The sequence below is a fragment of the Vicia villosa genome, linkage group LG3 (genome assembly GCF_029867415.1).
Source record: "Vicia villosa cultivar HV-30 ecotype Madison, WI linkage group LG3, Vvil1.0, whole genome shotgun sequence".
Taxonomy (NCBI): Eukaryota; Viridiplantae; Streptophyta; class Magnoliopsida; order Fabales; family Fabaceae; genus Vicia; species Vicia villosa.
The window spans coordinates 56,982,669-57,054,757 of NC_081182.1; the positions used below are offsets into that span (position 1 = coordinate 56,982,669).

General features: G+C 33.1%; 6 protein-coding genes and 1 long non-coding RNA gene across 12 annotated transcripts; 3 read left to right on the forward strand and 4 right to left on the reverse strand.

The window, feature by feature from the left end:
* Window positions 1–4,698: 4,698 nt before the first annotated feature.
* Window positions 4,699–9,652, forward strand: LOC131661537 (ranBP2-type zinc finger protein At1g67325). 4 transcript variants are annotated; one of them, XM_058931111.1, is made up of 10 exons: window positions 4,699–4,819; window positions 5,151–5,196; window positions 5,452–5,567; window positions 5,685–5,961; window positions 6,214–6,284; window positions 6,760–6,806; window positions 6,908–7,019; window positions 7,128–7,152; window positions 7,255–7,406; window positions 9,294–9,652. In XM_058931111.1, exons 1-10 carry the CDS (start codon window positions 4,811–4,813, stop codon window positions 9,510–9,512), a joined length of 1,074 nt encoding a protein of 357 aa, XP_058787094.1. In that variant the 5' UTR covers window positions 4,699–4,810; the 3' UTR covers window positions 9,513–9,652. The 4 variants fall into 4 exon arrangements, with proteins under 4 accessions (XP_058787094.1, XP_058787093.1, XP_058787095.1 ...); XM_058931110.1 differs by having other exon boundaries at window positions 4,700–4,819; window positions 6,760–6,811; window positions 6,910–7,019; XM_058931112.1 differs by lacking the exon at window positions 9,294–9,652 and adding an exon at window positions 9,001–9,287 and having other exon boundaries at window positions 4,702–4,819; window positions 6,760–6,811; window positions 6,910–7,019.
* A 7,087-nt stretch (window positions 9,653–16,739) lies between these two features.
* Window positions 16,740–20,431, reverse strand: LOC131661538 (squamosa promoter-binding-like protein 12). 2 transcript variants are annotated; one of them, XM_058931115.1, is made up of 5 exons: window positions 20,250–20,431; window positions 17,807–18,485; window positions 17,577–17,713; window positions 17,309–17,497; window positions 16,740–17,216 (listed from the first exon to the last, which is right to left on the reverse strand). In XM_058931115.1, exons 2-5 carry the CDS (start codon window positions 18,442–18,444, stop codon window positions 16,879–16,881), a joined length of 1,302 nt encoding a protein of 433 aa, XP_058787098.1. In that variant the 5' UTR covers window positions 18,445–18,485; window positions 20,250–20,431; the 3' UTR covers window positions 16,740–16,878. The 2 variants fall into 2 exon arrangements, with proteins under 2 accessions (XP_058787098.1, XP_058787097.1); XM_058931114.1 differs by lacking the exon at window positions 20,250–20,431 and adding an exon at window positions 20,096–20,243.
* A 6,609-nt stretch (window positions 20,432–27,040) lies between these two features.
* On the reverse strand, window positions 27,041–28,105 carry LOC131658115 (uncharacterized). Its single transcript, XM_058927449.1, has one exon. It carries the CDS (start codon window positions 28,103–28,105, stop codon window positions 27,041–27,043), a length of 1,065 nt encoding a protein of 354 aa, XP_058783432.1.
* A 13,946-nt stretch (window positions 28,106–42,051) lies between these two features.
* LOC131655824 (uncharacterized) lies at window positions 42,052–44,286 on the reverse strand. Its single transcript, XR_009299889.1, has 3 exons — window positions 43,856–44,286; window positions 43,211–43,290; window positions 42,052–42,742 (listed from the first exon to the last, which is right to left on the reverse strand). It is a non-coding gene; the product is annotated as an uncharacterized LOC131655824 (long non-coding RNA).
* A 1,819-nt stretch (window positions 44,287–46,105) lies between these two features.
* LOC131658117 (secreted RxLR effector protein 161-like) lies at window positions 46,106–47,123 on the forward strand. The gene is made up of 2 exons (XM_058927450.1): window positions 46,106–46,622; window positions 47,098–47,123. Exons 1-2 carry the CDS (start codon window positions 46,106–46,108, stop codon window positions 47,121–47,123), a joined length of 543 nt encoding a protein of 180 aa, XP_058783433.1.
* Window positions 47,124–50,221: 3,098 nt separating this feature from the next.
* Window positions 50,222–50,638, reverse strand: LOC131658118 (uncharacterized). Its single transcript, XM_058927451.1, has one exon. It carries the CDS (start codon window positions 50,636–50,638, stop codon window positions 50,222–50,224), a length of 417 nt encoding a protein of 138 aa, XP_058783434.1.
* Window positions 50,639–66,350: 15,712 nt separating this feature from the next.
* Window positions 66,351–71,414, forward strand: LOC131661539 (F-box only protein 6). Of its 2 annotated transcripts, none has more exons than XM_058931116.1 (2): window positions 66,351–66,692; window positions 69,816–71,414. In XM_058931116.1, exons 1-2 carry the CDS (start codon window positions 66,544–66,546, stop codon window positions 71,059–71,061), a joined length of 1,395 nt encoding a protein of 464 aa, XP_058787099.1. In that variant the 5' UTR covers window positions 66,351–66,543; the 3' UTR covers window positions 71,062–71,414. The 2 variants fall into 2 exon arrangements, with proteins under 2 accessions (XP_058787099.1, XP_058787100.1); XM_058931117.1 differs by lacking the exon at window positions 66,351–66,692 and adding an exon at window positions 66,753–67,008.
* Window positions 71,415–72,089: the final 675 nt, after the last annotated feature.

Consider the following 72,089-nt stretch of genomic DNA (forward strand, 5'->3'; position numbering starts at 1 on the left):
CATCCTTTTTATATTAGAGTTTCTTTCTTGTAAGAACCCACCACACCAGGTGCTTAATAATTTGTTTGCAAGAATTTAATATGTTCCATAAGTCCAAGCACCTACATACTAGGCGGTCTTTGAACCTTCAACTGCTCTTGCAAACTCATTTCCTTATCTTTTGCTATTCTCATAGAAATTATTCGATCAATCTCAAATTGAACGTGTCTCTATATCTTTATTTTGAAAAAAAAGCACGGAGGAAAAAGAGGAAAACAATAACAACACAAGAGATAAACATGAAAACTTTAAAACCAGATAAAAAACCACCACTGTCTTCAAATGACAACTAGACAATAACACTATATGAAAATTGTTACAACACATAGACTACCCTCAACCACCCCTAGGCCCCCAATACACCCTCATTCTCCAAAGCAAATATTTAACTACCCCTCACAACACTCTAAAACAAGAGTATAAGAGAAGACATAAAAAGTCAAATACAAGCTAAAAGTGTTTTTGACTTGTATGTCTTGTAATAAAGAACTTGAATCCTATATACAGCCTTGAACTCCCTCGTCCTTCATAAAACTAAGCAACGTGGTACTTGTTCAACATGTATATTATTAACTAACCCTAACAATATCCACTTTGATTGAAAATAATACATTAACTTTCATTGTCTTCACCGAAAATCATATTCCACCATAAAAAGTATAGTCACTAAAGCTACACCACTACAAGAATTTTCACATTGTCTTCACCGACAATTGTAGTTTTAAAACTATCATACTCCACATAAATAAGAGAATACTTTATTTGAAGCTAAACCACTTCAAGAATTTACACTTGTCAAAAACCAGGTTGAAACTTTTTAGTGCAACTTCCATGTTAGTAGGAAGCTCTTCAACCATCAACATAATCTCAGAATACACTTTACATCAGTGCCCATGTGTTAATCCACTAGCAATAACTTGTCATTTTCCACGAGGACATACTTCATAATTTTCAAAGAAGATCATCCTCTCTCTCATAGCTAACGAGACATTGCTAGCATTTGAGTTAGTGCCTTTCTCTGACGGTGCTCCATCGAGACATTTATACTTTATAAGTCTAATTTTCCACATTTCTAGAATCTCACACCTATTTCATTATTTTTCTTCACATATGACCTTCCTCTAGCAACCAACGTTGAGTTTGATGAAGTATTATCCCCACTCTTCAATCTTCTTTCTTCAGAAATAAACTAGCAGCTATTTCAAAACTCAAAATTTCTTTTTCACATATTAAAACGTGTTTAATATGCTCATAGGCAGATGGAAGAGACCATGTGAGTCTCAAATATTTATCTTCATAATCAATCTTGACTCCAATAGTTTCTAATTCAGAAACAATACCATTTAGAACACCTAAATGATCAGATACTTTCGTATGTTCATCCATATGCAAGTTATGAAACTGCTCATTCAACAATAAATGAACGATTTGATATGCCCTTTCCTTATTATAGCTCTTCGAGTTTCTCCCAAAGCTCTTTGGCTAGTGACGTACCAAGAACATTCGCAAGAATATTATTAGCCAAAGACATCCGGGTTGTACTCGAAGCTCTAAAATCTAGTTTCTCTCGCTTCTCGTTGTCCATGTTGAAAATGTTTCATTCCAGTGCCTTGTGTAATCCTATTTGTATCAAAACATATTTGACTTAAAATTTCCACAAGCCAAATTGATTATTCCATCAAATTTCTCTAAGTCAATCCTCATTGCACTTGAAAAACTTGACATTGCAGCCAAAACCTTTCCTGCAACAAAACAAAGTTTTTCCAAACAACACAAGGTATAAAATTTATTTTCTGATGTGGAAGATCAGACAAAACTCCAACCATAAAGCATACTAAAAAATATATACACCACCAAACCAAGGCTTTTGATACCACATGTTGGGAAGCATAGAGAAAAAAAGAGGAACACAATAACAACAGAGGAGATTAACATGAAAACTCGAAAATTGGAGGAAAAGACCACGACTGTCGTCAAATAACAACTAGACAATAACACTATATAATTTTTTTTTTACAACACATAGACTACCTTTAACCACCCCAAGGTCCCTAATACACCCACACTCTCCAAAACAAATATTTAACTACCCCTCACAATACTCTAAAACAAAAATATATCAGAAAATATAAAAAGTTAACTACAATCTTAAAGTGTTTTTGACTGATACGTCTTGTAATGAATAATCTGAATCATATATATAGCCTTGGACTCTCTCTTCCTTTACAAAACTAAGCGATGTGAGACTTCTTCAACATGTATACTTTCAACCAACCCTGACAATCTTGTCAACTCCTTCTTTAATATCTTCATCTCACCCTTTTATTAGAAATTAAAAGCCAAAAATCGAATCTCAAACACAAAAGGAATATAATGCACTCAATAGATAACATTCCACAAAAGAGAAACAAATATATTATCATGAAGAAGGGAAAATATGAAGAATAAAGTTTAATGTCTTATTCAATTTGGTTGAAGAATAAAACCCAAAAGAATGGATAAACATACCTATTAATTATATTTCATGTTACTAGTATTTTTTAGAAGGTCTTGTTAGTCTTTTTCATGCAAATGTCAGCGACAACGTCAGTATTTGCTGATGTGGAAAATGATGGGTAAGATTCTGTTGAGAAACAAGTGTGAGTTGTGTGGAGAAACAAACGTGAGTTCTAAGTCCCGCATTGCTTAGAAAAGTAAAGGTTGAACACTTTATAAATGAGATGACACATATATCTATCTCCTTATGTTTTTGGTGAATATGCGGTGTCTCTCTCACTTGTTTAGGTGAGTATTTGATCTTTAAGTGAGTGTTTAACCCAGTGTGAATGCCCCCCTTATGATTATCCATTAATGGTATCAAAACCAGGTTTGAGTAAGAGACCGACTCCCTGTGTCGAAAGTCTTCTTAACATGGTGGTCAGACGGTGTGTCACTTAGCTTCTGCTCGAGGGGGGACATAGTGAATTGACTCACACTTGAGAGGGGAGATTGCTGAGAAACAATTGTGAGTTTTATGGAGAAACAAGTGTGAATTCTAAGTCCCATATTGTTTAAAAAAGTTGAGGTTAAACACTTTATAAGTGAGATGAACCATACATCTATCACCTTAAGGTTTTAGGTGATTGTATAATGTCTCTATCTCATTTGTTTGGGTGAGATTTTTACCTTTATGTGTGTTTGGTCCGATGAGAATGATTTTCCCTCATGACGACCCAACAAATTCAACTTTAATAACCGATTTAGAGACAAGAAATCTTTCACTAAATTTTTTTTCGAGTTTTGAATATTCTTCATCTTCTTTATAAAACTTGAGACCATATAAATCCTAAAACACCAAAACCCCTATGTGAAATCCACAACATCATCTAAAGACCATAAAAGATCTTATTTCTAAACTTGATTGCACTTTTGTCAAATTCATATTGATTTCCTCGTGGAACCACAAATAACCAAATCACTAAAGATATGTTTGGATTGATGGTATGGAATAAAATGAAATGGAATGGTAGGTAATTAATGAGATTCATTTGTTTGGATTTACAAATATTGGATGGAATGAAATGGGATATGATGAAATCTGATCGTATGTGATCAGAATGGATTGTCAATGACCTGCAACTTGTTGGACTTCTGAGAATTGCGGGGGGTACCTGCAAGGTACTCCAATGCCAAAGTAAGAGTAATTTCACATTCCAATTTCTCATTTTTTGTTCCATCCAATTTGAGGTGTATGTGATGCAATGAGACACTTTAAATAAAATAACTAAACAATGGAGTGAGATCTATGTTCCGTTCCGCTCCACTTCATTTCGTTCGTTTTGTTCCATTCCGCTCTGTTATGAGTCATCAATTCAAACATAGCCTAAGAGTGTGTTTGGATGGAGCATTTTAATGAGGGAAAGTAATGTTTTGAGGGAATTTAAAATGATTTGACCAAAATCCATTGTTTGGATACAAAAATGAAGAATTGTTAAAATGATGGAAATTTATGGAGTATTTCATCTAAGTTAAATTTAATCATTTTGAAATGACACCAAAAACCAAAGAATTTGAAATTCCTCTCATGTTCCATAAAATGTATTTGTTATTATTATTTCTTCAAATTTTACAAATTGGTCCTCATATTTTCCAAAATTATAAAATTGACCCCAAAATTTTTTAAAAAATTGCAAATTGGTCCTTAATAATTTTTAAAATTTACAATTTGGTCATTCAAATTTTTAAAAATTGCAATTTGGTCCCTACTTTTCAATTTTTTAATTTGGTCCAAAAAATTTATATTTTATAAAAAAATACCCAAAAAATCTAACAATGAATTACCTTAATACTTCATCCAAACAAAATAATTTAAAATGAATGGATTTCAATTGAATCATTTGAATTGCTTTGAATTTTAAATTCCCTTAAAATTTCTAATTACCTCATCCAAACACACTCTAAGTGCTGAACAATGAAAAGAAAAATAAATTTTATAACTGCAAATAATACTTCTTCCAACATTCAACATCTATAATTAATCGACTTATGATTAATCCACTGTCTAAAATCTTTTTATGCTGTGACTACAATACAATTCAATTAAATTAAAAAAAAATTAAATCTAAAAATAATCAGTTTTTATTTTTTATTTTTTATTTTAATTTATATTTATATTTTTGCTAGACAGTTTGGGTATCGCGTTTGTGCATTCTGTTTACCGTCCCGTTCGACAAGTAGAAGAAGAATCTCTCTATCTCTTTCCTTTTCCCCTCGCAGCAGTCACTCATCGGCCATGTCTCAGGTAAATGCTCTCTCTTTCCTTCTCATCTGACCTAATTCCTTCAATTCATCATCTTTTTCAATTGCAATTCGAACCCTAACACAACCAATCTCGCTTTTCCCTCGTCAATTAGGGTTTTGTCAATTATGTTCGTAATTTGATAAAAACTCTCCTGTTCTAATGAATTAGGCATTGTCCGAATGTTTATTCATTCTTGATAAGCAAATCAGTTTAATTTATGTCGAATTTTGCATTTTTCCTTTTCTTGTAGTTGTTCGTATATAGATTCCTTTATGCTTTATTAACCGCTCGATGAAATTTAGGAATCTTATCATTTTGCATGGTTTTGCAGGTTGATAACAGAAATTCCTCAGCTGCAAAGCGTGCCAGGACTGATGGTGAGTCACGATTTGATTGTTTAAGTTAGTATATCCAATTGTTAAATGGATTAGATGTGTACTAGTACATTTGTGTAATTTATTTATTGTAATCAAGTTATTGCTTATTTTTGCACTCGCCATGATGCTACTTTCCGTGATGCAAACTTGCTATGTAGTATTGTGCTACATTTTAATGATGCTCGATCCACTTTCCTATTGCATGGCGATCTGATATGGTTATCCGCTGCATTTTCATGGGTTTTTTGTTTGTAGGTAGCCGTAGGGAAGATGACTGGACATGTCCCAGCTGTGGCAATGTCAATTTCTCTTTCAGGACAACCTGCAATATGCGTAACTGCACCCAACCAAGGCCTGCCGATCATAATTTGGTAAGTTGTTTTTCTAAGATATTATATTCAATATCGTAGTTTTTACTTTTAAATCGTGTTTTATTTGATAGAGTTGTGATCTTGTTCAAATCTGACCATGTATTATTCTCTTTCCAGAAATCTGCTGTGAAGCCTCTTCAAGCTCCACCGGCCTATTCAGCTGCACCTCCTTATATAGGCTCCAATGCCCCCCCTTCAATATATCTTGGGGTCCCACCATACGGGTCTTCTTTATTCAATGGATCACCAGTTCCTCCCTACGAGGTTCCATTTTCTGGAGGATCAGCGGCCTATCACTACAATTATGGAGGCCGCCTTTCTGCTGGCAGTCCGTATAGACCACTGCATCTAGCAGGACCACCACCATACGCAAGTGGATCCATGGTGGGAAACGGTATGTTCTGTTTTCCTTTTTCCTGTCATTCGAATAGCTAAATTTCCAAAAAAAATGATGTTTGATATATTAGACATAAGTCAGTTTTTAATTAATGAATCAAAAGATTAAACAAGAAACAATGAAGAAGCTATTGGAATTGTATTGATTGTTGTTGATTTCTCGTTATACCCCTCTTGCTTCTGTAGTGTTATCCTTTGTAGTTGTGCTCCTATTACAGTTATGTTACATTTTTTGTTGGCTCTTTGGCAGGTGGGATCTATGCCATGCCTCAGTTATTGGATCGCTATGGCCTTGGTGTCCCTATTGGACCTGGAGCAATGGTATGCGCTAAATAATAAAGCTAAATTATTTAAAACTATTGTTAAGAAGATAAGTTTATGTCCCGGCTGTTAGTTTTTTTTTATATTAACTGCAAGTATCTTAAATGTAGATATTTTTTCTCTTGCTTTGTTGGTCTGCTCTGAGTATCAGTGTGTTATAATAAACTTTTTTAAAAATATTTTTTATTCACGTATTCATACAGTAGTTTTTCATATTTATTTTAAATCTTGTATTCTGTACTCTTACTCCCCACACTTATGCATCCTTGTCAGTCACAATGGTCTTATCAAGCTATATTTGATTTTTGCACCATAACATGCATAAATTTTGTGTGCATAATAAGTCTTGCTTTCATAATTTCATATATGGGTTTTCATTTTTGATCCTTAGTAATCTGAAAAGAATATAATTCGTTTTATTGTGCAATTTGATGTTTTTGTTGTAAAGTGGCATTTATAATCCTTTTCTGAGCAGGGCACTAGGCCAGGATTTTTTCGCGATGACAAGTCTCAGAAAAAAGGAGGAGGTTTGCTATATTTAGTTTGTGTCATTCTTTTTGTTCCCATAGAAATAGAAGTTTATTTGAAGATAGATTTTTTTCTCACCCCACCCACTTGTGTATAGATGCTACTCGTGACAATGATTGGGCATGTCCAAAATGTGGCAATGTCAATTTCTCATTTAGAACTGTCTGCAACATGAGAAAGTGCAACACTCCCAAGCCTGGATCCCAGGTATGCTACCTTCATATCTATTATGCAGATTGATTATCACTTTTTTTAGTAGTAGAAAAATGTCATGCTAATGTTAAAACATTATTTGATGCGATTATTCTGCTGCAGGCCTCAAAGCCTGACAAGAACTCTAGTAAGTTAATTTCCATGTTTATCTATATTTTAATGATGCTCTTGTCTGATAGAAATGCAACAGTTGGTAACTCTGTTACTTTATTTTGTACTTGCTAATCAGAGCAAAAGATGCCCGAGGGAAGCTGGAAGTGTGAAAAATGTAATAACATAAATTACCCATTCCGAACCAAGTGCAACAGACAGAATTGTGGTGCTGACAAGCCAGCTGAGTCGGATAAATCTCCCTCATCATCTCCAGAACAAAATGACCAGGTTTGTTAATTAGAGCCTTTTCAATTTGCTTGCCTTTACTCATTGTTGCAACAGAGATTGAATTTTCATGAGCAGCTTTGTGACGTAATGAATATTTTCAAATTGAAAGCTGTTGTGAAGTTGTTTAAATCATTTTTTTGGAAAAACTTCTCTTATGCTTCCTGTCATTTGGATTCTTTTGTTGCAACTTATATATGCATATATACCTAGTTGATTTCCTTTGTATCTATCCATTGCTATATTTAATTCGCAATTATTTACTGTTCCAGTGAGTACTAGGACATGTTTGAGGTTTGAGAAGGTCCAGAGTTGTCATCCAGCATTGCTCAATTTGGGTGTCTGACAGTCAGTCTTGTCGTCCTCTATGTTGCAGAAGTTGTCAAGTCACTCACCTTCTCATTATCTGTGTCAATTTGTTGTATTAACTGAGATAGTATTTTGGTCTTTGTGGATTATTAAGATGCACATGTCAGCCAGCTTTCCTGGCAGAAAGGTTGTTGCGCAAGTTCCAGTTTTAAGTTTTCTTTTGGTTCTGAACTGTCTGCATTTTAAGTATAACTTCTGATGAATAGATACAATCAGCATTTTTGAAGATTCCAAGTATTTTTAGATTATTCGGGGCCACATTTCATTTTTAGCTACTTGGAAGTGTCTGTCTGTCATCCTACCACATTTAGGATGTATGCGTCAGCACTGCCGAAACCATTTTCGTTTGTGTCATTGCTTGTAGTTAGTTGTGTGGATGATACGTATTGTGTCATTTAATTGATGTTGATAGTTAATTGTTTCTGTTACGTATTCCACATGATATGAGATATGACCTCTCGAAGTTTATATGTAGGAACAAGTTTCATTTTACAAGCCGATTTTGTAAGGGTTGAATTAAGTCTAACCCATATTTTAATATGGTATCAATGCTGGGTTAAGGTTTGTGGGTTCTTGGTTGTATATCTGGTTGGGCACTCTCATCTTATTAGGTAGCTTTGGAGATGAGATCCATGCCCAATTAAGATGTGCGGTTGGATACCCTCATCTTATGCGGTAGCTTTGGAGATGAGATCCAAACCCAATTAACATGGTATTAAAGGCTATCCAATCTTCATTATTTGGTCACACTCTAGATGTCTAGTTCCGAGCGTGACAGAGGTATGTGGTGTCCCACATTGGATGAGATATGGTCCTGTTTATAAGTGGGGATAATCCTCTCATCTTATCACAAAACTTTGGTAAAAAATCGGTCAATCTCAATAATTAATGGTAAGTAGGCTAACCGAGTCAAATCAATATGCAGCCTACTCCTAGGAGTTACTTTCTACTTGCATTTTACCTGTATTATATTCAAATATGCATAAAATTGGTGAATTTATTTATAAGTGTGCTTTCTTGGCTCAAAACTGGGAGTGCTACTTATTTTTGTTCCCTACTTGTGTGGCATTGCCATTAACTATCAAGAACGTTTAGTGAACAGTTTTGAAGTTTGGTTAGTTTGAATAATTAATGATGTCAAGTAGGCTGTATGCCGTGTCAATTACATCGAGTCAACATACAACTTATTCGTAGGAATCATTTCTACATGGATTTTACTTACCTGCATAGTCTCCAAATATGCATACAACTATAATCCCTGAACTTAGTTGAGTTCAATGTTGGGTCAATAATGGGAGTGCTAATCTAAGAAGTTTCTACTATTTTGTTTTCTTATTAATATTTTGTTTCCCTCCCTATCTGCCTGACCTATCAAGAAATCAAGAAAGTTTAGTAAAAAGATTGGCCCTATTCTATCTTAGGACTAACTTGAAGAAATAAATCAATGGGCTTAGTTGTATTCTCTTTATTCATGATGTGTTCACCATAGTACTGTTCTATACTATTTTGGACCAAGTATAGGCAGAGAACCATTGCGAAGAAATGAAGAACTCAGAAGCGTGTTCTGAAGAAGCCGCTTGTTGCACTTCGGTCTTGAAGGAAGCATCATCTTTAGCCGCTTGTTGCACTTCGGTCTTGAAGGACGACACATCTTTAAAGAGACCGAGAGAAATGGATGGAAATTTTAAAAGGTCCTCATTGATCTCACCACTCGCCAGCATTTGTATTAAAATAGTTTAAATTTGATTCATTAATAGGATTAATTGTTACAAAGATTGTCGTATAGTCTAGATGCATTAAACTTAACTACGATCTGATCTGATTTGTATAATGAAATAATTTCCATGCAACTTCTATAGGAACTTTACAACTGACGCTGACCCAAGAATCCATCCTAAAGCCTACCCTATTAATATTCTAGCGAGATGTTTTTTTTACAAAGGAGTTTGATGCTTCAGCATCATCCAGTAATGAAAATTGAAATGAAGATAGTTTATCTTCACCAATCTCTCCAACCTAATACACTTGTGTGGTTAAAAATAAAGTATAATATTTAATTCTAAAAAAAAATTTTAAAAAGTTTAATTTAGCAGAATGCTCTAAACCTCTTTTCAAGTCAATATAACAAGAAAGAACTCATAGTGGGGGATTTTTTTTTTAAATAACCATGTATTAAAAAAAAATTACGCAAATAATCACGTTTTAGAAAAAATTACGCAAATAACTTGGTTTCCGAAACCCTTAACAGGCGCCATCTCACATGACTTATTTCTTTTTTTTAGCCTTAGACGCCATTTGACATGGCACACTCAGTCCAATAAATCATGTCAAATGACGCCTCCCTTTAACTTTTAGGAGGAGGAGCCATCTCATATGGCTCCTTAGTGTTTTTTTTGTACAAAGGCGCCATCTCATATGACTTGCTCGTGATTCTTATTTGAAGGGAGGCGTCATTTGACATGGCTTATTGGACTGAGTGTGCCATGTCAGATGGCGTCTTGGACTAAAAAAAAAGAATAAGCCATGTGAGATGGCGCCTTGGTGTTAAGGGTTTAAAAAATCTGGTTATTTGCGTAATTTTTTTCGAAACGTGGTTATTTGCATAATTTTTTTAATACATGGTTATTTAAAAAAAATTCCCATAATGGGTGGTAGATTTTTTTTTACAACAAAACGATAGTATGTTATTAGAGATTTTGAAGATGCGTCAACAGTAAAAGTCTCTCACAAATTGGAGAGGCTAAATTAGTCCATAAAAAAAGTCTTTATTTAGTCCTTAAAAAAGAAGTGTTTATTTAATCATTTAGAAAATTTAACCAAGCCGTGTTAGTCGTGTTAATATTTTTTTCAAATTAGTTCAAACAAGAGTTGCATCAAAGACCCCTAGTAAATCTCTACCACTATATCAATATCAATGTATTTTCCTTGTTTTATCTTACTAATAAAACTTATATGTTTTTAATCATTAACAATACTTTATACATAACAAAACAAGAACTTTAAGTTAGTTTAAGTTAGTTTCATATGTTCAAAATTTAATTGGGGTTAGCATTTTGATCTCTTACAAAAATTAATTTGGCTATGTTAGTCTCATACGCTCAATCATACACTATAGTACTATCACATTGTGATACCAAGTAGCAAAACTTCTATATTATCATCACATACGTTATAGATGTACCATCAAATTATCAGAACTTCAAATTCAAAAACATCTAATATCACCAAAATAAAACCAACAAAACAAACAAAGTGCCCTAAAATTGCAAAGAACGGTGTACCAATTATTACAACTTAAAAACAAAATATATGATGATGCCATCAAATTCAAAAGACAAATTAAATAAAGTAGAAGAAAATGTCATGTTTACCGTCATTGTGTAAATTCAGGAGTAGACATGAATCTTGATGGTACTATAATATTTTGAATTTGATGGTACAATTATAACATTTGTGATGATGATGTAGAATTTTTGCTGCCTAGTTTCAATGTAATGGTACTATAATGTATGATTGAACTTATGAGATTAATATGACCTAATTAAATTTTATAAGAGACAAAAATGTTTGGCTCAATTAAGTTTTGAACACATGAGACTAAATTAAGGATTTTTTTAGAGATCATAATGTATAAAGTATTGTTAATAATTAAAAAAATAATGAGAAAATGTATTGATATTTATAAGATTAATTAAGGAAGAAAATTAATTGAAAATAAAAATAATAAGCCCACGTAAGTAAAAATAACACACGTAGACAGTCCGGTTTAAAAAAAATATTAATATAGGAATTAACACGACTCAGTTAAATATTACAAGAGATTAAAATAGGTCTTCACTCAAGAATTTATATAAGCCTTAATCCCATTAACATGTCAGTTTTCTTAGTCCCATTTTATTGGGGAACGGATGTCGGCTCCAGAAAAATAAAATAAAAAATATAATAGTTGCTTATTTTAATTGGTATGATAAAATAATAAAAATTAAATCTTATTAAATAAATAAATATGTCTATAAAAGTTTTTATATTATACTATGGTGGGGACAGGTTTGAGGAGACACAAACATCATCATTCCTTCCTCGTCTCTAAAATTATAGAAAAAATCCGTGCTTACTATTATCTCTGTACCCTTATATTTTTAAAATATTTTAATTATATATATTTTTTTATTTGTCAAATAATTTTATTATTTCATTTTTACTATCATAATTAAGTATTTTGAAAGTGGAGTATTTCATATCTCTATCTATTGGATAACTATCCAAAGTATTTTGGTACATAATTTTTCTTTATTCAATAACTTTGTAAGTATTCCGTATGTTATATGTGCATTCGATTATTTACAAAATAGTTATTTGGCATTATAATTAAGTATTCCATATGTTATATGTACATTCGATTACTTTCAAAATAGTTAATCGGTATTATAATTTTTACCAGATGACTTGGTTATATTTTTAAAAAATTGATTTTTTTTTTATTTTTATGTTTCACATTTTATGGAGATCCTTTTATTGATATGTGATAAAAACTAAAATTGATTGATATTACATAAGCATTGTCAATTGCAAAATAATTTGATATCCTAGAAGAAGTGATACGGTGGATCAAAGAAATCACAAAATATAATAACATAAGAGTAAACTATTGGAAGAGATTAGAGGTCATAGAGTTTAGATACAACGTCTGTTTAAGAAGATGGATGATGCAAATTATGCTCAATGGAGTAGAAGAAGAGATGTCAAAGATGTTACAAGATATATTTTTCGGGCACACCCATATTCGGTGACATCGTTGAATATTTTTCCTAGTGTGTTGATTATGGACAACAAATACAAGACAAACAAGTACAAACAACATTTGTTTGAAATTGTTGGTATGACTTCGAATGAGTTTACATTTGATGTTGCATTTGTCTATATGGAATCAAGGGAGACGAAGAACTTTTGTTGGGTATTTGATAAGCTAAAACAATTGTTTAGGAAGGAAGAGATGTACCACATCTGATTCTAATTGATAAAGATCGTACTTTGATGAAAGCAATTTAAGTTGTGTTTCCAACTACGATTAATTTGCTTTGTCTATAACACCTCAACAAAAATATTCAAGCAAAATGCAAATAATATGTTGTGAATTATATGCAAAAGACGATATACACACTATGAATGAAACTTGTATGGGCTAGTGGTGAGGTGGCGTATCATTGGCGATTGCAACAGCTTGAATAAGTCTGTATTGATTATGTTGGATTCATTATTTATGTTAAAGACACATGGTTGATTTCTCATAGGAAAAAATTATGAAAGCTTGGATCAATCGATTGTTACATTTGGGCAACACCACGACTAATAGGTACATATTTTTAGTAGTTTTAGTTTGTTTTCTAGTTTATCTTATTTTATATTTTCATTCATTTTAGGTTAAGCATGCTCATTTAAAATTGAAGCAAATGTTGGAGAAACAATATAGGTGACTTATGAAAATGTTGTGAGGCTATGGACAACAACCCGAATGGACACTGTGCCACCCATTTCAAACCCCTTATACAAACATATATCATCAAATGGTCTAGTCTGTATATGACTCTCAAATGGACGTTATATGAAATCAATAGGTGTCTAGTCATGCAACAAGCCTTTAAGCTCATCAATCTTCTTTGACATTTTCTTATACATCCATCTCATCGCCTGTGGAAGTGCACTATCGTTGATCACCAATCGGGACTCTCCTTTCTTTCCAACATTAGAAAAATACTTGTGAATTCAACATTGTTGCATAAATATTATTAACTAAAATAAATATAACTAAATAATAATAAATAAATAAAGAAACTAAATAAAAGTACCTGTAGAATAATGACATATTCGTCGAGCTGCTTGCAGATAAACATGAAAGCATATCCTATCTTTATAATGTGGCCAGTGCGGATGCCCCTAACTATATCTACCACAAGTAGGCATGTTCCTAAATAGTTGCAGATAACTTGCCTCTACAAAAATGAAAGTCTTGTTGGTAAAAATAATAGCACAGACCAATATCATAATGTAGGCTTTGGTAGTAAAGTTCAATCGATTAGCAGTTCGATGACTCGTGAAAAAATAGTACATCCATTCCATTTTATAATATGCATCCCTGCAAGCATGAACCTGTTTTCTTACCTCCTTTAAAGACACTTCCAAAAGCTCAACAATATAATGAATAACACTTTTTTCAATCATAACCCTACAGGGTCCCAAAAATACCCCTAATGGGAAGGTGTAGCCGACAAGAAACATCGTTCAAGGTAATGGTCATCTCGTCAAATGGCATATGAAAGGACGATGTCTCTGGATGTCATGTCTTCGCGAATATTGATAGTATATTTTGGTCAATCCTAATCATATTGGTTCTCTAGAGTGAAGATAAATCAACGTAATCCAACTAACCTTTAATCACTTAAGGGAGATATACTGGAATCCAATCTTTCAACTTATTTCCATGTGTAACCACCTTTAACTCTTTCTTCAAACCTCTTTCTTGAAAATAATTTAAAAGACCAAAAATATAAATTATAAATAATAATTAAAATTAAAGATTGTTCAACATAAAATGTCAGAGTTTTACTTATCTTGCAGTACCATAAATGATTAGACGTGTTGTATGTTCTACTGGGGCACTGAAGCAGTTGCTGCTCGGGTCCGCCTACCTATTCTTCCTGTACTTCTGGGGAAGGTAACACTCCTCGTCCTACGCCTCCATGACGAATGATTCTATCGTCATCTCCTACGCGTCTCATCTTAAATCTAAAAAATAGTTTTTATCAACTTTACAACAAAAACATAAGTCTTTCAGAAAAGACATCTGTTAGCTAAACAAAAAAATAGATTTGAAAAACTAACTCAAAATTCTTCTGATGTGTTAAGATTTTAGACCAGATAACTTAGAAGTAAGACTTCCATTATTGATATGTGGATCAAAAGACTTAGTAGAAAGAATTTTGGGGGTGGATTAATGTATTGGAAAACTTAAGGGGGAAAACTTTTGCTGTAGTTTTGTGCATCAAAAGACTCAGGGAAAAACTTTCGGTAAACTTTTGTGGATTGAAATATTTGGAGACAAGATTTCCGGTACACAATTATTTCACGAATTCTCTTAACTTTTCTCGATGAGCTTGAAATTGAAAGAAGAAAAAATGAAATAATTTAAACATACTATTTATATAGATGTATTTTTGGTCAAATTATGGAAATTATTGGTTGGGGGTCTAGGGGACAATTCTAGGGGTATGAGGTAAAATTTTCAGAAAATCCGCACTCACAAATAATTACCCGCTATTTAGAAATATGTGGTATATATGACTGTATGCGTTTTTACCTGCATTTTTGAAATTGTTGGTAAAAATGCATATATGCATACCAATAATTTTGAAATTATTGGTAAAAATTCATTCAAGCATACCAAGTTTTTATAAATACTAATATATGTAGAGGTGTGATCAGATATTTTAAAAAATATAATAGATAATTTAATTTTGATTTTTTGATATTTTCTTAATGATGGGGAGTTACCGCTCAAAAACATCAACGTGATTTTTAAGGGGTGTTGGAAATATCCAATATGCAAGATATTTTAAAACACCCGATAAATCTTTTGATTCGCATAGGTAAAAAAACCTATATCAATTTTTTTGTATGGCATATCATTTTTTTCGACTGAGAGAAATTCATAAAAAATATGGTTGTTGAAAAAAAAATATGAGAATATTTTTGATATTGTGAAAATATATGCGAGTGCAAGTCCAATTGAGAGGTTGTCACGTAAAATTCTACGCTTAACTCCATGTCATATTGTGACATTTCATGCTACTAAACTGTCACCATCCCGAATACTAAGTTTTAACACCTCTTAGAAGTAAAATGTCAAAATATGTTAGCATAATAGCATGTATGAAGACAATGTTGCATTTGTTATCATGAAAGAAGGTTACATAAAAAGTGACAGAACCAAGTATATCCCTTCGAATTTTTTCTCATTCACACAAAAACTTGAAAAAAACAATGAGGTTGATATTCAGTATATTTGTTCAAGTGATAATGTGGCAGATCTCTTTACAAAGACACTTCCTACATTAGTTTTCAAGAAGCATATACAAAATATTGGAATGCGTCACCTTCAACATCTTTAAAGAACTATATGTGTTATGTTGAGGGGGAGCATAATGTTGTACTATTTTTCCCTTATTAAGATTTTTATCCCAATGAGTTTTTTCTAATAAGGTTTTTAACGAGACAACTTATGTTCTCATAGGATTCTCCTCAACAAGACTTCAATGGAGGACCGTAATAGATATTTCAAATTATAATAATTAAGTAAATTATTAGTATATTATTTAGAAATATCTATTCAAATTGTCAAACTTAAAATAGTAATGACAAATCATTGGTGACATATAATTTGTCAAAGATAAAATAGTAATATCAATTATTTGCTTAGTATTATAATAATATTTCTACTAGTATAAATACTCATTTAATTCATGTAAATATATTTCATTTTTGACTTTAAAAGATATAACTGATATCATTCTACATTCTTCTTCATTTTCTCTTAGTTTGATATGATAACTTGAATAGTAACTAATATCATCATATTGGTTCACAAATATTTATTAAGTTAGATTCAAATATCCGACTTTTTTTCAACACTAACATTAAAATTAATATATTTGTTGACATGTGAATATTTTTTGTGTGAAAAAGTTGACTTCTTGGTGGTGTTTGGATTATATTTAAATATTTTTATAAAAAAAGTGACAGTTTAAATGTAATTATGCATTCTCATCAAGCGTGAGACTGAAATAGAAGTAAGCAATAACAATTACACAATCATCAAACTATATTATACTCTTGTTTGATTTAGAAATTCACGTGGAAGACACTCATGGTTCAGTATCAATAAAGTCTCAGGATTAAATGGAGTTATCAATCAGCATACAAACAAGTTTTTCTGATTAGTACTCTTCTAAACAAAAACATACCAAAAGATGATTAGTCATAATGAGGTTGAGCCCATTCAAATGAACAAGCATACTCATTTTAATGTTTTTGAAGATAACAAGCATACTTATCAATCCAGCTGGTTGCAAGGGAAACTAGACTCGAACGGCGCGCTGAACAGCTGAAAGTCTTGAAAGCGACTGCTACTGTCGTAACCTGAGAACGATATACAAGCGCTAGAGTTGGCCTGTTGCGGATCAGTGTGCCAGTATTCTGATGAAGGAAAAGGCGAGCGGTTAGCAGTTGCATGTGCTATGGAATGAGTTTCCCCGGTTGGTCGATTCGAGTGTTCTAAAGAGAGGGATTTGGTATCGTATGCACCCCATGAATTGGTTGACAGAAGAGAGAGAGCACGGTTAACATCTTGTGTGGCATTTGGATCAGACAAGGTTGTTGGATCTTCTATACCTGTAACATGTATACTAACAATGTGAAAAACTTAGGTAGGAATTAATAAAATACGGTCACGAGGCTCGATTTTTAAATAAGAGAATAATAACCTGGAAATGTACTCCTGGACCCTATGCCTTTGGAATCATCAGAAAGCATAGAAACAATCTTGTTGAAGGCTTTTGGAGGTTTCAGCATAAAATCTTGAGTTTCGGGGAGTTTGCTGTTATGTATGCCATGCCATGCTAAATTTGCAGTGTTCCTTGGAAAAGCAAATGGGCCTATTGTTTGTCTTTGATCTATAGAATGAATATAAATTAGATACAGGGTTATGTAATGATTTATCGTTAAGATATTATTGTAGGTGAATGTCCATACCATAGGGTGATGAAGAAAGAGCGGATGGATTCAGTTGCATTGCTCCGGGCTGAGGTTTGCGGCGCCTTGCATTGTGATCTGAAAGACGACGTCTGCAGCTTCTTTTTTTCTCATCAAACTCCGATAGAGAATGAAACCTTCAAAATCATAGTTAAGTCAAAATTGTTAATTAATCTACTCAAAGCAATTCAGAAAGACGGAAAGCTCAATGTGAAGTGAATCACGTTTACCTGCTGCATTGTTGGCAAAATCGACGCTCCAAACCAGCTATAACCACCTTAGGGGATTTGGAATGACTTTCACAAACTCTATGTTTACGATGATAATCTTTAGAAGAAGAGAGGTCGAGGCCACAACCTTCCACCTGGCAGCAATGTAGCATGTTCTGACAACCCGATTTACCTTTCTTTCCGCTCGAAGGAGGAGCCGCGGGAACCGCAGAGGAAGAGGCTTTCTTGGAATGGCTTCCAGGGGAAACATCCTCAAAGTAGAATCTTTTACCAAGCTTCAGTGTGAGCAACGGTTCTGCTGCTTGAGAAGTTTCAATTGGATCTCCTTTAGACAATTCTTTCTTACCGGTGGAATCGTCTTGAGAACATTCCCGAGTTGACATAGATGTCTTGCTCTCCCCGTTTGACGATGAATTATTGGAAGCAGACTTTGAGCTCCTCGAGGACGACGCGTGCAACAGTTTAGACGCGGAACAGCCACTACCACTTGATGGAAACAGCATTCCGACATTGATTTCTCGATCTGTCTCCGCACTCCAATCAGTAGACTGAGACTTGTGATTTTCTGCGGGTTTTGAATTCACGAAGAATAAGTTTTCCCAGTCCCATTGCCCAGGAGATTTCGCATTCCACTCCATGATATCGTATCACAAATTCATATACAAATGCTCACAATAATCTGCAAAAGAATCTTAAATTCAGTTGACCAATCACTAAAAAATGCATATCAAAACAAAGGAACTAATTACAGAAATCCGAAAAACTTGTGGACTCCATAGTGTTAAACAATTCCTATCCATGACTTCACCGACAGCTAGATTGCTGATTTTAGTATTGTAACCTGTAAGATCTCTGAGGCTAATATAAGCAGTCCCCACCATGGTAAGTCTTTATCAATCACCCTTCTAAATCTTAATCGTCTATGTGTATTAACCTCCTATAATTAGTTCCACTACAACTATAGTACTACTAGTTAGCTTATACTCTATTTGGTTCCACGTTTATAGCGGCCAGAATCGACATGTTTGATTGCTATCAAGTATAATTGATTCTGACTCAAGAACCGATTATAACATGAAGTTGAAATATATAACTTTTAGTCTAAACATGATTTTTACATTGTTTTAACAGTTAAGTGAAATCACACTAGTAAATTTCATTGAAATTTGAAAGACACTTTAAAGTTTCAACAATGATGATGCTACCCTTCCATCCAAACATGAACTACCTAAACTTCACTTTCAACATGGGAAACATTTAGATTCCAATTCCAATAATTAACATTTATCACACCAATGTCAGGAATAGGTCATTGAATGAGACCCCACAACAACAACCACCCAAAAATGATAGTAAATTCTTCACATATTTGAACTTCAAACAACACAGATATTAACACATGTTTTATTTAGTTAACAAAAATAAAGGCCAACAACCACACCTCCCACTCATAAATGCCAGAAAACCAATCAATCTAAACCTGAAAAAGCATCATCTTTAATGCTCAAATCTAAGATAGAAACGACCCTATTCTACATCTTAAATGAGAGTCTCTTTCCTTAGGAACCTTGCTAGTACTTAGAAAAAGCTTTGGTCCCATTTTACCCTAAAAAACCACAAAGTTTTGCACACAAAAAACCATGAACCTTTACCACAATCTCTCTCTGGTTCACCTATGCTAACTTCCAAAGAATCTCATAAACCCAAAAAAATCCCAGAAAAAAAAAACAGTTTTTTTTCATGGGTTAGTTAATCCAAAAGTCATCATGAAAGCTTAAAAAAGAAGCACATTGCAAAACATAAAAGGAAAGTAATAATAACAGTATAAAGCTATAACACATGAACAAAAATAGCCCTCATAATCATCACTGTAGTTAATAGGAATCAATATTCACATAAATAAAAAACAACCCAAAAAAGAAAACCACCATGTCATTGTCATTATCATTTCAAGTTATCATCTTTATATCAGAAACAAAAATGGGTATTGGAAATGCTGCAGTGTACAACACACCCATTTGTTCAACGGTTTTCTTTGTCATCAATCTCTCACAACACAAAGAAAAATGATAATAAAACCATAAATGGGTTGAGAATAAACAACAAAAATAGCTATCCTTAACAGATCAACAAACACAAAAGTCGAGGCTTTTTGTAAGCTAAATCAGGAAAAAACATAACTTGACATACATAAAACCATTCTTTTTGTTTCCCTTTTGATAAATCACAAAAGGGTTAAAGTTAAACAAGATAAGATAAACAAATATATTGAAATAAAAAAACACTTACAGAGAGAATGAGAATGTGCTAGAAAAATAGCAATGTAACCATTAGAGGGTGTGTGAGTTTTTATGTGCAAGAAAGAGTGATAAAAGTTAAAATTGTTGAAGGGTATTGATAGCAGTAGAAGAGTGAGTAGTAGTAGTACTAGGGTAGTGTAGACCTTATGGATTGTTGTACTAAGAGCAGTTTCTCTCTCACACACACATTTGTTGTGCGGTGTGAAAAAAACAAACAGCTGTTTATAACTTTATATTGCAGCAGGGGACAGCTCAACCTCAATACAAAAAATTATGAGGTTTTTTTTTTTTTGATTGACAAGAAATGAGGAAATGTTTTTCAAAAGAAAACAAAACCAAACAACCTGGATGTAACTGTTTCTTTTTGGTTTAATAATGCAAAGTTGGATTAGATAACTATTTTGTTTTAAGGTTACTTAGTTTGAGTGTTGTTAGGTAGGATTGTTTCGAGGAAATTAGTATTTGATTTATGGGTTGAATAGTTTTTTAATGTTATTGTTTCTCTATAAAATTTCGAGAAACAACAATTTTCTCCTATTATCTCAAACTAATGGTTTTAAAAAAATTCACAATTTAACTAATTTCAAATAAAAAAATTGGAATACATAAAGGCAGCGTCAGATGAATTGGCGACTCCGGTCACTATAAAATTAAAAGAAGACGTCAATTGAATTGGTGATTTCATCTAGTCTATCCAATTCAATTAGCGCTGGTGTGCTATGTTTTAAGTGGAGATGTCAGTTGAATTGGCGCATATATGCAATACTAAATGATGGCGCCAATTCAACTTACAATAGTGTGTTGGATGTTTTTTTTTTACTATAAAAAAAAGTGTCTCATAACATCCACTCCACACCACCTCTTCTTAACTTCAATACTTTTTTTTTTTTATGATTGTTAGAAGAAATGGACATGTGTTTTATTCGAGAACGAAGTCTTCGATGAAAATGTTTTTTTAGAACATCTAAACTTTCGAGCATCTTGAAAAAAGTTTGAACCGTTAGTTAGAATGAGAGATTGTAGATGGGGAAAGAATTAGAAGTATTTAGAGTGTTGTTTCGTATATCTCAATTGCATATGACAATAATGCTATGCTTCGTATATGGGTGCGAGTTAAATATGACACTGATGTAGAGTTATGAAGTCTTCACCCGATGTTATTGTTTTGCATGTTGTAATCTCTTAGACATATGTCTCTGTCATGGTCGGCCCTGTGCAAGTGCAAGAAGTGCTGTAGCATATGGCACTAAATTTTGGGAGGCCCAAAATTTTAAAAGCTCCAATTTTTTTATAAATATTAATTGAAATAAATAAAATATTATAATAAAAACTCAATAAATCAAAAAAATACTATGATAAAAACTCAATATATACAAAAACCGAGATAGATCAAAACTCGAAATAATTATAATTAAATATATTACAGATTAATATATGATTGTATTTTTTATGTGTCTTTTTATATTTCTATAATTACATTTATTTTTAAAATTTAGGCCTATTTTTAAAATTCGAACGGGGCCTCTACATTGATTGGGCCGACTCTAGTCTCTGTTAGGTGATTTTATTTGTTGTTTGTATTGTTTTAGGCGAGTTTATGTTTGTCTGTTGTTGGAACGTGTTTATGTTTTAAAGGTGTTTATGTTAATTTTGATGTAACCAGAAGTTATTATATGTGTGTGTGGGTGTGGGTGGGTGCGTATGTGAGCGTGCTTGTGTGCGTGTGTGTCTGGATTTGTTAACGTAGACTCACTTGATTTTGTGAAGGTCTATTTTAGCAACATGCACATTAGGGTGCATTTAACTATTTTTTAGTTTAAGCTTGTTAAAACACACTTTCATAAAAATAAATTGATGTATTTTAGCATAGGGGTTTGCTAAAATACACCCAGTTATTTTTATGAAGGTGTGTTTTAGAAACATGCCCCTTAAAGTTTATTTAACCTTTTTTTAGTTAATGCTTGCTAAAATAGACCTTCATAAAAACAAACGGGTCTACCTTAGAAAAACCAATATATATATATATATATATATATATATATATATATATATATATATATATATATATATATATATATATATATATATATATATATATATATATATATATATATATATATATATATAGCGTATCCGGTGAGAACTGATATCTTTTATGAGAAACGAGAACTATTAATATCAACCATCAGATTTAATTAACGCTTAAGATTTAATAATTTCACATTAGGAGCACTTTATTGGATCTTTTCTATTATGTTTAATATTTTCATAAAAATATAATCTTACCAAAAATATTTTTCAATATGCTTTTTGATTTTACCATCAATATATAAAATCTTATTTTCCATGATATCTCGTACAATTTTTTTAACTCTCTTGATCCGTTATATCTATTGCAAAATAAAATCATATTTTTTTATTATTATGGAATTTTGATATTATTTATTTTACTAAAATATACATGTATGAAATATAATTTTTTTTAATATTATTATTTATTGTATTGTTAGGGAGTTCCAGATATTATTATTTATAACAAAAATCATATTTTATATTTTTGTATTGTTAAAGATTTTTTTTTGGATATTTTAATTCGGTTGATTTATTTAGTCTCAATTTTTTTTAACTTTACAAATTTTACCATGGAGACTATTTTAAATAAGTTTTACTATTATTATAATATTTTAATAATTGTGAACTCTTTTTGATATTGGCAAACTAGAAATTTTAATCTTATTATTTATTTAATTTTTTCGGATATGAAGTTATCATTCTTGCAGTAGCATATTGAAAAATATTTTCATTTTTGCAAGGATAATTTTATATTGAAAATAAATAATTAAATAATATGATCAAAGTTTATAATTTGCCAATAGTTAAGAGGGGACATGATTATTGAAATATTATAACAATAGTATACATTATTAAACTAATCACAATGGTAAAATTTATAAAAATAAAAATTTCCAAACACGCAAATAAATAAATCAACCAAATTAAAATACTGGTAATACTTACATTTTTTTAATATTTTTAATGAAACACAATGTATAAATTAAATGAAAATATTTTTTTCTTATATTAGAAATATTTTTAATCAAATAAAAATATAGATGATAAATCAATAATGTTTTTTTTATTTAGTAGAACTTGCTAAAATAATAATTTTCTAACTAGTAAATAAATAAATCATCCAAAGTAAAATATAGGTTATAATTTCAAATTCCTCAACATTTTTAATAAATGAATATATATAGGTGAGAGATAAATAAAATTCTTAGTCAACAAAAATTAAATAAAGTACTACACCTTAGACATGTCTATTTTACAGTAATGGCTATTTTAATATAATAAATAATATCAAAACTCCCTAACACTAAAAAAATATAGAAGATGATTTTTTTTAACAAATTTAAAGAATCAAGAGAGTTTGAAAATAAAATGTACTATAAAATTAAATAGCATATAGAATAATATTTTTGGTAAGATTTAATTTTTATGAAAATTTTAAATATTAACAATAATAGAAAAAGATTCTATAAAGTGCTCTTTATATGGAATTATTAAATCTTGAGCATTAATCAAATCAAATGGTTGATATCGATAGTTCTCATTTCTCACAAAAGATATTAGTTCTCATTGGATATGCTCCCATATATATATATATATATATATATATATATATATATATATATATATATATATATATATATATATATATATATATATATATATATATATATATATATTGCAAGGTTACAAAAATTTAAAGTAAAAATAAATTATCATGTAGAGGTTGCCCCAAATATTGGGACAATTTTTTTGACTGTGTCTGGGCTGCCGACATATACTACATAATTTCACCATTTCTGTTATAATACATGTGATGTTAGGAAGAACTTTTTTCTTCATTTGCATGTTATCATTGTGCCAAATTATGCCCCCTGGTATGTAGGCTAGTATTCCTCATTTGCTACCATCGGGGAGCTATTGAGGTACACATTCAATACGTTATTGACTTTGTATATGACATATAGGAGGGTGGAAGCGTCCTGACGAGTCTATGAACATGTCGTAATGACATGGGAGCAAGGCATACGGAAGGCCTGAAACTTGTCACAGTCACGCAAACCTGTATTTAATTCCACACGATAGTCTCCATTCGACCTCCTCTCATCGTGGTCTATTGTTTCTTGTACATTGAAATTGTGTCTATGATAGTTAAAAATTATAATCGGCGGTGTGTTAGCTTTGATAGTTTCCTCTTTCATAACTTTCATGCAGCTTTCACTGAATAATTGCCCTGACCGTAACACTACACTCCATTTTTCGTCTCTTATCACGAAAAGTGATCCCAACCTAAAATAGGTTACTCTCACCAATGCGGTTATTGGTAGGTTTCTAATGACTTTAAAGACACCGTTCGTGAATTCCACAAGGTTTGTTGTCATGTGGCCTCATTGGCGTCTTCCGTCAAATGCTCTTGTCCACTTAACCAATGGAATGTTATCCACCCACCTTAATGCACCCGCATTTGACAATCTGATTTCTTCGATGAAGTGTCGAAATGATGGTTGACTTAAAGCATACCCTGCATCCATAACTTTTTTTTCAAAGTATCTTGTCTTTGCTTTTCCGCATGAAGTTTTTTGCAATATGTATAATGCAATAGACAGGGGTAGAAGGAGAATTTTTCCGATTTTGGACATGTCAGTAAAATCATGTCTTACTCTATTAATGCAAAGTCTGTACCCGCTTTACAAGAAAGATGGCATTCAAGAACACATATTTTTTTCCAACTGGTGAATGTTGTAAGAACAAGATTGGTTTTGCATTTGGCCTTAGGTTTTGATGATAATTTTACATGTTATCTAAAGGAACAATTATATACACTAACAATTTTCTTTCTAGTGTGTGGTTGTTGCCTTGTAAGTTCTGACTATAGTAAGAAAGCATGTGACATCATCAGATTCTGAAATTAACACTCTGGAAGAATACTAGTGATGTGTTACAGCATAAGTCATGTTTCTGGAATGCTACTTATGCAACAGTTCAAAGGAATGTTTGTGCAAGAGCTTCTGATCGTGACTTTGTAAGGAAAGCTTTTTAGGCCTTCTAAAGCTTTACTTCTGTGTCCCATGTTCTGAAGATGCTGAAGACGAAGGTTGTGCTGAACAATATCTGAAGATATGAAGACATAGCTTCTGAAGACCAAGTGCTGAAGACTCTGAAGATAAAGGTTCTACTAAACAAGCTCTGAAGACTCAAAGACTTAGGTTTAAAGATTCAAGTTCTGATCATCTACAACATGCTTCAATCAACATACAATCAGAAGTCTCTGAAGACTTAGAAGATGAATGAGGGCTTACGTGTGATGGTGAGCATAAAAGTAATAACTAAAATGTGACATCTACTCTTATAGGGTGGCATAAGAACAATCCAACGTGTACTTGTTATCTACCATTCCCACCATGACCGTTGGGGACTTTACAACTGCACTTTTTATTTCCTATTCTACCCTTTAATGAATCTATCATTCTCATTAAAGGAAGCCATTGGAAGAATTTGAAATCAACGATTCTGTTCTACAAAATTACACCAAAGCGATGCACAAACTCTGTTAGAAAAAATATTTATATAGTTTTGTATTTTTAGCAAGGAGCTTTTGTTCGTATCTTACTTATCAACACTTTTATGTTGTTGTACTTAAACATTGTGTAATATGCTTATTAGAAGCATCTTTGTAATACACGCATTTAATCAACTTGGTTGATTGTTTCCTTGGGGGACTAGGTGCCAGTTAGAAGCCCTAAGAAAATTGTGGCTGCGGTCATAGTGGTTTCACGATAAGGATCAGTTGAACTTGTTGGGGTTGTTAACAAGGTTGATCGGATCGAAACATGTACTGTTTTATGTTATGTTCATTTTCGAATCGAAACATGTAATCGCGAAAAGATTATGCAATAAAAGTACTTTGAGAAGTAGTCTAAGTCACAAAATATACAAAAAATGGTTATTATCATTTTTGCCCCTGCCAAATAGGCGACTTTTGATTTATTCCCCTGTAAAAAAAAATTGTTGTAAAACTAACCTTGTTAAATGAAGATTCTGGCGTTTTAGACCTTGCCAGGAAATGACACACGCTATTTGTTAAATGAAGATTTTGGCGTTTTAAAATTCATATATGCTGACGTGGAATTACATTTTTTTTATTTTTAATTCCACGTAATATTTATTTTACTTTTTATTTATTTTAATATTATTAACTTATTATTAAAATTCAAAATTTCTAAAAATTATTGTGTCAAGTAGGACTTAAACTCATGACTTTTAACTCCAACCAGTAAGGTCATTACCACTAGGCTACGAGAGTTTACTTGTTAAATTTTCACACAATGTATATATTATTATTTACTTAATTATTAATGGGTTATTTTATTCTAATATCTCTTCTTTAAAATTGTGAATAATTTAAATATACTTCTAATTTTAATAATATATATAATACACTGAAGATATCTTTATATATATATATATATATATATATATATATATATATATATATATATATATATATATATATATATATATATATATAAGTGAAATGAAAATAAATAAATAATTAAATATATTAATTAAAATAATTAAAGAATAAATAAATTTTCAGATATTATTGATTAATGTATTTAATAGTATTTAATAATGTATTCAATGTATTCAATAATATATAATATATTATTGAATAATGTATTTAATAATATTGAATAATGTATTTGTGAGAATAAAATTATATACTTATGAGAATAGATTATAATTTAAATTTATATTAGTTCCGATTTAATTTATATATTACTTAATATTTAATTATTTCAGTTAATTTATATATATATATATATATATATATATATATATATATATATTACTTATTATTTATTTATTTAATTATTTCGTAGATAGTTTTTGTGATGGCCATTTTGATGACAACAACTCTAGCACTTTTTCCTTTTGCTTGTTGAATCAACCAATCAATCTCGTGCTCCCAACCTACAGGATTATGTTGCACCTGTATCCAAGCAAGAACCTCTAACCAGATATTCCGAGTATACAGACAGATAAAGAAAAGATGGTTGATAGATTCCTCGTTCAAGCAGAAGCAACAACTAGTATTATCAATCATACCGAATTTAAATAATCTATCTTTAGTTGAAAGCTTACTTTGACAAGCAAGCCACATGATAAAACAAGCTCGCGGCCTTGCCATATTTCCATACATCAGGTCTCTCCACTTAACTTTTTGATCCCAACACTGTAATGTATAGTAGACATGACTCATATTGAAAAAATTATTATTCATGATGTTCTCCCAATCGTCCATATTCTGGACAGTATCTCTTTGTTTTAAAATTGCCTTCATGATCCATGTGTGATTGGGTTTTATTTGAATCTCCATCAGCTGCTTGTTTTTCAAGTAATATGCTTGAATCCATCGAACACATAGAGAGTCTGTTTTCCCACTTAAGTTCCATAACAATCTCAACTGGTTAGTCTTATTCCACACTTCTATATCAATTATGTTCAGCCCTCCACGACACTTAGGACAACACACTTTTTTCCACGATATCGGGGCTTTCCGGCTACCTTCAAAACCATCTGTCCAAAGGAAATTTCGGCAAATGGCTTCTATTTTATAAATCATATTCTCCGGGAAAGGAAAGCATTGAAGCCAGTAATTTGTAAGTGCAAAAGTCACACTTTTAATAAGCTGCAGCCTCCCTACATATGTCAATAAACGAGCACTCCAATGTTTGATTTTACCTATGATGCGATCAATTAAAGGCATATAACAATGCATAGGCATTTTCTTACTTGCTACAGAGACACCCAGGTATTTGAAGGGTAGCTGCTCCTTTTGAAAATCAGTAGCCTGTACTAGCTCTTCCTGCGCGTCTCTGTCTATTCCAGCATAGAAAATTCTGCATTTCTGCAGATTAACCTTCATACCCGTTGCGTTCGAGAATTTAGTGAAATCATTATCATCATATCAACAAAAATCTTATCACCGCGCGAGAATATTAGCAAATCGTCCACGAAACAAAGATTGGTAATCTTTAACCTTTCACATTTTGGGTGATAGTTGAAGTTACTATCCTTTTGCATTTTGTAAAGGTACCTATTCAAATATTCCATGACAATGACAAAGAGCAAGGGTGATATCGGATCGCCTTGTCGAAGTCCACGCTTAGCCTCCATAATGTTGGTATATTGTCCATTCACATTGAACCTATAAGATACAGAGGAGATGGCACTCATAATCCAATTTGTGAATTTGTTAGGGAAACCAACTTCATTTAGAATACTTTCCAGTGCTATCCATTCGACCGTATCATAAGCTTTTTGAATGTCCATTTGCATGAAGCATCTTGGTGTGCCGCCTTTCCTCTCATAGCCTTTAATCAATTCATAGGTTAGGAGGATATGACTATGAGTATTTTGGCCTTTTACAAAAGCAGCCTGATTCCTTCCAATAATAGCATCCATAACCTGGCTAAATCTGTTGGCAAGTACCTTAGAAATAATCTTATATATACCAGATACATTCATTATTCAATGAACCTAAAAAAGGAATCTTTGCTTATAAATAAGGCCGGAGGGAGTACGCTCTAGATGCAGCCTTATACCTTTCAACCTCCACAAGCTCGTGGTACTTGTCCCACAACCAAGACATCTGAAGCTGTAGTCCCCTATTAAAATCAAACTCTACTAGCACGACATCCTCAGTGACTTGCAGATCCACTACAACCTGAAGTAATAATGTCTTCTGATTAATGACAAGACTAGTAAAGAATCTACAGACAATGGGGAGATGAAATAATGAGGAGACATCATCCAAAGTGATAGTCACTCTCCCCAAATGGAAGATGAAAGAAAGATGTCTCTGAGTGCCACCGCTCAACAAAAGCAGACAGAAGAGAGGCATCAAGCATGGTTAATGAGCAGTCAGCGAACTCCATGAGATGAAAATTAGAAACAATACACCTGATCTGCGTAGGAATCACACTCTAGGGGAAGTTCTTCAACTTCGAACCGTGGGATGTGACCTTCAACATCGGACGCTCATACAAGTAACAAAGTTTAAAAAAAATTATCAATAAACTTTCAACATATCACCGAACCATAATAAATATTTTGCAAATAAAAAAATATAACATATATACTTCTCCATGTCATACTTTGTATGCGACATTGTCAACATACCCTGTGAGCAAATATCGATCACTAGATCCTCCCGGAAAGGCTTTATTCTGTGTGAATAGATGCCTCTGTAGAAGCACGAGTTGTTGCCTATGTATTAGTAGGAGTAGCCTCATCATCGGCAACAGGAATCTGCTCAGCCGACACTTGAACCTCTTCATCAGCAATATGAACTTGCTCAGCCGACACAGGTACCTCCTCAACATCAACATGAACCTGTTCAGCCTTCAACATCAACGAGAACCTGATCAGCGAACACATGTACCTCCTCAATAGCAATAAGAACCTACTTAGTCGACCCAGGTACCTCCATATCAGCAACAAGAATCTTCTCAGCCTGCACAGGTACCTCCATAGCAACAGGTACCTTAATGGTTGGGAAGCCTCTGCCTCAGTAACCCTAGCGACAATTGTCGCTCTATCAGTGGTCCTGCCGGCAATGGTGTTGTCCTTCCCTCTAATCCTCACTGGAAAAAAATATGGAAAACGAAAAAAAAATTAGTGAAAGAAGAAGTTATTGGAAATTTTGAAATTCCAATTTTTTTTTAAAAAATTGAACTGCCGGAAATTTCTGAATTTCCGGTAAGAAGTACTAGAATTTCATAAATTTTTGTGAAATTCTTCCGGAAATTCTAAAATTTCCGATATTCTACTTAATTTTTTCAAAGAATTTTCGGTATGCACGTCAAATTCTCGATATTCTACTTACTTTTTTCGAAGAATTTCTGGTATGCTCGCAAAATTTTCGGCATCACCCAAGAATTTTAAATTTTTTTATCAGTGAATATGAATTTGACAAAATGGTAGAAATTTGAACAAGATTATAATAATTTTTTTATTCGTTTTAGGGGGTGCCTAATTCAAGTTTAAGGTTGGCAAGTTAATTTCTCAAAGAAATGGTGAATGAAAAAACAAAGTACTCTTAAGCCCATATATACTCATTAAAGAATAAGTGTCTATACATGCGCAATCAATACTTCAAACATGTGAAGAAGCTTGGAATATGAAAAGCCAAAGCATAATCACATATTTTCGACCATTTCACAATATATTTTTAATCTAAGAAACTTGCACATGATTCAATATGATTTTCACCATTACTAGGAAGTAAAATCGAACCAATTTGCAATAACACAACATCCGAAGCACGTAGAAAACATTAACTATAAGTAATTAAACATCAACAATTTCTAGTATGTTTCAATTCAATATTGCAATTCATTTGATAATATTCTCTCCGTCCCAAATTATAAGAGAAATTTACTTATTAGTGTATTTGGTTAATATATTTGGTCTATATACACCAAATACATTAATTATTCAATAAATCTAATAAATGAATTTCTCTTATAATTTAGGACGGACGGAATATTATAAACACCTTTCAAATTACTACATCCCATAATTAAGCCTTGGCTTTACAGAGGATGGGCTATCAATATGATAGGGAAGAATTATATTTTTCTCTTTCAAGAGACTCGCTATTATCATTAGGAGCCGCCTTATGAGTTTGAAGCTTATTCATTATTTGGAGGTCAGAAGTGGAGTCGCCATGTTGCTCCTTGTATCCAATAAAATGTGTGACAATTAATCCAATTTAAATCTTATCTTGGTGGAAATTTCTAGCATAGATGAAGGTGTACTTTCAACTCGTCCTAGTCGAAATAAATAACCCCTAGCATTCTTACTTGTGTCATCTGTGTTGGACTTTCTCGTATCATTACACCATCAACTCGTTCTATGTCTTTTTAAGTAGACAACGAAACTACTTTGGATGGGCTGCTGGGCTGGCCTTTGAGAAGTAGTAATTATGTTAGTTGTAATTCAAATTCAACATTATAGGTGTATTTGTATTTCATTTATGTTTGTATTTGGTTTGTATTTGGATTTAGGTGTTAGTATATAAATTCGTAGTTGTGTTGGGTTATCCGTCCTATTTGGAGTGACTCAAATGGATGTGAGTTAGTAGCTCATGTGTGTGTAAGCCTTTGTTATTATTCAATAAAGAGAATTATTTTATGCATTCAATGTGTGAGACAAACAAGAAGAAAAATTAGAGATCCTTCATCACTATTATCTTTCCTTCCTTTGATTTTGTTCACAACCTCGATGATCTTCTTGGAAGATCCTTTTACTCTACGACAGGATCATTTTTTCCCTTGGAGATTCATCCCGATTCTTGTATTCCATCTTCTTCCTGTGGTCATATTTCCCGCCGTCCTCCAGGATATATCAGGTGAGCCTCACTTTCTAGATCAATTCTTTGATTGCATCCTTTAAGTATAAACATTCTTCAGTGTTGTGACATGGTTCTTGTGGAAACTAAATAACCTTCTTTTGTCTATCCTAGCTGATTCCCTCAATGATTAAGGGTTTCTTATCCCGGTTTCCTTGAGGTCGATATTAACACATTCTGGAATATCTTCTCTCTTGATGAGTTTAGAGGAGTTTTGGATGATAGTCTTATGTAAGGCCCCCGGTCTCCGTCTTTCCAAAAGAGGTTGTAGTCTCTCTCTATTTCTAGGCAATTTTCAAGGTTTTCCTACTCTTGAACTTTCTCTACCTTATTGACTAGGAGGTCTTCTTCAAAGTTGATATAGGATTGGGCACTAGTTAAGAGATCATTTAGGCATTGACTTATTTTAGTCCTAGCTTCTCACTAAACTTTCATTTTGCAATCAATCCCTTTTTAAATATCCAACACTTCAAATTGTCATTCGTCCCTCTGACTCATGACACTACCTTAGTAAACCGATCTATGTATTCAAGTAGGGTTTCTTTCTTCTTTTGTTGGATGCTACTAAGTAAGGTTATTGTAGTGGGTTTCCGCGTTCGGGCGTGAAATAAGTGCTAAAGGAGTCACAAAGTTCCTTTTAGGAATTTATGCAACCATCAGACAGGGTCTTGAATTCCGTTATATCAGCTCCTTTAATATTTAGCGTAAGTAGCTTGCATATCAGATCTCCACAAACATGGTTGTAGTCAAACTTGGTTCCTACTGTCTCATTCGAATCTCTCGTGCCATTATACATATCCAACTTTAGAGGTTTCTCAAGATACTTTGAGATTTTAATGACTAAGGACATTCATAGAGAATGGGTTCCTCCCCTAGTCAAGAACTTGTACAAAATTCGTTAGTGGTGTGATGGAAACCAATGGGGATGGTGATCCCCCAATGGCGTTTGAGTGCCACTTGTTCCTTAGGAATCATGAGGAGGAGCTGTTGTTTTGAAACTTGATATAATATGGTGATTTAGGGGGGCCCATGTGTGGGGAAATAGTATTGAAAGGATCGGTTCTGGGGAAACTCTCTAGTTTCCAGGTGAAGTTATTTCGTGTATGGAGTAGGCCCTGGGAGGAGTGTATTGTAGATTTTATTCGATTCATAGTAGTCTCTTTGGCCAAGAAGTGTTAATTATGTTATTGTACAAGGTTTTAAATATTATTGAGCAAATCGTCCGCTCCTTGCATACTTTAGCCGGATAGCAATTGTTGGTGATTTTGAAGCATCTCTTGTATGGGGATCATGGTTGTGCATGAAGTTTGTTATGAAAATATAAAGTTCAATTCACCCCAAGGAATTTGATGTGTGGGGACAAATACTAATGACAAACAAAATAAATGGCCTTCAATTATAGTAACCAATAAGACAATGAGTTAATTTAGCAGAAGAAGATAAAAGAAGGCGAGAAACATGATCTACGTGTGGGGAAGAAAGCAGCTCTCTAATTCATTATACTCTCAAAGCTATTGCAAGCGACTAAAAATAAGTTACAAGAAAATAACCTTCAAAGTTCCCAAGAAAACCCTATTTTTGGTACCCAAGTGTTTCCCAATCTCTTCAACTCTCAATATAGTAATCATACAAATTCAATGTGTTTAGAAGTATTGTCTGATCCTTCTAGATAACTCTAAAGGTTTCCCTAAACCCTAAATCCTTATTTCTCCCTTTATCTCTAAAGTTCTAAAATTGTCACACTTACAATAACAGAAGAGATACATATTTTTAATTGCGTAAACTCAATAAACAAAGCCCAAAACAAAAGCCATTAGCAAAGGGATCCATGAACCGAAAAGTTCCAATACACGCGAACTGAGAAAACTGGCTAAAAGATTAAAAAAAACTCGAACAATATACAGACCGATTCACACAACTGTCGTCGAACTCGCCGCGCCACCGTACAGACATTGCCGACCGACTGCCCACCGCCGTATGGAATCACTTGTCTGCTATTGCTGAACTCTGCGACCCTCCACTGTCGCTCGAATTCTTGCCGCCACAACCGTATTTCTTCGCTACCAGAGCTCTGGCACCACTGTATTTGATTTTTTCCCGATTTCAAACCTGTGACTTTTAGAAAGACTTTCTAAAATTTACGATTTCTAGTTTATGCAATCTTCAAATATGTTTTCTTTCTCTTCATCACTTAAGGTTTTAAGGCATACTTCAACAAAGTTTCTTTGAGGTCTGGCCTTGAATTAGTTGTTGGGAAGACTGAAAGGTAGGGAGTACTTGGAACATTCTTTGGCCGATCGTCAGAGGAACTAGATTAATAAAAGTACGAGCAAAAGGAGAAAACCATGACCCACATACGTCGCTAGGAATAGAAAACGAGATAGGAATGAGATCTTCTGGTACGACGGTGAGTGCTTCTGGCAATACGAAGCGGGGGAACCTGCAAAGTTAACACTTTAACGCACAAGCCAGTGAAATATTTGAAAAGTTGTTTATAGTGAATGAAAGAGATACCTGAAACTGATGCATTATACATATCATCGTTCCATTAGCTTTGATAGTGCATTACTTGTTTGAGGCTGAAATCACATCTCTGTGCTTGGCCAAACTCTCAGTTGTTCCTCACTTGCTGCCCACGCCTTCCGCATTGTGCCCAAAATTGAGAATTTGTATGTGGATCTCACGAACGGCCCGAAACACATAATATAAGTGAGTGAATTAATAGAAAAAATAGGTATTTAAAAAATATGTATATTAATAAAAGCAATGAAAAATAAGTTTTTTCTCCAACAATGCGAAGTTATTCAATTAAATTACTTTCAAAAGAAGTTAAACAACCCCCAAACTACTAGTTCCCTCATTCAAGTAATTAGTTTGGTGCCATTTTTAAAACATCAGTTTGGTGCTTTTAATTTATCCCAAATTCCAATAGCACACAATTTATCTGGTCTTTTTTACAGCTTTACTGCGCGCTTACAAATATTCAGGTAACTTTTACAAATATCCAGTCTGTTGATTGTTGGTTGTGTTAATTTCTTGTTTAACAATTCATTCATTTTGTGTAGCATGCATGGTACTTCCCAATTACAAAACCACTATTGCTCTTACAAACTCTTGTTTTTGGCTTCAATTCTGGTTCAATAATCCTCTTGTCTTGTCGTTTTCCCCTTTTCATATTTAGTCCCATTAATAATTTTGTTCCAACTGTTTTCATGTACGTTCCGGACGCTGAATGACTGTTATGTATGTAAATTATAAAAGTGGTGGGTGTGTGTGTGATGAATCAATAAATTAACGAAATAGTTCACATGCTTTGTATAAATTATGTGAGAATCAAAGTGAATCTGAGTTCTATGATTTATCTGCCATTTTTGGTTTGTCTTTGAGACATTATTGTGCTCCCAACAAAAACACCACTGCTGACAAGGCAAACGCCCATTAAAACACCACTGTATGACCTTTATTTTCGAATTTCTAGTGTTGTGTTTCCATAGGGGCGTTTGTTTCACGTATAAAAAATTAATTCCATGAATAATTTTCACATGACATTTTAAGAAATAAATTTTTATAAAAAATGTTTGGGAAGTATTTTAAAAAGCTTAAGAATCTTTTATTTTTAAATTATTTTTAATTAATAATATATTATAATTATAGATAAAAAATAATAATTATAAATAAAATAGTAGTGGAGGTAACCAATTAAATTTACATAAAATTTGGTGGTAACCGCTGGGAATAAAAAAATTCTCACACTTACGAGAGGAGATTAGAAAGGCACTAAACATGAGAAATTCTAGGAACAATATTTTATTCCTTTATAACAAAGATATGTATTTTTATTTCTAACCTTAAATTTTCATGAATATATTTTGTATCCATGAAACAAAGGGACTCTAAGATTTTTTTAATCGGCATGCTCCACAATTAACAAATATGACCTTTATTTTATGTTTGTCCTTTACACCTTTAACAATCTTTTGAATAAAATACTCATGTTTTATTATTAGGTTAATAGTAGTTTACCCCCTGTAATATGAGCGTGTTTTGGTTTATCCCCCACTATTGCCAAAGGCAGATTTTGTCAACGGTTTTTTTGAAAAAACCGTTGCCAAAAGGTAGGGAGGGGAAAAAGCAAAATTCACTAACATTACAGGAGGGTAAACTACTATTAACCCTTTATTATTTGATTTGGAATGGATCCGGAAGAATGGTTGTAGTTGGATAGGAGAATGATGTGAACTCATCTCCTTAAAGGTGGTCAATGGTGGAGCCAACATATAATCAAGGGGTGCAATTACACCCACTTAACTTTTGGAAATTTTTTATCCTACCAAGTTGAAAAAGAATCTATTAAAAATTCAAAAAAATATCCTTCAATTTTCGGAGATGAATTTTCATACGTATTCTGTGTAATTCAATAATGTACAAAGTTAGTGTCACCCTATTGTGAAATCAAATTTTATTTCGGAGATGTATCTTCAGACCAATTAATTTAATATAATATTGGTTGAGCATCCCAGTGAAGATTCCGAAAATGTATTTTCGGAGTTTTGTAGCGGGAATTTGAAAATCGGTCACCTTTGCATGTCAAGCTTTTCCGAAGATGCATCTCCAGAAATATTAAACGTGAATTTGCTAAAAACATCCACCTGCGTGATCAGTCCCCATACCCATTTATTCTAAAAACCCTTTCCAAAAACCTTTTCATTCTCAATCAAGATTTTCACTCAAAAACTTCATTCTCGTGTTTCATCATATCAAAAGGAGTATAAGAAGCTGAAATTCAAGGTAAACTTCATTTATTTCAAGCCTCATTGTCCACATTAATCTTGTGTTGGAGTTGAAAAACTTACGTTTAATCCGAAACTGCATTCCCGGTTTAGTATGAAATTCTTCAAAAATACAATTTCGGATCCTGTATGTCTTCATTTTCCAGCTGTCTATTTTCAATAATAGCTGTTTTTAGGTACATAATCTTTAATCTCCACGTTCACTACAACTATCTTTCTTGAACCATTAACTGACTTGGGCGTTATAGTGATAACCATGCATGTACCCCCCTTTGAATCGTCTTATCGAAGATTAGCAACACCGATTCAAGTCAGGAATATATGCAACGCCGATTCAATACTCTTCACAAATAAATGCCAAAAGGCCTGGAATATATTACACCCAAAATTTTATATTCCTCGACATTTCAATAAAACAATGATCTTACATCTTATCTTCACCAACATTGATGACGATGAATCAGATTCAAAATTTGTTATATATATATATATACATGTTTCGGACACGGGATATTTATAAGAACTCGGCCTATAGCATGTAATACTCATCTGGCCGAGCACTAAGCTCTACCCAGCAAGCATGTAGTCCAGCCGGGAACTGCATGTAAACAGAAGTTGGGTACTAACCCGGAAGCCGAGCGTTATGAGTCATTACAGGCAGTTACGGACGTTACAAAAACCTTAATGACCATTAGAACAAAGACTTGCCTATGTATAGAGCCATCAGAGAATGGAAATAATAACCTGATCCACCACCAAAACGACTTACACAGGGGATCCCATACGAGGGAGAAGCCATACACTCTCTTGGGACACGGTGCCTAACCCACCGCTTCCAAATCCCCTAAGTCAATCACTAAATCATCCTTTCCCGAGGTTCCCTCACCTTTGAGGGCAAGCTCCTCGGAATCTGGTTTTTTATGCAAGAACAATACACATAAATATTCTAGGTAAACAATGTAATATTCTGCGTAAACAATAAATTTATTAATATTCTGTAGTTTGTAACGAGTTTTAAAAAAACTATCAATCTTACCCCTTAGTTCTAGTGATAAATCGAGAGGTATGATGTGCTAGTTTTGAATATATTAAAAGTGCATAAGCTGGGGTTCAAACCCATGTACATAAGCATTTTTCCCTATGTGTTTTAAAAACCGAGGGGTAAATTGGAAATTTTCATGACGCCCTTCGTTACTTCGCTTATGTAGCCGAGGTTAAATGTATTTTGCGTCCGAGGTGAAACATGTTATTTGTAGTAATGTCATTTGTGTTTGAAACCCTTTTGAAAAACTCTTCCATTCTCTATCAAGATTTTCACTCCAAACCTTCGTTCTTGTGTTTCATCACATCAAAATGAGCAAAAGCATCTAGAATTTAAGGTAAAGATCATTTATTTTAAGCCTCATAGCTCATATTAATCTTGTTTTGAAGTTAAAGAACTTACATTTGATCCGAAAAATGTATTTCTGGATTCTATATGAATTCTTCCGGAAATGCATTTTCAGAGTCTGTCACTTTTCATTTTCCAACTGTCTGTTTTCAATTTGAGCTATTTTGGAGTATTTTATGTTATTATTTTCATTAGATGCGGTGCACCCCGAGGTTTTCCCAAAACCTATTGTGTCTACGGATGCCAAAAGTGTTGTTGCGAAGGAGGCATGTTGTGAATCTTGTTATGAATTACGACAAAATTCAATATCAATTTGTGAGGCAAAGAATAGTAGCAACCAAAATAAATGGTCTACGGTAATAATAATTCCTACACAGATAATATAACAAAATAAGGCGAGAAAAAGACGAAGGTTAGTTTATCCAGTTTGATCAAACATATACTCTTGGGGAGATAGCAGCTCTCTAATTCACTATACTCAGAAAGTTGTTACAAGAGATTACATATGAGTTACAAGAAAATAGTCTTTTCCTTCACATTCCTAAGAACAACCCTGAAGGCGCCAAAAAATTAACCCTATTTTCTACCCAAGTGTTTCTGAACCTCTTCGACCTTCAATATATGAATAACCTAAACCCAATGTGTAAATAAGTGTTTCCCAATTCCCTAATTTACTTAAATAACTCCAAAGGTTTTCCAAAAACCTATTGAGTCTACGGATGCCAAAAGTGGTGTTGTGAAGGAGGTATGTTGTGAATCTTGTTGTGAATTACGACAAAATTCAATATCAATTTGTGAGGCAAAGAATAGTAGCAACCAAAATAAATGGTCTACAGTAATAATAATTCGTACATAGATAATATAACAGAATAAGGCGAGAAAAAGACGAATGTTAGTTTATACGGTTTGATCAAACGATATACTCTAGGGGAGAGAGCAGCTCTCCAATTCACTATACTCAGAAAGTTGTTACAAGAGATTACAAATGAGTTACAAGAAAATAGCCTTTGCCTTCACGTTTCCAAGAACAACCCTGAAGGCGCCAAAAATTAACCTTATTTTCTACCGAAATGTTTCTCAACCTCTTCAACCTTCAATATATGAATAACCTAAACCCAATGTGTAAATAAGTGTTTCCCAATTCCATTGGGTAACTCCAAAGGTTTCCCTTGAGAATAGCCAAGACCCTATGTTATGTCTTTAAACATGTGTGCTCCCTTGCTGTAAGCTCTAAAATTGTCACACATACAATTAAATATTAGAAAAATTATTTGTTATTGATGTCATGTCACAAATATATGTTCTCAATGTAAATAGGATATATATATATATATATATATATATATATATATATATATATATATATATATATCACAATGGATCTTCTCCTTCCCTCCATCCCTCTCCTTCAACCAAAACACATGTAATTGCATAGAAAGAATTGAGAAAAAATGATAAATAAAATAGGAGAGAGAAAATAATAGAGTGAGAGAGAGAGAGAGAGAAAGAGACATAAATGTGAAGGAGATAGTTGGAGAGAAAATTGTGAAGGAGAGGATCCAAACCCATATATATATATATATATATATATATATATATATATATATATATATATATATATATATATATATATATATATATATATATATATATATATATATATATATATATATATATATATATATATATATATATATATATATATATAAAGTGTATTACTTATTCAATTGTAACATACTACTATTATTTATAGTCAAATTCTATTGATTCAGATATTTTTGTAAATGATACTTAAGCAAAAATAATATTTGTATACGGAAAAAAATCTATTATTGATTTAAATATCTTTATATACGAAAAATGATATTTGTTATCCAAAATTTTTTTATTCAAAAACGGTATACGGAAAAAAACTATTATTGATCTAAATATTTTTATGTAAACGATTCATAAACATAAATAATATTTGTATATTGGAAAAATATATTACTTATCTAAATATTTTTATATATGAAAAATATTATTTATGATCCAAATAAATTTTATTCAAAAAAGTGCCGTGACATAATGCTTTGGACCACCACATTTAGGGGTGGACAAAAATCAACCACCCGAAGATATCCGACCGATCCGATGGAAGATTTTTGACGCGGGTCGGATTCAGTCGGTTTGCGGGTAATGGCGGAAGAAAGAAAAGGGTTGAGGCGGGCCTACACGGTCGGATTCGGAGTTTGGTTTTGGGTCCGTCGGAATCCGAATCCGACCGAAGATAACAGTTAGTGATAACGGATAGGCCCAACGTATTTCCAGAATCCCCAGCCCAAATTCTATATCTTGATGCTTTGAATTTTACAAACCCTAACCATTCCTTAGCCCAATCTGAAAATCTATATATTGGCCCTTTAAATGTTGCAAACCCTAGTTCATCTCCCAGCGGCCGTCGTCTTCATCTCCCAGCGGCCGTCCTCTCTTGCTTTTGCTAGGTAACATTCTTCCTCTCTTCTTCTCACTCTCTAATATTCAATTTCAACTTTCATTTTCCTTTCTTTTAATAACTTGGCTTGAGAGATTTGTATGAAAGTAAAACCGAAACTGTAACCATACGATTTTATTTTTCAGTTAGACGTTGTGGTGCTATGAACTGCTGTCTCCCACCACCATCTCCGCTATCGCAGTTCTATTCATCTCAGATTAGATTATGATTAAGGTTTGTTGTTGATTTATAATGAAATTAATGATTTGTGATTAAGGTTAGAGTTTTTTAAAAATGATTTAGTGTTGTTGATTATGTTTATTGTTTAGATATTTTGGGTTCAGATCTTGATTCAAGTATGCAAGAGCTCTTACCTGAGATTCCTCTCTGGGCGAAGACACCTGATTATGAACGAGTTAGTTTTGGTTTACTTGTTCTGAGCTTTGGATTTTGATGCTGTTGTGTTTGATTGGTTATTGATATTTGAATGTTTGATCAGGTTGATTGGTTGAACAAGTTTTTATTGGATATGTGGCCTTTATTAGAGAAGGTATTTGACTGATCCTATGATAAAGTTTGTGTTTTTATTATTAGATGATGATGAGGATGTTGATTGTTCAATGGTGTTTTTGTTTTTATGCATAGGCAATTTGTGGGATGACTTGAACTACAACAGAACCAATATTTGTTGATTACATTGAGAAGTATCAGATCAAAGGAATTGAGTTTGATCAGTTGACCCTTTGTATTCTTCCTCCTATTATCTGCAGTAAGTCGTGGATCTTTTTGTGCCAATATTTTGTCTTATAATCCAAAATTCAACAATTTCAGAAGAAATTTCACATATAATTTGTAGAATAGTTGAGGTGCAAGGTGGTATATATTTTTTGGCATAGACCATAATTATTGTTGTAGTAACTATTATAACTTGTTCAAATTTTTATGACAGGAATAGGTAAACATTTGATCCTTTGCTCTATCAATTGTTTTTTGGTCAAAATGATTAATAGAATTCTTTATGACTTGTTTGTTATTGATTTTGTTTGTTATTGATTTATTGTTTGTTGTATAAAGCTCTTGTTGCAGATCTCATATTGGTGTTATTGTCTTATGTTTTATGGATGGAAATAATTTAATACTATTATGAATATAAGAACATTAAGAATATTCATTTATTACTATTATCAACATATTTTCTGTAGACTGTTTTTGTGTGCAGATTTGATATTAACATAAGAACATTCATTTATTATTATTATCAATATAAGAACACCATTATCACTGTTTTTGTGATTCTAAACTGTTAAATTTGTGATTCTAATTTGTGATTCTAATTTTTATATGTTGCAGAAAACTAAATCATGTGCAATTGAAGGATGGAAGAACCTTTGGTAAGGATATTTTAATGGCCTTGATTCCATTGCAAGAAAAAATCTATTTTTGATTAAAATAAGTTTTGTAAAATTGTTTTCCATTATATTAATTTATCTAATATCTCTTCTATTTATTATGCAGGATTCTTTTCTGATTGGATTACATCATAATAAAGCTGTTTTGAGAGAGACATATTCAAGTCTATTAAATATTAAAATAGAATTTGAAGAGAAAAAAAATGTTGAAAAAGATTATATTCAAGATATGGAATATAAATTGCTAATGAGATGAAGTATCATGCCATTTATTTTAGACTTGATAACATTTTTTATTGTTCAATTAATTTTTGAATAATAAAAGTTAGATAACTTTGTTTTTTAATGGAAGAATTAAATATAATAGTTTAATTAAATTGGAATAGAATCTCAAAATAACTTAATTTTTTTTGTAATTAAAAACTGAACAAAAATCATTTAATTTCTAAATTTTAAAATGGATATAAGAAATCAAAGATTTAAGTTGGGCCATAATTTATACTAGCCCATTAATTAATTAGCTGAATATATAAAAAAAATTGACTATTTTAAATTTGGGTTTAAAATTGATATGATCCAATAACTGCCTAACCGAAAAAAACCGATATAATAAACCGAACCGATTTTAACCGAACCCGAAAAAAACCGAAATTAAAAATGGTCGGAATTGGGCCATTATATGTCACCCGAGGGTTGGGCCGGATTGAGGTTTTGGGCCCGAACCCGATCCGGTCCGAACCGATGTCCACCCCTAACCACATTTGTGGGTGTGACACTTTATCCTCTTTTGTCTTTTTGTTGAGTTAATGATATTAACTCTTTATAAAGACTTTCAAAGTGAGTGAATCTTTTAATGTGAGACTTTATTACATGCATTTATTAGCATTTACTCACTTTCACCATTGTCATTTTAGAACACAACTTGTAATTTTTATTGAATTAATTACAACACTTTTGTGCACTACAAATAAAAGTCTATTAAGAAACTTGCTCTTGAACTTCCTCATTCATAACTTGTAAACTGGATCAAGTCCAAGAGATAGAGGCATTTTCTCATCTCAACAAGTGTTGCTTAACATAACAAGCCTGCAGCATGAACAATTGCAAGAAAGCATTAGCAAAAAAACCAAGAGTAAAAGGGTACATTCATACAAATTGCCATGACTTTTTTGTGTTACCACAAGTTGGAATCTTATTTCAAAAAAGCATATGCTTAGTTGAAGTGAATTTAGTACGGTCGGTACAAACATTGGCTTTGGGTTCAAGTTGAAAACTAACCGCGTAATTGAAATTGCAATTTGAACTTCATGTGAATTTAATCATAAGTCTAATACACACCGATTCAATTACAAATGAACTAAGTTATGAATAATGTTGAATCAAGTTTGTTGCATTGCAATTTTCGTATAGCCATACATTCACCTTTTTACAGCAAATATAAAGTTCATTCCAAGACAGTCACACATATTATGGAACTTAAAGAAAAGTCGCAACTCATATTTGATCTGAACCATGAGCAAGACATCATGCACATGCATAACAAACCACTCTAACCTTTAATTGACGACATCAACTACAACAGAAGTAGAAGCAAACAAACAGTGACCATGTTCAAATACCAAAGCTGCCAAAGCCTGCAATATCAATACATACCAATACAGAGTCTCAATTATGCAAAAGGCAATGCAATCCAAACCAAGACAAAACATGAAGAGTTGTACTCCAACTGTTAAGAATTCAAAATTTCCAGCAGTAAACAATATTCATGGTGATCAATAAGTTTAATAGGGAATGTGGAGTGAAGTGTAAATAGCAAATTCAATTCAGAAATTTGTTTATTCTAAACTAATATTGCAAGAAAATAGGAATTTCTATCCACCTCATCAATTTCAACGGTTACACACAAAATCCCAGAAAAATAAGAACCTCTCAATCCACGATTTTTTCACACCTAAAAACTCTCTAACCCTCATTTATCTCAGTCCAACCTCAACTCCTAATATTTCTGAGTCAAAACACTCCCTTATTTTTCTCAAGTCCCACACACGTAACAGGGCTATTTTCCATCATTATTTTATCTGCAGAAAAAACAACCGAGCTCTAATTTCTTACTCAACAAAAATCTCCCAAAACCTATTCATTTAAAGCTCTCACTACCAAGAAATATTAGTGAAAATGAAGGAACAAAAGGAAACTCACCGAAGAGACTCGCCGGCACCGTCGAGCCAGGTACTTTGAATCATTCTCTTCACGTTTTTTTCATGCCATATCGTGTGTATCTGTGTATATAATCGTAGCCCCAAGATGATTTGCAAATTGGCTTCAGGAATAGCGTTTAATTTAGTTTTTACTAAAAGTTAGGGTTTGAGATTTGGTTCGATTTGGAGGATTTAGGCTCAGAATTAGGGGAAACCGATAGTATATCTGAGTTTATAAGGTAAGAGTTAATGGGGGAGGGTGTCCGTTTTAACTCAGGGACGATGACCGCCAATGCCGTGGGCGATTGCCGGCACGACGGTCGGCCTTAGTGCTCCGATCGAAAGGAGAGAGCATAGGGAATAGGTGAGAACGGGTTGGGCCGGACTTGGCCCAAGAACTTTGGGGTGTGTTTGTTTCAGAAATTAAAAATGCAAAAAAAACAGTAGCATTGTATCTTTGTGAAAAACACACAATATTTATATAAACACATAATGTTTAGGTACATTTTGACCATATTTCAGCGTATGAAAATATATTCTAACATGATTTCACAAATGAAATTGTGAAATTATTGAAAGATAGAATGTTGAGATATGTATCTTATATGATAAAATCTAGTTGATGGTAAACATTATGAGAATAATAGATTCATACGTCATGTTCATCCAGAATGTCGAGTTCTCTTCGAATCTTGAAGAAGGGTTCTTTGGCAAGCGGTTTTGTAAAAATATCTGCTAGTTGATTATGTGTATCAATCAATGAAACTTTGACGTCTCCTTTTAGAACGTGGTCGCGTAGGAAGTGATGTCGTATGTCAATATGTTTGGTTCTTGAATGTATGACCGGATTCTTTGTAATATTGATCACACTTGTGTTGTCACACTTTAGAGGAATGCATTCAAGCTTTACGCCGTAGTCACTAAGTTGTTGTTTTAACCATAAGGTTTGAGCGCTATAAATTCTTGCTGCAATGTATTCTGCTTCAGCCGTGCTAAGTACGACACATGCTTGTTTCTTGCATGACCATGATACTAATGCATTACCTAAGATGTGACATGTTACACTTGTACTTTTGCGATCGGTTTTGCAACCTGCATAATCTGCGTCAGAATAATCAAGTAAATCACATACACTACCTTTTGGATACCATAGACCGACATTTGTTGTTTCCTTCAGATATTTCATGATTCTTTTTACCGCCATGAGATGAGATTCCTTCGGATTTGCTTGAAAGCGGACACACAAACAAACACTAAACATTATGTCAGGACAGTTTGTCGTCAAATATATAAGTGAACTAATCATACCTCGATATTTTTGTAATATTAATAGAGACACCAGATTCATCTTAATCCACATAAGTTCTGGATCCCATTGGTGTAGACATTGTTGTACAATTATCCATGTCAAATCTTTTCAACAATTCTTTACAATACTTGGATTGGTTGATTAAGATGTCATCCTTTAATTGTTTGATTTAAAGTCCAAGAAAATAATTCATTTAGCCATCATAAACATCTCGAATTCTCCTTGCATTATTGATTAGAATTCTTTATATAATTCTTTGTTTGTTGAACCGAATATGATGTCGTCAACATAGACTTGAACTAATAAAGTATGATTTTTAATTTTCTTTATAAACAAAGTCTTGTCAACTTTACCCTTTTCAAAACCTTTTTCGAATAGAAAGTTGCTAAGACGATCCTACCATGCTCTTGGTGCTTGCTTTAAGCCATATAGAGCCTTTTTCAACTTGATTACATGCGAGGGATTCTTGAATGGACGTCAAAAGCGCCTTCTTAAATGGATACATAAATGAAGAAGTCTATGTCAAACAATCCCCGGGCTTTGAAGACTTCAAGAATCCCTCGCATGTAATCAAGTTGAAAAAGACTCTATATATGGCTTAAAGCAAGCACCAAGAGCATGGTATGATCGTTTTAGCAACTTTCTATTCGAAAAAGGTTTTGAAAACGGTAAAGTTGACAAGACTTTGTTTATAAAGAAAATTAAAAATCATACTTTATTAGTTCAAGTCTACGTTGACGACATCATATTCGGTTCAACAAACAAAGAATTATATGAAGAATTCTCATCAATAATGCAAGGAGAATTCGAGATGTCTATAATGGCTAAATGAATTATTTTCTTGGACTTCAAATCAAACAATTAAAGGATGTCATCTTAATCAACCAATCCAAGTATTGCAAAGAATTGTTGAAAAGATTTGACATGGATAATTGTAAAACAATGTCTACACCAATGGGATCCGGAATTTATGTGGATCAAGATGTATCCGGTGTCTCTATTGATATTACAAAATATCGAGGTATGATTGGCTCACTTTTATATTTGACGGTAATCCGTCCTGACATAATGTTTAGTGTTTGTTTGTGTTTCCACTTTCAAGCAAACCCGAAGGAATCTCATCTCATGGCAGTAAAAGGAATCATGAAATATCTGAAGGGAACAACAAATGTCGGTCTATGGTATCCAAAAGGTAGTATATGTGATTTACTTGGTTATTCTGACGCGAATTATGTAGGTTACAAAACTGATCGCAAAAGTATAAGTGGAACATGTCACATCTTAGAAAACGCATTACTATCATGGTCATGCAAGAAACAAGCATGTGTCGCACTTAGCACGGCTGAAGCAGAATACATTGCAGCAGGAAGTTGTTGCGCTCAAACCTTACGGTTAAAACAACAACTTAGTGACTACGGCGTAAAGCTTGAATGCATTCCTCTAAAGTGTGACAACACAAGTGCGATCAATATTACAAAGAATCCAGTCATGCACTCAAGAACCAAACATATTGACATACGACATCACTTCCTACGCGACCACGTTCTAAAAGGAGACGTCGAAGTTTCATTTGTTGATACACTTAATCAACTAGCAGATATTTTTACAAAACCGCTTGCCAAAGAACGCTTCTTCAAGTTTCAAAGAGAACTCGACATTCTGGATGAACACGACGTATGGATCTATTATTCTCATAATGTTTAATATCAACTAGATTTCATCATATAAGGTACATATCTCAACATTCTATCTTTCAATAATTTCACAGTTTCATTTGTGAAATCATGTTAGAATATATTTTCATATGCTGAAATATGGTCAAAATGTGCCTAAACATGTTATCTTCATATTATATGTGTTTATATAAAGTATTGTGTGTTTTTCCCAAAGATACCATGCTATTGTTTTTTGTATTTTTGCATTTTTTGTCCTAGGTAACCGGTTACCTGAATTGAAGTAACCAGTTACCACATTTGTTTTCTCACTCTCTTCACTTCTGGAAGCGCGTTTCGCATTGAAGTAACCGGTTACATGCTTCAAGTAACCGATTACCCTGTACCGTAAGTGACTTCTTCCTCTATTTTTATTGTCGGGTCAAAATTTAATAAATGTTTTTATTGTTGGTTGTTTATTATAATTCATTATAGTCAAAATCTTATCTCTTCCACCTACTCTTGGAAATCACATCTATTACTACCCACTCATTTTACTCCTTTTACCAACATTTTATCTTTATTACCCACTCACCAATACATAGTATAAGTAACATCTCTTTCACATCCAAACACATAAACTTATCAGAAAAGCACTTTTTCTCTTCAAAGACCCATTCCGAAAATCACTTCTCAAAACCCTAACCTTCTCAACGCAAGCTCTCTTCCATGGCTCTTTTAAAAAGATCAAAGGGGAAAGGAAAAGCTAATGCAGGATCCTCCAACCCATCTGCTGATAATGATGTTGAGTTTGTTGATCCTCCCCTCAAGACTAGAAGGTCGTTGTTTGCTTTCCGAAATTGCTCTCTCACACCTCCAAAATATGGTAACCTTGTTTCCTTCCCAACTACAAGTTTTGATTTTTCATAGGTTGTTGAACTTTCAAGGAATTAGTAACTTTATAGAAGAATTTGGTTATGTGTATCCTGACATTGTGAAAGACTTTTATGGAAAGCTTAATGTTACTAGTGATGGTACTGTGTCAACTCTTGTGAAAGATACTGAAATTTTGCTAACACAAGAGGAATTTGGGGCTTGTTTGGGTATTCCATCAACCGGTGTTAGGCTCCGTCAAGGTTTTACTTGTGTCGATCAAGAATTTAGTGAGTATGAGAAGTTGGGTTTTTATTATAGCATTAGCCTTGTTTTTGAAGAAAAGATTATTAGCAAGCAATCGGCCTCCTCTAGAATTCACCTCTACTCCGCAACTCTATCGGTGAGTGATAGGATGCTACACTATTTAATTGCTTACATTCTATTGCCAAAGCATTCGAATCACTCGCAAATTAGTGATCTTGACTTGCAACTCATATATGCAATTAAGAAGAAAATCAAAGTAAATTAGACATATTTGATCATGTTTAACATGTTGCGTCAAAAGAATTTTAATGGTGGACTTCCTTATGCTGGACCAATTTCAAGAATTTTTGAACACTATGAATTTCCGTTGAGATGGGAACCTAAAGTTGAAATGACTGCAAAAAAGAATGAAATCACAGTTAACGCGGCCAACAAAAATATGGGGATATTTCAAGATAAAGATGGTGTATTCAAGCATCTTGCTCAAGGTTCATCATCTTCACAAGCAGCCCCAGCTCCAAGGAGGCTTTTCAAATGAGTTCCTCTACAATCATATGCTTGGCCAGGAAGCTCGCTTAAACCAAAACATCAACACCCGTTTTGACAACCTTCGTTCCGAATTTCTTACTGCACTTGCCAATAAAGACCAAGATGATAATGAGGAAGAGATGGACGACGATGATAGTGAATAGATCGTTTATGTTTATGTTCTTTAACTTATATCATTGCTTAATAATGTCTTTTATTTCTCGTGTCGTTTTTGTTAAAAACTAAGTTATGTTTTGTTGAAACACTATGTGTTTTATTATGCTATGGTTACAATTGTGTGTTATGACTTATATGATGCATATCTTATGTATTGTTCTTAGCCTATGTTAGCTTTTACTTCTTTTCCCCATCCTTTTTGATAATAACAAAGGGGGAGAAGAGGCATGTTGTTTGCTTGTCCAAATTTTGCAACCATATATTAAACAAAATCATTGATAAATGGGGAGTTAACAAGATAGGGGGAGCATGCTTATTATGGACAAACAATAGCTCATGCACTTCAAAAATTTTAATAGTTGTCATCATCAAATAGGGGGAGAATGTAATCTCAAGTTTCTCCATAATTACATGAAGCATTTGTTTTGATGAAGTCAACAAATATCAAAAAGATGAGCGAAAGAACTATGATGGCATTTGGATCATTTGCAATTTTTATGAAGATTAGACTTGTGATTGATCTTCAAAATATTTGGTAAAAGCTAAAACTTAAACATTGATATTTTAGTGCTCAAAATAGTTCACCTTTTCATACATATGAGTTACCCTATCAAGAAATGTCTTTGCTTTTGTTTCCAAGCCATTTTCACACATTTTTTCACCTTTTATCTTCAGAGTAACCGGTTACCAGAAAGCGAGTAATCGATTACCTCAACTTTGCAGTGCCACTGTTTTATTGTTTTTGGCAGATTTTAGGTGAAGTAACCGGTTACCTCAACCAAGTAACCGGTTACCTGGGCAAATATTTTCAAACTTTAGAAAGTAACGTTACATGGTATTGGTTACCTTATTTCAATAATCGGTTACCACCGAACCAATGAGATTTTTTTAGCCTGTTTTAAATCGAAACGAAATTATATTTCAAACCTTTAACAATTGCATTGTTCCATCAAGATGCAACCATTCTAAAGGGTGTAGAGTCATCTATAAGTACTATACATATCAGATTTCAAAACCTCACCTCTTTCATACAATTTATAAACTTTATTCTCACAAAATTTCTAAACAAAGTATTCCTCATTCATAAACTTTCATTGAGAAATTTTCTGCATTGTTACATACATATTTCAGAAAAAAATTCTCATATATTCATATACCTTGAGCACTAATATATCCTTGTGAATTGTTTTACTTGAAAGATAAGATCAATCTAATGATTGATACATTGTTCTACTATCCAAATTCTTATATAAAATCAATTATATTTGTTGTAACTTTACTATCCAGGATTGTTGGAGGCAAGATAGGCACTTAGAAACCTGCGCAAAATTCCTAAAATGCCCCTATAAGAACAGTTGGAAATGTGTTGAACAAGTTGATACTTTCGTGATGAGTCCAAAATATGTCACGCGCCGTAACTTTGTCCTCACAAGTTCTGAAGCTTAAAACGTATTGGTTATCACCCAAAAGTTTCAAAAGGTGTTGCATTTCCGACCTCGGCCCCATTTTCATGACATTGAGATTATACTGTTCATTGTATACTTGCTTGATATTTGAAACACTATCTGGTCTTTTTCGCTTCAAATTGGCAAGTATGTTTCTCGGCGCAATTTTGATTATTGATAATTCCGAAATAGCATCCTTCGTGAGACAACCGACACGCAATTGGATGCCCGTGTAGCTTAGTTTCTAATGAGTGATTATGAAGTCCACAAATGACGCTAAAACGCCATAAATCGTCAATCCTACGAGTTACGCGCAACTTAAACGGACACATACACTTTCTTGATCCCGTGTCATCGTGTTTTAACACCCGGATTGGTGGAACATACTTCCCATCCTTCTCGCAATTCAACAGAACAAAAGCTTTCCTTCTACTAGTGCCATTGTCAGACCTTAATATCACAATGTCAAATCCAAGTTTACTAGCTTCATTTTGGACCCAATCTAGCAAATGTTCACGACAAGTGAAAGTCATATCATTTTTTAATTATGGTCGAACATCCACCAAAACGGTAATCGTTTTAACATTGTTAATCGGCTCTTTATGCTTAGCATCTACGTTGACCTCTTCCGGGACTACTAACTCATCGCCGACAATGTTGTCCGGATGCACCATACCTAACATATGCAAAAAACATAAATGTTAAAACTGTTTTTTTAATTCTACAACAGAGCTTATTTCGGAAGTGCACTTCTGAAAACTGTTAGGTGGTGTATTTCTGAAGTGCATTTCCGAACTGATGCAGTTTCATCAACAACAAATCAGCAACAATGTAGTGGAATAAGAGATGAAATGAAGATACTTTACCTCAAATTGTAGCTTTCTATGCTCTCTTTGGTATGATGAACCACTTGAAACTTGATTTGGAGAAGAAAAATGGATTGAAAATGATGGAGGTTTTGGAGAGGGTTTGAGTTTTTGTTTGGAGAAAAATGAATGAAATAGTGAAGGAAGGAAAAGGTATATGAAGGGTTTTTTCGGAAATGCATCTCCGAAAATAAAGGATAATTTGGGGTTTTCAGCAGGGGTCTTCATTCCTTGGGTGTGTATAAAAAAAATTGTCTAATCTATTATATAAGAAAATAACATGTTTTGGAAATATCATCTTTGCCCTTTTGATTCTACAGCTTGCCACGTGGATGGTTTCACAAGCCAACATTTCAACTGCTTCTCTTTCCATGCTATTTGGTTCTACTTTAACATTTTTTCTCTCATTGATGTTAAAGTAAAACAAGTTTCTCTCTCATTGCAATTTTTATGTTATCCAAATAGTGAAAAAATCATATACAATATTATTTAATTATATTTTTCCCTTTTGTTGCAATTTAAATAAAGATCAACAAAACAAAAATAAAGTCATGTATAGTAACTCAATCAGAGTTATAGAAAAATGTATAGTTATTAAAATATAGACATGTCAGGTTGTAGGTTGCACCATTGTTTTAGAAATAGTATTAATATAATAATAAATAAATTTATAAATTTACGTTTCTAAATTTAAAAGTTTCCAAATCGACCAACAATTAAATTTAATTAATGATAAAACAAATTTACTTTTTATTAGCTAATTAAATTAAAATTATTGTAAGTATATAATAAAAATTATTAATTGTTAAATGAATTTAGTTTATACAAGGCTATTAAAATGTGTTTATTTCAATTATTGAGAAATAGATATTAGTAATAAATTGTATATGAATCTAAAATTAATTAATCTTTTTTATCATAATAAAGTGTGTCGATTTTCAATGTTTAAGCCGTTTCCCATTCATTCAATCTAGAAGTGTATATTAAACTAAAATGAATTGACCTTTACTATTACTACTATAATATTTCTCAAAAAATTTTTTATTAAGACTGAAGACCCATTTTGGTCCCTCACAAATATTACACGAGCCAAATTAGTCCTTCACAATAAAATAGACCCAATTTAATCCCTTATAAAATTTAACCGGATCATATAAGTCCTTCTGTTAATATTTTTTTCAAATCAGTTTTTTCGTAGTTTTAAACCGTGACTGGATTGCCACGTTGGATTTTATTTTATTTTCATTTTTAAAATTTTTATTTTTAATTTCATTTTTAAATAATTATAAATTAATAATATAAAAAAGTCAAAATTGTTTCTTATAAGGAGTTGAACTTAGGCCCGTGTATCAATATGATCTCGAACCAAAGTCTCTTCAGATTAAATGACAGTCAATTTAATAAAATAGAAATTGATTTGTCTAGTTGTTATTGATAGTCACTTTACTAACCGTAGAAATTGATTTGTCTAGTTGTAAATGATAATCACTTAATTAACAGTAGAAATTGATTTATCTAGTTGTAAATGATAGTCATTTTACTAACAATAGAAATTGTTTTGTCTTGTTGTAAATAATAGTCACTTTACTAACAATAGAAATTGATTTTTCTAGTTATAAATGATAGTCACTTTATTAACGATAGAAATTGATTTGTCTAGTGGTAAAGTGAAAATCATTTAACTTGAAGGGACTTGGATTTGAGACTTCATAGATAAAAATTTATGTATAAAATTTGTTAATATTAGTAGAAATCATGAAAATTACTTATTTAAAAATTACTTTATAAGAAATAAGTTTGGCTTTTTTGATATTATTCATTGATAATTGTTTAAAAATGAAATTAAATATAAAAATTAATTTAATATTTAAAAAATAAAAAAAAATCCAACGTGTCAGTCCAGTTACGGTTTAAAAGTATGAAAAGAACCGGTTTAGAAGTAGGAAAAAACCGATTTGAGAAAAATAGTAGCAGAAGGACTAATATGATCCGGTTAAATTTTGTAAGGGATTAAGTTTGGTCAATTTTTTTGTGAGGGACTAATTTGACTCGTGTAATATTTGTGAGGGACCAAAATGGGTCTTCACTCTTTTATTAATTATATATTTAATTATTATTTTTTAAGGTAAGACATTAATCTAATAAAAAAACATACATTTGAAGTAAATGCGCGGGAACATGAAGTTATTGATCAAAATATTGATTATTAACGAGACATGAAGTTATTGATCCAAATATTGATTATTAACGGGACATGAAGTTACTGATCAAAATATTGATTATTAATGGGACATAAAGTTACTGATCAAGATATTGATTATCAATGGGACATGAAGTTATTAATCAAAATATTGATTATTAACGGGACATGAAATTACTGATCAAAATATTGATTATTAACGGGACATAAAATTACTGATCAAAATATTGGTTATCAATGAGACATGAAGTTATTAATCAAAATATTGATTATTAACGGGACATGAAGTTACTAATCAAAATATTGATTATTAACGGGATATGAAGTAACGAGACATGAAGTTACTGATCAAAATATTGATTATTAACGGGACATGAAGTTACAAATCAAAATATTTTTTAAGGTACACAGGGACATGAAGTTATTGATCAAACTAATATTTGTACACGGGAACACGAAGTTATTGATCAAAATACTAATTATTAACGGGATATGAAGTTACTGATCAAAAATACTTTTTTATTAATTATACATTCAATTATTATTTTTTCACGAATAACGAAACATTTTTTTATTAAAAAATAACATTTGAAATAAATGCGCGTCCCGTAACAGAACCCGTGCGTTGCACGGGTTTGTTACTGGTTTGTTAGATGATCTTAAATAGAGGCCCATGGGTCAGTGAAAGGAACCGTGAGAGTCTTGGACTCATAGTTGCAGGCCTATAAAAAGTGACCCCAAATAGAAGCAAAAGGCATAAGTGACAATCACACACCAAATAGACATAAAGAAGCTCAAATCATAATAGTCATTTTGAGATACACATATATGAATATTAAAGAGATTTTGACACTTGAAAACCGACTAAATTTTTTCACTTTATGAACAAACTCTCAAGTCCAAACATTCAAAATTGCAGTAGTCTTTATTAGAATAAAAAATATATTTTATAAATTTATTAAATAATTGATATATTTTTTATCTATAACTAAATATATTAATTATTCAATAAATTAAAAAAATAAATTCTTTTAATAATAGAGATCGGAGAGAGTAATAATTTACTACATCAAAACACTTAATTTTGTAAAATTGAAATAAATCACCTTCATTTTGAAGTACATTCACCAAACTTTCACATTCATTTTTAAGTACATGCACCAAATTTTTAGAGTAATTCTTTTTTTGGGATGGGAAAAAGGATGTTGAGAAAGAATGAATATGATTGTGAATGCACATGAAGGAAGTTGATTCATCCGTTATCACGGTGGGGTATGATTATGAATGATGAGGTGAAAAAGTAAAGTAAAAACCAAATGGAAGCACTTATGCACACGTAAAAGAAGGGAATCCATCATGATCATAATCATCATGAACATGACCAATTTGTAATGATACCCACCAAAGAATACATAACCTTCATTTTCCTAGACAAAATAAAATGATTACTCACCGCAAAATATGCATCTCATTCCATCCTCTCCCTTTGGTTTTCACAAACCTAATCATTCACATAACTCTATAGTCTATCATTATATCATACTCATGATGAACACCTCCTTTTCAAAACAACCCAATTCTTTTTTTTTTCTTAAACTGGAAATCACATTCTCCACTCCACCACTCTTTTTCTTCATTTGTCTAGTTAACTCGTGTCTTAAAAAGCATCAATTAAAAAGTTTAAAACTCATTTTATCAAATAAAATCTATACCATTCTAGATTATAGAAATTTCTATTTTTTAACCGAAACACACATTGTTATGTATATATTATTTCATCTGTCTCAAAATAAAAGTTTTTTAAAAAGTTGTTACACACATTAAAAAAATTATTGAATAAATAAATATATTAATTTTACAAAGTTGCCCTCAATTATTATTGATTGTCATAAATCTATAGTATGATTTAATAACTTCAAAGTAGTGTAGACTATTATTAGGATAAAGTTGGTAGAAATTAATTATCGTCACATTGAAAAAGTAGAGATTCTTATTTTATAATAAATTTATTTGTCGAAAAAGACACTTATTTTAAGACAGAAGGAGTACTTTCAACATGTTAATAAGTTTAATTACTTCATGATTCATTTCTAAGTGTTATTTTTTGACTTTTTAAACAATAATTATTTGGTTGTTGATAGTCACTCTTGTGTTTACTGAAGGGGTTTGATCCAATGATTGTTGGAGGGGGAATTTATAGTAGGGAGCATTGATACAAAGTTGAGGAACAAGCACCTTTTTGAGAGACACACCACTTATCCACCTAAAACCTTAAGGTGATAGGTGAGTGAGTTTTTCCACTTATATATGCTTAAGTCTCCACATTCCTATTCAATATGGGACTATTTCCCCACTTACTCACACTTTCTATATTATTCTAACACTCCGCCTCAAGTGTGAGTCCACAATGCTCACCCTCACACTTGTACCACCGTTTTCGATACAAGTTAGCTGGTCCCCTTTTCGAACCAAAGGCTCATGATACCATTTGTTTGAGCAATAATCGAGAGAGAGTCGAGTTCGGGAGCATTGTTAATTTCTGAGACATTCCGCTTGAGCAACACACCTTTGTGGGAGACACACCACTTCTCCACTTAAAACCTTAAGGTGATAGGTGAGATGGTTCTCCCACTTATATATGCTCAAGTCACCACATGCATTTCTAATGTGGGACTATTATCCACACTCACACTTGATATATTCTCAACACTCCCCCTCAAGTGTGAGTCCACAATGCTCCCCCTCAAGTGGAAACTCCTCTTCCACTTACACTTGTACCGCCGTTGAACACACTTTAACGGGACACTCTACTCACATGCGGAACACATACCAACGACCATGTGGAGATACTTTCGATACAAGTAAGTCGGTCCCTTTCTCGAACCAAAAGGCTCTGATACCATGTTGGGGGGAGTTTATAGTAGGGAGTATTAATACAAAGTTGAGGAACAAGCACCTTTGTGAGAGACACACCACTTATCCACCTAAAACCTTAAGGTGATAGGTGAGTGAGTTCTCCCAAAGGTGCTTGTTCCTCAACTTTGTATCAATGCTCCCTACTATAAACTCTACCAACCGGTTTTGTAAGGATGAGTTAGGTCAAACTCTAATATGGTATCAGAGCCTATCGATCGGACCATGGACCGCCCACCGTTAATATCCACGCACCAAGCCAAAAAGAGTGTTGGGCGTGAGGGGGTGTATTAGGAATATCCTAAAGTCCCACATTGGTTAAAGATAGAGCATTGAAAGAGTATATATAGAGGGACACTCCTAACTTTACCAACCGATTTTGTAAGGATGAGTTAGATCAAACTCTAATAGTGATATTTCTCTCTTTCACATATTTGGATCTTTTCTCTATGTTTCTCTTCTCGCCCTTCATGTAACATTCCATCCTCGACGTTATTTCCTCCATTAAGTTTGAAGATTTTTGGGTGAGTGACTCACTGAAATGTCTAACTTTGAGACAATTATGAAAGACTCCTACGAACATATCCTAATTAGGGCTCACCATCTTGATGGTGACTTCGTTTAAACATGCTAATTACTCTAAATTTCCTTGACGTTCCTTGAAAAAGCTTGAAGTGTAAACCTTATAGTGTTTGCTAGGAAAAAAACTGGTGGATTAGTTTTTCGTAATAAACTAAGGTTGCCACCTTTGGAGTTCTAGAGATGGGCTTTCATTTGAGTGAATATCATGCCGCCACCTTTGGAGTTCTAGAGATAGGCTTTCATTTGAGTGAATATCATGCGCTTATGATCACCATATGTGTCTTGAAGGTGATGACTGAAAATTCTAATAACTCACGCTTGATGTCTTACTAGATGTTATGACATCCACAATTACACAGCACAAAACGTTAAAACAGAAATGCATAAAAACAATAAAGAACACACAGGATTGTTTACCCAGTTCGGTTCAAACAACCTACTCTGGGGGCTACCAAGCCAGGGAGGGAATCCAATATAAGCAGAATTAATTCGGAGTTAAACTCCCCCGTTTATAACTCCTCACTTAAAACCTACACAATGTAATTCCAATCTATTCCTAGACCTGAGTATCTCCACTCACCCCCCCTCAATCATAGCAGTGATTACAAATAAACATTAAACAAATTCAGAGAGAAGACACACTTCAAAAACACACCTTGATCTGCTTAAAAGCTTCAGTCAAGAGACATACACTCGTGCTTAAAAGCTTAGAGTGACAATTAACAAACACCTCAAAAATACACAACTCCAAAGCAATCATCTACGTGATAATTGTTTGGATCACAAGTAACAGGAACAACACCCACGGTGGAAACACAGAGAGTATAATGATCTTCACGTTAAAAAACTCTGCCTCTAAAAGTAGGATACGCAGTCGTCTTATAGTCAGTAGGCAGCAGGACTTGGGCCATGGGCCTTCCACACATAAATGAGGGTTAACCAAGTTAACCTAATTTCCACATCAACTGAGTGTTCTCGTAAGCTGTAAAATCGAGATAATTTAGCACAAATCATACGACACACAATATATAGTTTCCTAAATAGTAGCCTGAGATAAATAAGGGACCATAACATCTTAAAAAGTAACGGCTACTACTGTCAGACACAGATGTCATGACATCGAGCATGACATCCAACAAAACATGTACTAGCTCAAACGAACAATCCTGCATACTTCCACACACATACCACAGGAATGTTTTACAAAAAAATACAGCCAATATAAAAACATCTACAATGACATACTCACGGTCACGGGGGTTGTTTTCCTGTCAAATGTCACTAGAGAGGGCGACTTGAAATTATCTAGCACAAGAGCTTCTCGGATTTTGGCATAGAGGTTTGGGTGTTCAACCTCTATTCCATAATGAAACACATAAGTGTGTCTTTATTGTTTTTATTGTTGTTGATAGTATGGACAATGCTTGTATGTTCTAGTTCTAGCAGCGTAATGTACCCATAGTAGTCTGTATCTCTACAAGGCTTCGTGATTTCCATAATTGGATGCAACATGTGTGTCCACCATTGTGAAAAGGTGTCTATGTAAACAATTTTTTTAAAAAGGTGTGGCCTAGGAAAGTTTTATCGAGGCCTTACAATGTGCGCCGACTACACTTGTTATGAATACAATAGTATGAATCGGGCCAAAGATAAAACAAAAAGATCGTGTATAGGTGACAAATAAGTAAAGACAAAAAGTTACCAGCAAGTTGCAGGTCAAAGATCTCAACCGTTGAATATAAATAATAATAATAATAATATATAGATGGCTAAAAACCTCACTTCTTCATGGTGGTAAAAAACACCCTTGCCCATGCTAAATGCCACTAAAAATCGCCCATGATATTTGTCACCCTTTTTATACTGGATGTTTGAAATGTATGATTGCAAGTTTAATAGAACTCATCAAATTAACCCTTACGGAAACACTCATTGTTTATCATCATATTACTTGTTGGATCGTGTTACTTTCAAACATTTTTAATAAACAACCAAAAATTACAAAACCTTTTGCATGTTTTTATTTTTAGCCTTTTTAGGTTAGTCGATCTTCATTCCTTATTGAATCTCAATCACTTGATTTTCGAGGACAAGATTCTCCTATATGAGTTTATACACTTCCTAAGACATCGTACTTCACCACAAGCTTAACCATCTCCTCCATATCCAAAATTTTAAGAGGAAGAATTGAGTTGGTACTTCGGTGAATCCTATTGTCCTGTTATGGTATCTCTGTCTATTCAAGAAGACATTGTCAAAGTTGATGAATTATTGCAAGTAGAAACACCAATAACCTGAATAAAGAGACAACCATAATGACTTCTTTATTTTGGATAGGATTGGTCGATGGAGTGCCCATTACCCAACAAACATTTTTTAGCCAAGTACTTTTTTTTGGGCTAAGTGATATGTCGAGGATTCATTTGGGATTCGAAAACTAATACAAGCATACATCTCACGGTCTTCAAAAGACACATACATTACATGCGAACAAAAGTAGCCATGGATGAAGCTTATGGAGACCTTGAAGAGGAAAATAGGGAAGCCCTTCAAATATAGAAGGATATTAACAACATGAAGATATCTTTGAATGAGGAGCAGGAAAAACATAAAGAAAAACATGGAACATTTAACTCTAGAATCCTTACAACTAGATGAAAAGTTAAAGACAACCAACAATAAAAACAATTGGATTTTATGGTGAAACGACCTGCATTGATAGCAAGATGAAGCCATTGATAGCCAGAAAGCATGTATGTAGATAAACTTTCAAGATAACTACACGAGTTTGGAATTCAAACATCAAGAGTGGGAATAGTTAAAAATTTCCCTTGCAAAAATAGGTCATATAACCTTACTCATTTGGTAGAACCATTACTTAATCCTAAATTTAAAAAAGATAAGTCTCCCACAGTTGAGCAATCTGATACTCCCAGAGTTGAGAAATCTGAGGCTCTCCAAGTTTAATGAATGATCGTCGAAGAATACAAGTTAGAAGAAGACTCCACTATTGTGAGTCATCATCTTCATCACATATAAGATTTCAAGCTAGGAGGAGGAATAATTTAAAATCCAACCTCTTGATCCTTTAAGCTCTTATGTATTTTTCTTTTATTTTGATAAATAGATAACATGTAGCTAAAATTCCCTTCGGGGTATATGCTTGAAGTGAACTCTTAGGGAACCTTGTGCCTACGGGCAACTTTGTTCAGGGGTATATGATGGAAACCTCTAGAGAACCTTGCACATAGATGTGACTCCCTTCGTGTGTATTAGGGGTGTCCATGGTTCATGAACTGCACTGAACCAAACCACAAAATGGTTCAGTTCAGTTTTTAATAACCACATTAATAATAATTCAGTTAACTAGTAAAACAGTTTCAATTTAGTTATAAATTGGTTTAAACCGGTTTGTATATATAAACCGGTTTAAAACCAATTTGTAGTTATAAACTTGTTTTACATTAAAGATTGTTTCAAAATCAAATTATTTTGAAATTTTGAAAAACTGGATTTTACTGTATTTCCAAAAAACTCGATTTTACTGTATTTTCGAAAAACTCGACTTTACTGTATTTTCAAAAAACTTGTTTTTATTGTTTTTTTTTGTGAAAAAAACCTGATTTTAATGTATTTTCAAAAAACCTAAATTTAATGTATTTTCAAAAAACCTAATTTTATTGTATTTTCAAAAAACCTAATTTTATTATATTTTCAAAACCAGATTTTAATGTATTGTCAAAAAACTCGATCTTGCTGTAATTTTTTAAAAAAAATCCAAATTTACAGTATTTTCAAAAAACCTAATTATAATGTATTTCAAAAAAAAACTCGATTTTATTGCATAAAAAAATCAATTTTACTATATGTTCTAAAAACCCGATTTTATTGTAAAATTATTTTTTTTGAAAATACAGTAAAATTGAGTTTTTCGACAATACAGTAAAATCAGGTTTTTATTAAAAATACAGTAAAATTAACTTTGTTAAAAATCACAGTAAAATCAAGTTATTTGAAAATATAGTAAAATCTAGATTTTTGAAAATATAATAAAATCGAGTTTTTCCAAAAAATAGTAAAATTGAGTTTTATGAAAATACAGTATAATCATGTTTTTTGAAAATATAGTAAAATCGGGTTTTTCCAAAATAATAGTAAAATCGACTTTTTTTCTAAAATATAGTAAAATCGAGTTTTTTCTAAAATATAGTAAAATCGACTTTTTTTGAAAATATAGTAAAATCGAGTTTTTTCTAAAATAAAGTAAAATCAGGTTTTTTTAAAATAGAGTAAAACCAAATTTTTCCAAAATTTCAGTAAAATCAAGTTTTATGAAAATATAGTAAAATCGAATTTTTTGGAAAATATAGTAAAATCGAGTTTTTTGAAATTACAGTAAAATCTGATTTTTTGAAAATATAATAAAATTGAGTTTTTCCAAAAATATAGTAAAATCTAGTGTTTTATGAAAAATATGAAATATTAATTATATTTCTGAAAACATAAAACAAATATTCTATACAAAATATTTATTTAAAAAATGAAAAATTAATTTATATGATTAAACAAGTTTATAAAAGGAAACTGGTTCTGGACCGATTTTAAACTGAATTTGAATTGTTTAAATTAAATGGTTCAGTTCATTAACCATTTAAGTTGATCAGTTTACTAATCGTTAGTTGGTTCAGTGGTGATTGGCGCTGAACTTGGTAGGGAGGACCACTGTTCGATCCCCCGCAACTACGATCCGGAGGGGCTAGAAGCACTTGATGCCAGAATTGACCCCCGAACCAGACTAAACCAGTGGTGATAAACTAAAAAAAAAGTGGATCAGTTTTTATATGGTGCAATGCAATTCAATTCAAGTATATAATTCAGTTAACCATATTTTTGAACACCCTTAGTGTGTATGCTGGAGCCCTCTAGGGAATCTAGCGCCTATGGGCGACTCATTTCGGGATATATGCTAGAACCATCTGAGGAACCTTGCGCCTATGGATGAATTTCATTGGGTATATATCGGAACCCTCTAAGGAACCTTGAGCCTAAGGTCGTCTCCCTTTATAGTACTATTAAAAAATTTGTAGAAGGGCAAGTTACCCTAGGGGAAAAAATAACAAAAAAATGTGCTTGTTTAATATATAAGAAATCCGACAAACGTTAACTTAACAAAAACAAGTCTTTCAAGAAATAAGAGTAAACATAAATCAATAGGTACCGAAGGGAAGTAGATACAAAGTTCATTCAAACTACATGATAAAAAGGAAATGCGCAAAACCTTAATCGCATGGGACGACCTAGAATGAATCGTCTTACCGGGCCTCTAAATTGTCATCAATGATTGCCAATAACTACAAATTCTCAATGGGCTTTTTCTCCCTTAAGGAACTAACTAAGGTTCCCGTATCTTCATTCACAATAATTCTAAAATAACTCGCAAGGGCAAGCTTCTGATATAAAAAGCGATTATGCTCTTTCATTTTCCCAAAGAACTTCGCCCCTACGCATCTCACGATGGAGAGATGCGTAATGTTATAAAATTTCAACTAAAGCTCTTTGCTCCTACCTGTCTCGTGCTTGAGAGGTTGTGTATCATTAGGTATATTTTTCACACGGGACCTAATAAGATCGATCCAACAAATAAGTGGATATCATAAATATGTAACTATGAGATACAATCTAATAAGGGTTGAATTAGTATTGCTCAATTTTTCTCAATTTTGAGCTAAGTTTGTTTACTTGTTATTTTATTGGAAGAAATGATCAAATAAGTACTTACGAAAAGGACTAAAAGCATAAATAAATAACACAAGAGAATTATACTACTTCTCCTTATCAACCAAGGGTGCAACTAGTCCCTCTTGTAACACCCTTCTAAACCCCGCGGCAATTTTAATAATTAATCAGAGTAAAAACATATGCACAAGGGTGCCACAATTATTCAAAACAACTAAATCAACTAAGGTCAAAGTCATGCTTCATTAGGAAACGGTTCACCAAAACATAATCATGTTTATCACAGCGGAATACTAAACATCATCAAATACAACCAAATGAAATCATAATTCAACACCAAATAAAATGGATAATTTCATAAAAACTCTATAACTATCGTTCCCCAGTGTTACAGATCAGAGCATGATCGACACGACCCAACATAAACGGATAAACTCTACGAGTCATCCTCACCAAGCACTAATGCTGCTACTCTTCAATCTGAAAATGACAACATGTAAGGGTGAGTCTCATTCTCAATTAGTAAATATTATGCAATTCATAAGCAACAAGCATCATAATATACCGTTCACCCAATTATACATATTCAGATTCACATCCATTATTAATTCACACAATAATAGATTACAACACACACTACAGAAATCCATACAATCATATTATGACAGAATGCATATGACACAACTGACACTATGCATGTGGTACCAATAAACCGTGGAATCAATCCACCTAACCGATCTACGCCTCATCGAGATACGGCCCACCGACACAATTTCCACACAATGGGAAATATGTCCACCAACGATCCAAACATCACCGGGATCCAACATCAATGCATATGAATGAATGAAACACATATAACATACTTAAAACACACCGAATCACGATGAACAACTCATCTCAACACCACATCACCGAATAAGTATGTACATGTTTTCAACATCATTCAAATAGTCATGCATCCATCACAATCATAATAACAAATCACAACCAATTCATCATCACATCAAACACATTGTCACACCTATCTCATATGCACACAATGTTCAATTCTCATCAAGTAATTAAATCTAGTTTTTAAGGAAATAAAGTCAGCTATTACCAATATTCATTATCCATCTTATAAAACATTTAATTACTTGCACAACGCCCAAAACGGCACTAAGAAATGAATTCACGGATCAAAAGATACGTTATTTTGAAGTTTGGAAAAATTCACACACAGCAAGGTTCGCTCAGCGGGGCAAGGCAGAAGCGAAACCCTTCCAACCCCCGCTCAGCGGACTTCAAGCGACGTCAAACAGAAGCGAACTACGTTGGGACCTCCGCTCAGCGGACCCCCCTCCGCTCAGCGGACCTGCGATTTCAGCAAACCCCAAGTCTGCGACAGACCCTGCGATTCCACCCCCTTTTCACCCAAAAACGATTCCAGACATCACATACAGGCATATAATCATCATACATTCAATTATACACCATAACACATCATCCAAACTCATTATTAACCAATTAGTTCACACAATTATCATCAATTCAATCCAATTATAACACCCTAACCTAACAATCCCAATATCTAATTGAACCAAACCATACATCAATCTACCTATCACCTAAGATCACATAAGAGATACTAAAAGGAAGAGTCCCCCCTTACCTCTATGAATTTCTTGAATGCTCTCCTTCCGGTTTCACGTTCTTGCCTCTTTCTCTTCTCTTGCTCTTTTCACGTGTTCTTCTTTTCTCCCCAAATGGTTCCTTTTTCTTATTTTATGAAAAATAAAATAAAATAAATTAACCACAACTTAGTAAAAGGCCTAACTAATTAGCACTCCTCTTTTGCTATCACCACACCATAAGCCCAATAGCTCTTACTCCCTCATTTTCCAATTAAATCCAATTTAAATTCTAAAATTCCAATTATTTAATTTAAATCCAAATTAAATTAATAAACTGAAATTATGGGTGTTACACCTCTACTCCTTAGAGGATTATCCACTATGTTTAGATCCTTGTACAAGTATGCACCAATACCTCTTTAGAACCTTCTAATACATAAACAAACAAAAAACACTACTTTTTTTACAACAACTCATCACCACAAACTTGATGAATAAGTTACAGCACACAATTTAAATGATTTTGAATAAGATTGTTCTTTGCTTGATTCCAAGTTGAATAATTTGATCTTCTCTTTCTCTATATTAAAATTCAAATTTATATATTTTAAGTGCTTAAAATGTTATGATGAACTTTTGAATAATATGAAATTTATGCAAAAAATTTCAAAATTTGAACTTGTATGAACATTTAGAAAATTGTATTAGAATCATATGAAAATGATTTTTGAAAAAGGTAAATTATTTTTCTGACGTATAAAGTCTTATATACTCCCTCCGTAACAAATTATAAGCAACTTTTGCTTTTTAGGTTTATTGAATAATTAAAGTATCTGGTCTATATATAGACCAGAAACATCAATTATTCAAGAAATCTAAAAAGCAAAATTTGCTTATAACTTGATATGGAGGAGTACATCCTTAGGCACCTCTTTGTAAAGATGTATGAATTTGAAATGGATCCATGAAGCATTGTAATGTTTTACAAACATTATGTTTTATGTTTTGAGAAAAGGTACAAAATTTGAACTAGTAATCGATTACGACTTAACTTTAATCGATTACGACTTTGCAATGTTTCGAAAATTAGAAATTTGAAAACTCATAATCAATTTTGACTTATCTGTAATCATTTACGACTGAACCAAAATTGAAAAATAAAACTTTTCATGGCTAGACTTCATGTGTTTTCATGCACAATGATGTAAGAAGGTTTTAGATGAAGCGTAAGATAAAATTATGTGCATTTTAAAGTAGTATAACATGAATTGCAATGAGTGCCTTAATCATGATCAATTATCTCAAATTTTCACTTGATTATCAATGTTAACCTTATTTATTAGCTTCATTATTGATTAATAAAAATGAAAATGTTATTATATAAGAACAATTCAATGCGTCTATAATACAAACTGAAGCAGCCAATCTAGTGGTAAGGGCGCTGGTGCCTTGAAGGAAAGGGAGTGTGTTCGATTTCCACCTGCATCAAATTTGTGGAAAATAATATCTATTTCAATATCAACAAAAATTAATATAATATAGAATGCCAATGTGGCATTAAAAATAATTTAATAAATTAAAATAAAAAAGCCACTTTGTCATTCAAGTCAATAAAAAAATAGATGTCACGTCAGCATTTTTGATGATGTATCATGTTTAAGGTTAAAAAAAGTTAGGGCAATCCATGCAATTTTTTTTACGGGAGGTTTTCAAATATCACCTATATGACAGAGGGCGAAAAAAATATTTTCCCTAAAAATTAAATCAAACATTAATAATATTAAATATTTTCTCCACTCTTCTCCATTTATTTAAAGATTTTTTTTTACGGGAGGTTTTCAAATATCACCTATATGACAGAGGGCGAAAAAAATATTTTTCCTAAAAATTAAATCAAACATTAATAATATTAAATATTTTCTCCACTCTTCTCCATTTATTTAAAGATGGAAAAACATCTCCGATCCGTTAAACATGTGCGTTTTACCAACACTTTTTTTTATGGTAGAACAATATTTTAACCACACACTTAATATGTTTGTTCGTTTCACCTGACCAAAATTTTAAACAGGCTCTTAACTATATCCTCCTCGCCACCCTACATTTATGATCAAGAGAAAGGATACTTTGAGAAAATAAAATGAAAAGAATCGGAATAAAGAGAGAAAGATATATTGAACATTTCAACTTGGACATATACTGAAGAATATATATAAAAATATTGAAGAATATCTATAAAGTAGTAACACTAAAAAAATAAAATAAAAGAAAGGGAATGGCGTTGTTCCTTCCATGCCATAATTGTGAAAGTCATAATGATAGTCATCACTAATTAAAAACAAAAAAGCAGTCCCGCACGGGGGATTGAATGAGTAGTTATTATTACAGACAAGTAAAACAAAACAAACTCCGTTTGCGCGTGGGAACGTGAAAAAACAGGGGTGGGTAAAAACAAGAGATGGAAAGAGAAAGAAAAAGGGAAAGTGTTATTATTACTTATTAGAGTGAAATTCGTGGGGAGGGGCATGGAAGGCCTGGCCATGCTGAAGCAGCTTATCGGTCAGCTTCAGCACCTCCTCGACTCTCAATCTCATCATTCTCCTTCTCCTTCTTCTTCTTCTTTTCTTCTTCAACAACCTTCTCATCACACTATCCTCCTTCAACAACACCCCAGGTCTCTCTCTCTCTAACTCTCTCTCTTAGATCTATTTTTCAAATGACCTTTCAGCCCCTTCTTTCTCTCTCTATTTTCTTTTGGTCAATTTTTTTTATATTTTTTATTTTATTTTTATTGTTAATTTTTATTATTTATTTATTTATCTTTGAAGCCAATTAACCAGTTAGGTAAGTTAGGTTGATTCTGCTATGTAATGCGTGAGTGCGGTATTTCAACACTTCACATTCCAATTTTTTTTGCTTCTAATTCCCATTCCACGCTTTCGGGAACGAAAATATTACGATGCCCTAAATTTCAACTTTTGATAAACTCTGTAAGATTTATGTCTTTTTAATCTATTTTTTACGCAATTTCTTTCTATACATTTGTTTCTTCTTCTCCAATTTCATTTGTTTTCTAAATTTCGAGTTCTGTATTTGATTTTCTTCTCATTGTTCCTTGTTTTGTATTGATTGAAAATCTCGTTGTTGTTGTGGTTGTTTGGGTTTGGAATTGGTGAGTAATTGGACATGGAGAAGGTGCACTTGAATTTTGAATGCTAATTTGAAGTTTTCATTGTTTCGTATACAACCCTACTGTATAATTTAGAGAGAACTATGATACTACTTTTTTTTTTCTCTTGCCAATAACTGTGTTTTTATGTCACTGTGATTGATATTTTGAAAATTTGCTATCGAAATATGCTTGATGTGGCAGTAATTATGGTCAAGGTTACTATTGCGGTTGCGTTCACATAAATGCTTTTGCGATTTTGGTCGGTTCGGTTCAGGTGTTGCGACATTGATTGCGGTAGTTGAGGTGTGAATTAATCACAGTTTGTTCTTCATCACTAAAATGATGAATAGCTGTAAGTATTGGTATCGGCATCTTCCAATTCTGTTTTGTTGCGGTTGTTTTTTCGCGGGAACGAACTGTTTTTAAGAACCTTGATTGTGGTTGTAATTTGCAAAGCTGTCTAAGAGGGTATTAAAAATATTTGATACCGCGACCACACAATGTAGTTGTTGGCTGATTTTTATAACATTGATTGGCAGCGAATAATCTTTTCGGAGATAATTTTCGGATCATGTCCTTTTGTTTGATTGTTTGGTTTAACAATCACACGCGCGCTTTTAGAACCTTGATTGTGGTTGTAATTTGAAAAGCTGTCTAAGAGGGTATTAAAAAAATTTGATACTGCGACCACACAATATAGTTGTTGGCTGATTTTTAAAACATTGGTTGGCAGCAAATAATCTTCTCGAAGATAATTTTCGGATCATGTCCTTTTGTTTGATTGTTTGGTTTAACAATCACACGTACGTTCTGTTTGTTTTGTTTGACGTTGTTAGATAATGGATGGATTGTGTGTATTGTTTCTGTGCTGTAGCGTTTTGCATAGGAAAGCTTTGATTTGTCAGTTTGCATCTTACTCGCATTCCTTGTGTGGTTAAGTTTGACATGATCGGATTGAACTTTTAGGAAAAATTTAAGTGTGGTAAGTTCTCTTCCTTAAAAAAGAAGGAATTGTGTGGGTTGTTACTTGTACATATTTAAGAAGGAGGAGAATTTTGTGGGTTATTACTTGTACATTCTAGCTATTCCTTCTGGTTCAACTTGCTCCTTTTTAAACTATAATTAGATTTAGATCTCCACATCCACTATATTGTAGCTGGGTTTCATTTTATCTTAATGAAATGAACATGGGATTTCTGAGTAGTACTGTCCATCTACTCTCCTAGAAATATGATGCTCGAGAATAAGTATATATTTGCTTTATTGCACACACCGGACATGTATTTGGTTGAGCGTTTCTAAAAGTTGTTTCCAATAAACTTGATCACGAAAGTTTAATTTGGTTAAAATTGAGTTTGAAGTGTTGTGATTTAAGTTTATATTTTAGCATCATGGTTGTTGGTTTAAATTTTTCCATCTAAAGCAAAAGTAACTTTTAACATCTTCTAATGAAATTGAGATTTAGAGGCGACATCAATGTAAGTAACCAAACATTTATATTCATGCCAAAATCATGTTAGAGTGGACTAGACATGATTTTGAAGGGTTTGAACATGAATCCAAATACGGTTGCGTAAATTATGTTTCTTGTACAAGGTAAGGTGATTTTGAAAATGTCTATTTTGGCACCTAGTGAACCTATGTGAAATCAGATTAGAGGGTTAATGAGGAAAGTTCTATGTGGTTTTACTTTATGTAGAGAGTTTAAGGATTGCATTGGATGAGGGATGATTTGCACATATATTTATAAGTGAGAACAATTCTCACTCTGCGAGCCGGTTTTGTAAGGCTAAGTTTAAATATAGCCTAAATTTTATGTTGATATCCGAGCCTAACAAAGTTTGGTTAAACCACTTGGTATCAAATTTTCGCTAACAGGTCACTTGGGTCTCACTTCCAATCCTAATCGTGAGGGGTGTGTTAAGAGTTCCACATAGGATGACAAATGACCTGAGCATTTATTTATAAATGAGGACAACCTTCACTTTACAAATCGGCTTTGTAAGGATGAGTTATGCCAAATATTAAAAAAAAAGACGATGATGTTAGAGTTTATCCTAGACCTACTGCTAGGTTTCCCTCATCATCCGCACTCCAAGCTCATTGGGGTTCAAGCGCGAGGTTGGAGTCGAGTCTTAGAAGTGTGTAGCTTCTGTCTAAGTGATAATATTAGAGTGTTAGGGTGATACCTATAGTAGAAAAAGTGGTGGAAACTAGACTTAGATGATTTGCGCATGTGGAGAGATGACAAAGACCTGTGAATTTTGTAGTAAGGAGAGTGTATTAGATGTATGGCAGTCAAATTTCTAGAGGTAGAGGAAGACCTAGAGAGACTATTAAGAAAAGTCTTGAGATTATATTATGGTGTAGTTTGATCAATGGAGCAGACCCCACTAAGTAGTTTTATTTAACCTGCCATTTGCTTTGACATCTTTTAGCTTGCATGCAAAATCCCTTGTTATAAATGTTCCGCTCGCGTGGGTTCCGTCTGCATGTGTTGGAGTAAAATATCAATTTGTATTTTTGCAGTTGTGTTCTGAAATTTGCTTTTTACTTTTATATGTTTTTCTGTCTGGTGTCAATCATGTTGATGACCCTATGAATGTTGGCTTGCCCATTTTGCAGATGGACTGCGTTTGACATCGAAAATAGCTCTGTAGATGATTGTTTTGGGATTGAAATGGCAGCTGGAAAGTCTCACAGTTTCAGGATGTCGGAGCCTCTAAAGCCTCCACCTGCTAAGAAGCCTCGCAGAGATCGAAGCAGGGGAAAATCGTCAGGAAGATCCTGTACAAGTGAAGTTATGGAACAAGAAATCTGGAAAGATTTTCCTGAAGATTTATTTGAGGCGGTAATTGCACGGCTTCCTATTGCCACTTTTTTCCGCTTCCGTTCTGTATGCCGTCAATGGAGTTCTTTGCTGGCTTCTCAAAGCTTTTCTCAGCATTGTGCCCAAGTCCCACAAGAAAATCCATGGTTTTACACCATAACCCACGAAAATGTGAATTCAGGAGCCATGTATGACGCTTCTTTGAAAAAGTGGCATCATCCTTCTATATCAGCAATGCCCACAAAGTTGATTGTTTTGCCAGTGGCTTCTGCAGGGGGGTTAGTTTGCTTTTTGGACATTGGCCATCGAAACTTCTATGTATGTAACCCGCTGACTCAATCCTTCAAGGAGTTACCAGCTCGGTCAGTGAGGGTCTGGTCTCGCGTTGCTGTAGGGATGATAGCAAATGGAAATTCTGCTGGTTCAGGCTACAAGATCCTATGGGTTGGTTGTGATGGAGAACATGAAGTTTATGACTCGATGAAAAACTCTTGGAGCCGCCCAGGAAACATGCCTGGAAGTGTGAAGCTGCCACTGTCCCTTAACTTTAGGTCACAAGCTGTCTCTATTGACAGTACACTTTACTTCATGCGTTCAGATCCAGAAGGGGTTATTTCTTATGATATGGCTACGGGAGTTTGGAAACAATACATAATCCCAGTGCCATTGCATCTGACTGACCATACTCTGGCTGAGTTTGATGGCCAGATCATGCTTGCAGGATTGCTCACAAAGAATGCAGCCACATGTGTTTGCATATGGGAGCTGCAGAAAATGACGCTCTTGTGGAAGGAGGTAGACAGAATGCCAAATATATGGTGCTTGGACTTTTATGGTAAGCACGTTAGAATGACTTGCCTGGGTAACAAAGGCTTGCTCATGTTGTCCCTGAGATCTAAACAAATGAATCGGTTGGTTACTTACAACATAGCAAAGAAGGAATGGCTGAAGGTTCCCGGGTGTGTGGTGCCGCACGGGAGGAAACGGCAGTGGATAGCATGTGGTACTGCATTTCATCCATGCCTGACTGCCGTGGCTTGATTTTCCTGGTATCTTACAACAACAGCCTGCCACATTTTCACTCCAGTTTTGTGGTTCATTGATATTTGCAGGCCCTTAGTATTGCTGTACCTAATCCCAACGTTCATCGCTGGTTTAACAGAGTAGATGAAAAATAATGTGGGTTTGTGCTGATTCCTGTTTCTTCATGCTTGCATGCATGTAAACTTTACTTTGGTTTCATGTCACAGAAGCTTTATTAATTTTTATCCTCCAACACCTTGGTAATAGGTGGTATAAAACTGCAGTTTCATTCTGTATTCAGTAAGTAAATGGTTTTCTGTACGGACTAAACAGTTTTGGTACATTTTGAGCCTTGGACATTGTCCATGAAATTTTCTGCTGACATTTGGTAAAGTTATGCCGAACCCTGCCCTTGCATAATTATTTGTGTTTCTGGGTACAAACATTCAATGAACAACCTTTAAAAGGTCCTTCATTATGCAGATAATCTTCCATCATGGTTAGGCTTTTGGCAGCATAATAGAGTTCAAACACGCAACCTGATATTCACATAATCAAATGGTGATAGTTTGCATTTTTATTTAATAGGGATAAATAATTTTAAGTAAATCTGGTAAGAGTTGCTTTCAAGGACTTGGCATCTCTACGGTTGTGCAGTGCTTGTAAGGACAGTTAGATTTGAAGAATCAACTCTAAAGATTTCTCTTTAAATTTAGTTGTCCTTACCACACTACATTTTATTTCTCTCTCTAAATTTAGAGAAAGTAGATCATCTCCAGCTCTTTGGGTCCAACCTTTCCTCTTGTTCTCATCCAATGGCTAAAAGTTCATAAGAAACTAATATATAAAAAGTGCAGTTTTGAAAAGAGTGAAAAATTATGAATAAAGGGGTGTGATGAGAGCAGAAGAGACAGCAAAAGAGAATTGGCGGGAGAGGATCCAGATCCAAATTTAGATGACCAAATTCTAAAGAAATTTCAAAAGTAGTTTTTTTTTTTTATATCAAAAACTATTCTGTGTTTTATGTTTTGACTTGGTCCTTTTAA

Coding starts and splice junctions, on each gene's coding strand:
- LOC131661537 (XM_058931110.1), top strand. Junction 5,962..6,213: donor TGGATCCATGGTGGGAAACG/GTATGTTCTGTT, acceptor GCTCTTTGGCAG/GTGGGATCTATGCCATGCCT. Junction 7,153..7,254: donor AAAGCCTGACAAGAACTCTA/GTAAGTTAATTT, acceptor CTTGCTAATCAG/AGCAAAAGATGCCCGAGGGA.
- LOC131661538 (XM_058931115.1), bottom strand. CDS start 18,444: ATGGAGTGGAATGCGAAATCTCCTGGGCAATGGGACTGGGAAAACTTA. Junction 17,714..17,806: donor TTTTGCCAACAATGCAGCAG/GTAAACGTGATT, acceptor ATGATTTTGAAG/GTTTCATTCTCTATCGGAGT. Junction 17,217..17,308: donor GTCCAGGAGTACATTTCCAG/GTTATTATTCTC, acceptor TACATGTTACAG/GTATAGAAGATCCAACAACC.
- LOC131658115 (XM_058927449.1), bottom strand. CDS start 28,105: ATGAAGGTTAATCTGCAGAAATGCAGAATTTTCTATGCTGGAATAGAC.
- LOC131658117 (XM_058927450.1), top strand. CDS start 46,106: ATGTCTACACCAATGGGATCCGGAATTTATGTGGATCAAGATGTATCC. Junction 46,623..47,097: donor TCTAAAGTGTGACAACACAA/GTGCGATCAATA, acceptor TTTTTGTCCTAG/GTAACCGGTTACCTGAATTG.
- LOC131658118 (XM_058927451.1), bottom strand. CDS start 50,638: ATGACTTTCACTTGTCGTGAACATTTGCTAGATTGGGTCCAAAATGAA.
- LOC131661539 (XM_058931116.1), top strand. CDS start 66,544: ATGGAAGGCCTGGCCATGCTGAAGCAGCTTATCGGTCAGCTTCAGCAC. Junction 66,693..69,815: donor CTCCTTCAACAACACCCCAG/GTCTCTCTCTCT, acceptor CCCATTTTGCAG/ATGGACTGCGTTTGACATCG.